The 72,089-nt window shown below is 35.5% G+C and overlaps 2 long non-coding RNA genes across 2 annotated transcripts; one reads left to right on the forward strand and one right to left on the reverse strand.

Annotated features, from left to right (window-relative positions):
- Positions 1-21,883: 21,883 nt before the first annotated feature.
- Positions 21,884-34,328, forward strand: LOC309629257. Its single transcript, XR_014244954.1, has 2 exons — positions 21,884-32,164; positions 32,223-34,328. It is a non-coding gene; the product is annotated as an uncharacterized lncRNA (long non-coding RNA).
- On the reverse strand, positions 34,176-41,157 carry LOC309629256. Its single transcript, XR_014244953.1, has 2 exons — positions 36,496-41,157; positions 34,176-36,182 (listed from the first exon to the last, which is right to left on the reverse strand). It is a non-coding gene; the product is annotated as an uncharacterized lncRNA (long non-coding RNA).
- Between the last annotated feature and the right edge of the window lie 30,932 nt (positions 41,158-72,089).

The following is a 72,089-nucleotide window of genomic DNA, read 5'->3' on the forward strand; positions in this document are numbered from 1 at the left end:
CTGTATTAAGGTTTTGACATATCCTTCTGTATTCGTGCTCTACCCAAATGAACTTTTGATTCTGCATATATTCTCTTGACAAATTCCCAAAAGCATACATTATACGAAGTTTCCCTATTTACTTTTAAAAAAATTGTATGAGTATGAGAGAGCCCCCAAATCATCCATTTGTTAGGCAAGTGGTATCTAGTTTAATTTATATGAGAAAAAACATGGTTCACACTTACTGGTAAAACACAATCTATAAAATATTCAGTTGGTCAAGGAAAAAGCATGACCCTTTTTCTCTACAACCAATATATTTCAACACAATAAGGAGTAAAAATATCAGTTCCAGTCAAGTTAAACACATTGATTTCATTACTTTTAGTTACACTTAACATTGTTTACCCTATATTTTAAAATCTTGTGTTTTAATTGATTTGGTTGTTATGTAACACTGTGCTATAACAAGCATTTGAACTAATATCTCAAAATTAAATGCTTTTACACTCAGGCTCCTCTTCTGAAGGTGCCACTAATTTATTCCCTGAGGAAAAAAAAAAATTACTTCTTATCCTGGCTATGTTTCCAACATATATCCTCTCCCGATATAAAGGTGTAAAAAATTAGTAAACCGAAACCTCCATTAAATCGAGTTGGAAGACTAGAAGCGGAGCTCTCACTCCCTGAGACTTGGCAGAGTCCGACAGGAAGAAAGACTCCTTCCTGGCAAGCCCTCAGTCAAGGAAAAGCCATGGGCTGTTGTTTACTACAGCCCTCCCAAATTCATTCTCCTCCCTATAAAAGTGTCCTCCTGGGCTTCCCTGGTGGCGCAGTGGTTAAGAATCTGCGTGCCAATGCAGGGGACACGGGTTCGAGCCCTGGTCTGGGAAGCTCCCACATGCCGCAGAGCGACTAAGCACGTGAGCCACAACTACTGAGCCTGCGCGTCTGGAGCCTGTGCTCCGCAAAGGGAGAGGCCGCGATAGTGAGAGGCCCGCGCACCGCGATGAAGAGTGGCCCCTGCTCGCCGCAACTGGAGGAAGCCCTCGCACAAAAAGACCCAACACAGCCAAAAAATATATATATATAAATTAATTAATTAATTAAAAAATTTAAAAAATAAAAGTGTCCTCCTGTCCCTTGCTGTGCAGGGACTTGCACAAGGCTCACCATAGTTACAGACCCTGAACTGCAGTTCCCTGCTGATCCCAAATAAACCCATCTTTGCTGGAGAAATATATGGTAGTCTATTTGTTTCAGGTCAAGATACTGGTGTCCGTTCGGTGACCGAGGAAGACCCCAGTGGCTACAAGGCTGGTGAGCAAATAGGTGCAGTACCCACAGTTGAGTCCATTGTCACTCATTGCTTTTTTGTCAGCCTGAAGTTTGAAGGTATGTATTTCTTTCTGGATCCGAGCTCATGTCCTCTTTGTGTCTGAAGCTTTCCAGGTTTTATTCAGGATCTATTTTAACATTTCATCTTTCTGGTTGAGGGCTTGTTTTGTATAGGAGTACTCGTGTGGCACTCTGGCCTGATTTTGAGATTAGACTGTTTCCACTGAAGATGGCTGAAAACAACTTTGGCTCATTCCTTTTGGAACAGAGGCTATTTTTCTGAAATGGTGCTGGTTTTTCAGCCTTTGACCTGTTCCTTTGTAAGGGGCTGTTCTCTGGACTGGCCTGGCTCTGTCAGCACCAAGCTGTCTCCTTAGAACAGGCTGTGATTAGCTTATAAACTATTTGAATTGAGTTGTTTGTGCTGTAAACTGCTTGAGCTCTGTTTACTCTAGAGAAAAACCTCTGAGAAATAGGATCCCAGTTATCTAAATATTGTGAGGGCACCTCTGCCCCCTGCAAAAGGACTCCTGCCAATTTTATGTTTTAAAATCATGGTCCTCCTTCATGCTCATTTTTAACTAAATGAACTGATCTGACCAAAGGCAATTTAGAATATCAGTGGCCATTATGGGGAACTTTTGAAATCTCCAAACTTAATTTTCTTAAAGCCAAATTGGATGACAACAGCTCAAAAATTTCCGGAACTGAGTGGAATGCTTATCTCAATTGCAGCTTCCCAGTGTTACCAGGAGTCTAAAATTGCCTCACTGCAAATTAAGATTTTAAGATTAACTGAGGCAAACAAAGGATTAAAGGAAGAAAAAAGGACTCTCAAAGCCTCAGGCTCTTCTTCCTCAGCTTCTTTATCTCAGACTCCACATCTGGCGCCATATTGTCTCTCTTCCTTGCTTCCCATGGACAGGTGGACAGACCCCACCTCAGGTACCATCTTCCTCCTTCTCTTCTGTGCCCCCTATGCCTCCTCTATACCTCAAGTACCCCGTACTAATTCCCTCACCAAACTTCCCCTATACTCTGAAACCCTCCCCACTCCCTTTTTTCTCTGAACTTCTCAGAACCTGTCCCTTTAAAATTAAGCTTTCTGAGGATCCAGAGACAAAACCCTTAATTTCTTATATTCCCTGGACTAAAGCTAAACTTCAAGCCATAGTCAAAGATTTTCCCAAAATAACCAAAGATCCTCACAGATTTGCTGAGGAATTTAACAGTCGTTCAAACTTATCAACCTGGTTTCCCTGACTTCTATCAGCTAGTTCGTATGATTGCCAGTGAAGAACAGGCCCAGCATTGGATGAAAACCACTAATTGGGAAAATCCTGAAAGGTCTCTAGAATTACAACTGGGAGACCAGGCCGCTAATTTATTAGATGATCAGATTCAGGCAATCACTAGGTGACTTCACTGAGCAATTCCTAAGGCTTTTCCAAAGCCCGTTGATTGAAACAAAACTCAAGTGTGTGCACAAAAACCTGATAAACCTCTTCATAACTATTATAATTGGCTTCAGATTGTTTTTAAAGAAGATTCTGGTCTTCCTTCTGTTATTCATTCCACTCAGGGAGCTTTTAATCTGATTTGTATTAATGGGCTGAACCAGGAACTTTCTCTTCTAATAAAAAAGACTGGGATGAAATGAGAAAATGTGTTCACTCCAGACTTAGTTAATCCTGCAAACCAGCTTTCTCTCCTTCTAGGTGAGTCACCTCAACGGAAGACTGCAAAAATTCATCTTCAACTCCAGCAAATGAAGGCTCCTCAACAAAACCAAAATCCTCCTAGTTTCTGCTATTATTTCAAAGAGCCAGGATGTTGGAAAATAGATTGTTATAAATTTAAGCAGTTTAGAGGCTTTCAGCCCTCTAACCAGCCTTTCCAACATCCCAATTCTCAATGACAGGCCCCAAGGAACTGCAGGGGCTCTTCCCAATCCTCCGTCTTAATCATCTTGGAGAAACATTTCTCCAGATTGGGTTGAATGTCTTCCAGTTCTAATTGACAACAGAGCTGCATTCTCGATACTCAACCCCACTACTATAAAACAGCCCCTGTCTCAGAGTACTAAAACAGTTCAATTGTGGTGATCTCTAATGAACCTCTAGAGTTCCTGATCTGAACATATTTCCTTTTGTTTAGACCTTTTAAGAAGTACACAACCTTTTCTCTTTAGTTCCTCTGCCCCTACCCATTACTTAGGCTGAAGCTTCTTACAGAAGTATCATATTGGAACTTATTTTTCCCAAAATGGGAAAATGATTCTAGTAATTGACAGTAGTCATAAAAGTAATCAGATGAATTAAAAATCACCATTTGACATCTTCTATTTGTTCCATCCCTAATGGTACTAGAGCTGATTCTGGAAACACTGATCATTTTTCCATATTCAATCAGCTACCACTTTCCTTATGGCCAAAATCTCAAACTGATGTTGGCAAAATTCACAGTGCACCTCCCATTAAGATACAAATAGACTCCTCAAAACCTCTTCCCAGAATTAATCAATACCCTATAAGTAAAAAGCCCCTCAAGGCACAAAGCCCATAACAGAAGATTACAAAGCCTAAGGCTTCATTATCCCTTGTATTAATACTAGCCCCTGTAACACTCCCATTTTACTGGTGAGAAAACCTAAGAGACAAAAGTAGAGGTTTGTCCAGGATCTCTGAGAAATAAGCAACATTGTTATCCCTGGGCACCCTGTTGTTACCAACTATCGTGTGTTACTAACATCCATTCCCTCCAAAATTCTTTAATATAATTGATTATTGCGATTACAGAGTATTCTTTAGTATTTCAGTTGATGAAGGGAGACAATATTTTTTTGTCTTCACTTGGTAAGAAAAATAATTCACCTGGATAGGAATGCCTTAAGGTTTTACTGAGAGTCCTTCTTCTTTCTCACAAATCTTAAAGGCTGATCTGGATGATATATAGTTCCCTAGAGATTCTACTTTGTTGTAATATGCATGCAAATCATTTGCTTCTTTGCTCTCGTTCTGAAGTCTCTACACAGGAAGACAGCATCCACTTGTTAAAGCTTTTAACCTTAAAGAAACACAAGGTTTCCAAAGAAAGATTATAGTTTGCCCAAACCCAGATTTGATCTTTAGGGCATCTGATATCAGAACCATGGCTACACCTAGATCCAGATAGACTTTATGGTGTCCTAAGAATCCCAAAACCCCAAATTAACCACAAACCATGAGGTTTTCTCTGGCTAGTTGGTTATTGCTGAAATTAGGTTCCAAATTTCTCTATGGAAAAACCTCCATATGTTGTACTCAACAATAACAACCCTGACTCAATTTTATGGGAAGAACTGGATGACATAAAGTTCAAGTCTTTAAAGGAGAGCTTGATGAACCCACCTGACCTTGGACATTCCAATTATCAGATTTCCTTTTTGTATCTAAAGAGGAAAGGAATGACTTTGAAGTACTTACCCCAGAACACAGGGACCACCATCAAGCCATAGGATATGATAGCCAGCAACTGAACCCTGTGGCATGGGGGATACATCCCTTGCCTTAGAGCCATTATGGCCACTGCCCTTTTGGCTAAAGTCACTGAGAAAATCCTTGTGGGATCCTCTTTATTTATTTCTGTACTTCATGCAGTTGAAAGTCCCCTGAATTCTTATCACATCAACATTTCTCAGTCATCCCTCACACCTACTATAAGTCCATTTGTTAACTGCTTCTCACGTAATTCTTTTATATTTTAATAACCTTAACCCAACTACTTTTCTCCTCTCCATCACCAACAAAGTCCCTCATGACTGCTCAACACTGATGGACTATCTCCTGACTTCTGATGATCTACAGGAAATTCCATTGGGTAACATTGACTTCTCATGGTTCACTGATGGTTCATATTTAAAAGGTGACAATGGCAAATATTGTGCTGTGTATGCCTTTACAACTCCTTTTGATGTTGAGGCAGCATCTTTACCTACGGCTACTTTGGCCTAGTAGGCTAAATTATATGCTTTTACATGTACTTTAACTAAGCACAAAACTGCCAGTAACCTGATAGTAGATATGCTTTTGGAGTAGCTAATGATTTTGGAATATTTTGGAGGCAACAACATGTCTTTCGTACTTTCAGTGGAAATGAAATTTAAAATTGCCCCAATATTCAGGAATTATTAAATGCAATACTTTAACTTGCCAGTTTAGCTGTTATTAACATTCCTGGGGATTCTAAACTTGACTCTTTGGAAGCTAAGAAAAATCACCTTGCTGATATTTCCACAGGAATGCTGCTCTTAAAGGGACCAGCAGCAGCCAAATCTGTGTCATTGTCCAAAGGGATACTTTCCCTAAAGATAATTTTGAAAAACTGGCTAGAGATACCCCAAATTGGCCTAAGAAAAGAAAAAAAAAATTAAAAACTCAACAATTATCGTTTTGTAAGAAGAGAAAGCTCTGGTTTGAACCAAATAAAAACCCAGTCCTATTGGAGATTCTAAAATTCCCACCCTTCACCACTGTATGTTCATTAAACCATTGGTCTACTGACCAAATGACAGCCTTCATGGATCAGTGTTGGTGGGGAGACTTTATTAAAAAGGCCACAAAATGCACCTATCTCTCTTGTCCCACTTGTCTGAAGTACAACCATGGGAAGCCTGTCAGTACTGCTCCTGGACATTTAGAATTGCCGAATGGACCATTCAAGGTCTGGCAAATGCATTTCATACCACTACCTCCATCTCATGGATATAAATATGTTTTAGTTATGGTCTGTATGTTTTCACATTGGACTGAAGCCTTCATTTGCAGAGAGGCTACTGCTTCTTCTGTGGCTAAAGTCCTTTTAGAAAAGTTATCCCTACCTGGGCATACCCCTCTCAGACTTCTTAGTGATCAAGGAACCCATTTTACTGTCCAGGATCGTTCATGCATCTGAACTGTTTGGCTGGTTCTTACAACACTTTCACTGTGCTTAGCATCCTCGATCCTCTCGTTTAGGGAACACACGAATGGCATTTTAAAGACTCAGTTGGCAACATTTATAGGGGCTCTCCAAATACCTTGGCTGAAAGCATTGTCATCGGTCCTTCTAAATCTCAGATTCACTCCTTTTGCAATGCATTAACACTCACGCTTTGAGATAATCACAGGATGCCCAATGCACTTGGCTCCTGCTTCTTTTGACTCACAACTGATAAAAGGAGAGATACTCCATTACAGCAAAGGCCTAATTTCTTCCATAAAAATGGTCATGCTTCGGTACAGCAATCTTTTCATGGTGAGCCCTCGGGAGATGAAGACCTTAAGCATCACCCCTTGCAACCTGGAGATTCAGTCTACTGGAAAAGACCCCTCCAGAAGAACTCTCACTGGAGAGACACCTATCAGATACTGCTAACCAACACTTGTGCTGCCAACCTCCAAGGAATAGACCTGGATTCATGTGATGCACCTAAAGAAAGTGCTGAACCTTGGCTACACATCACCTTGTGACCTGAAAGTAAAGATTTCCTGGAACTAAAGCAGACTATAGCTAATGAGACAGCTTTCCCAAGACATCCGGACCAGGCCTGTTGGAAGTTTGTCAAACATTTGATGATGACATCACACTTCAGATGATCTCCAGTGTCTATGATCTTAATAACATGTGGTCTTTAGATAAAAAGTGCCTGAGAGTTCTCCTACCTATCCCTCCTTGTTACTTGAATGAGACTCTAATAACTTTCCAATCTGTGCACTTTTCCTCCAGCACGAGACACTACACCCAGGAAAGGTCCTTTCTACGACTGAGGAGCAAACAGTCACTGAAACTGGAAAACCTGACTCTTAATCAGTGATGCTATCAGAAAAAGATATTGATCAAAAAAGAAAAATGTAAAAAATTAATAAACAGAAACCTCAATTAAATGGAGTTAGGAGACAAGAAGGGAGAACTCTCACACCCTGTGACCACAGCAGAGTCCAACGGGAAAACAAAGACTCTTCTTCTTTCCTGGCAAAGAGTCAGCCAATGAAAAGCATGGACTCTTTGTCTTCTACTTTGTCTTCTCAACTTCCTTTTCCTCTCTATAACATCCTTCTCCTTCCCTTGCCATGTGAGGACTTGCAGGTGGCTTGCCATGGTTGCAGACCCCAGAACTGCAATTCTCTGCTGATCCTGAATAAACCCATTTTTGCTGGAATAATACCTGGCACTTTATTTGTTTTAGGTCAACAAATGCAAAGAGAAAAGTTTTCCTCCTGCTGACATATATATTGAAACAATTTAAGTAGATGATTTGAAAATTGCAAAAGGTTGTGTAATAACAACTTCCATTTAAAGGGTACCAATGCATGAAGTGTGTTACAAGTGCTTAATTCACTGTGACTTATATAACGTCCACAAGAGCTCTCTAAATTGGAAGTGTCAGTATGATGCTTGTTCTACATTTAAGGATACTGAGGCAGAGAATCATTAAGTAATGTGAATTAAGTCCTTACAGTATTAAGTATGAGAGTATTTACTTGAACCAAGGCTGTCAGACTCCAGAGTGTGAACACTACGGTGTCTTGTCACCAAGTTATGTATTCTGACAATTTCATTTTATTAAATTCTATTCTATCTATATTATCAAATCTATTCTATCAAAATCTATTCTTCAAAAAATCACTAATATAGAACACAGAAAACTGGATATTTAGTCTGGATCCCCACCAGAGGAAAGTAAACTATTAAAAATAAATTAATATGGCTTTACTGATATGAATGGAAGATTAAAACATTGCTCTCCATTTTGAACAACTTATATATTCTACTTTTCTCCCAATGTATGTTGTTTAAGGTATTTGATATTCATAAATCAAAATGTACAACTATTACCACTCAAACTAAAATTAGTAAATTGTATGAACTGTTTGATTTTAAAGAAGTCTGAATATGTTTATAAATGTTCCATATATGCAGAATTCTCTTCGCTGTTTAATAACATTGTCTAGTGGATTTTGATTTAAATCATTCAATCTGTTTAAATATTCCAAACAGTTAGTTAAAAATCTTCTGAACCATTTTGAAAGGAAGTTACTGCATAGTGATTTTAGTTGAATATTCAAACATATTCATATATTTAAAACACTTGGATAACAACTCCCTTACCAGTTATTAAAGCAAGGGGTGTTATTCAGGCTAAAATTATCTAGAAAAAAAAAGTTGAGATTATTTCATCACTTTTAATATACTAAATGATAGATATAAAGTTTGTTAAAATATAGAAACTGTGGGTAAGGAAAATACTATAAATCAGGAGAACAGAGTATAACAGAAGAGCACATTTGGAATGTTGATGAAATCGGAATGTGTCTTGGGATATATAGTGAATATTCATTCACCCAAGAAAAACTTATCTAATCTTTATCTAACAATTCAGCATTTTAATTACATGGCTAGATTTGAATTAATATGTTTACCAAGGATATGCATTTTAATTTTACTTAACCTCATCATAATTTGATTAAACATATGAATGATTTTATTCTTCTGCTGAATACTTGGCACTTTCTGCATTTACACAAATGAAAGCTTAGGTATTGGAAATAGACTTTGGGTTTTCTACCAAATCTAGTCTCTTTGCATTGATATTAAATTATTATATATATTAATAATAGAAAAATATTTTTGAAATATTATAGAAAACAGAGCTGAAACATTAGTATTATTCCTTAATAAAAGCTTTCTATTCTCTCATAATTTCTAGAAAGTTGTATGTTTTTGTGATATATTAGTTTTATTTTTTTTTTAATTCTTTTCATAGAAAAAAGTGCTTTTAGGTAAGATTATACTTGAGGATTAAATCAAAGAAAACCTAATAGGCACTGACTTGGTAAAGAAAGGAGGAATAAAGTATCTCTGTAACCAGCAAATTAAATCTTTCTCAACTCATAGTATGAGATCTTACAGACTTAGTGTTACATTTGGAGGTAAATATTAAAAATATAAAATGTTTTTTACATGTGACTGTTGAGGGAAATATCTTAACTTTGATTCCAGTCACCTTTCCACTAAAGCCGAAATAATTTTTCTGATATTCAATGTTTCTTCTATCACAAGAAAGAAATATGCTCTTAAATACGTTCTCCATCGTATGGCTGTTTTGGTTAGACTTTATCCCATCAGGAATAAACAAGCAGTGCCCTAGGTTTATGCCCTTCTTAGTAATCAAAATTAGTCCACAGTAATTAAACTGCTTCCTAGCCTTGGACATGTAAGTCATTATGATTTAAATGGGTTTATTTTTATTTTGAAGGTAGAGTGGGAACTGAACAAGATTTCACTGACATTATGCCAAATGAACAATATCCTACAGAAAAATGAACACTTAAAATATTTAAAAACCTAGTTTTAAACGTCTGTTTTACAGTTGAGAAATCCTGCCACTCATTGATTAGTTTACATTGATATTTCCCAGAATTTTAGTGCTCTTATCTAAGTTATAATAAAAGTACTATTAAAACACTTGTTTTGATGGTTTAATGAAATGTTATATTTTAAAAACATATTGTAAGCCATAAAGTATTATGAAACTAAGCTATTACTATAATATAATTAATTGAGTCCAAATTTCCCAAAGGAAGAAACTGGTGGAAAAAAATACAAATATATATATTTGATTTAAAGATGTTGTTTGATAGATTATGGAAGGGTAAAAATATACTTAAATTACAACTGATGATCACTTTTTAACTTTACTATTTCTAGAAATTTCTTTTTCCATGTATGCTTAAAATGTCAAAGAAAAGATGCCAACATTTTTTATCTTTGGTCTTGAAACAGATGTTGCTGATATGAATTGTGCATCTGTCCTTTGATGACAATATGAGTCGTGTTCTGAGTTCTGGAGAGATGTGTGTAGATGGCCTAGATTGTGCCTTTTAGGACATATGTAAGCTCAACAGCAGAAACGAAGTAAACGCACATTCCAGTCTACTCTTCTGGCTTTATGCTTTGCAAATTATTTTTAAAGCATATATATTTGCTGTAACTTCTGTATGTATTATACCATGCTTTTATACATTTATTTTAATGTCTTATTTAAATTAATATTGTCGTGGGCTCAATTGTGGGCCTCCCCACCCACATTTGTATGTTGAAGTTCTAACCCTCAGTACCTCAGAATGTGACCATTTGGAAATAGGGTGTTTAAAGAGATAATGAAGGTAAAATGAAGTCATTAGGGTAGGCCTTAATCCATATGACTGTTGTCTGATAAAATTAGATTAGGACAAGGACAGACCCAAGGGAAAGATCAAGTGAAGATAAAGAGAAGAGAATCATCAACAAGCCTAGAAGAAAGGCCTCAGAAGAAACCAACCCTGCTGACACCCTGATCTCAGACTTATAGCCTCCAGAATCATAAGACAAGAAATCTTTGTTGTTTAACCCACCAAGTCTGTGGTACTTTGTTACAGCATCCCTAGAAAACAAATACAAATGACAATAAACCAAATAAGATATAATTCTTATTTTCCACATTTGTTGTGTTTTAATTTTTGTTCCTTTTCTTACAAGAATCTCTAGACTAGTCCATATGTTTCATGATGCCATTTATTAACGAAACTAAAAATTATGGTAAAAATAGATCGTTACTATCAAGGACAGTCACAATGAGTTCATAAAACCCAGAGAGCTGAAATGACCAGAAGCCAATACTTCTGAATCAAGACCCAGTGAAATTTTATATGTAATACTGCACTTATAGTTGATTAAATATGTTTGACATTGTTTGTCTTTCATGTTAGAAATGTGTTTGATTGTGAAAAGCCCACATTTACAGAATTTTTAAAAACTTATTGTTCCAAACAACCATAAGAAAATGAATTAACCAATTTTAGGAAAATTCTTGAGAGTGTTTTTGATATTTCTTATCTTCAGTTAAAATGTACTTTAGCATCATATTTATCAGATACCAAAAAATTATAAATATTTACTAACTGAAAGAAATAAGCAGTTGTTATTCAAAGTCGCTGAGAATTCCATTGTTAACACGTATAGAAAAGAACAAAATAGTGAGTGGGAACTTTTTACTGTATTTTGGATGCTTGTTTGCAGTTTGGGCTGTTACTCTTTCTATTAAGTATCATATAAAATTATGAGGGTCTAGAGTCTAGAGGATCAGTCAAGGTGAGTCTGGGTCAGAGGGTAAAAGAGGAAGCATCCTTGAACAGGAAAATGATTGGATGCATTAGTGTGGTAGGAGAATTTAGGACTAATTTTCCCTAAACTGTCAAAACACAGAGGATGGGGCTTCCCCGGTGGCGCAGTGGTTAAGAATCCATCTGCCAATGCAGGGGACACGGGCTCGAGCCCTGGCCTGGGAAGATCCCACATGCAGTGGAGCAACTAAGCCCATGCGCTACAACTACTAAGCCTGTGCTCTAGAGCCTGCGAGCCACAACTACAGAAGCCCGTGTGCCTAGATCCCGTGCTCCGCAACAAGAGAAGCCACCGCAACGAGAAGCCCGCTAGCCGCAAATAGAGAAAGCCTGCTCGCAGCAACGAAGACCCAACACAGCCAAAAATAAAATAAATAAATTTAAACAAAACAAAACAAAAAAAACACTGAGGATGCCCTTTAACTTTCTAGGCAGCAGTGTTTGGGGGTTGTTCATTCTGATAGAACAGGGAAACTGGACCAGCACAAGGGTCAGTGAGCAGAGCAAAAGGGTAATTGCAGGCCTGGCATAGCATGGGCTATTAGATTGCTTTTCAGCTAAACACTCAATAGAAATAGGCAGTAATTAAGAAAAATTAAGGTGAAAAAATCATAAGACTAACATCTTTAAAAAAAATAAAGCACAAAATAACACCACTTTGTGGCCTACTAAAAGAGCACCATACAGTAGAGGTAGGTTTTCCAGCAGAATAGAGGAACAGCTGTGATTCAACAAAAAAGTGAACCAGAACCTACCCCCCCCAAGAAAAAATGTCACCTGGAGCCATTTTTCTTTCTATAGTTCAGTGAATGATTTAAAGATCTTACTCAGTATTTTATGGAATGGTGGAAATATTCTTACATTATAACCAGTAATCATTTTTCAACTTTACTATTTCTAGAAACACGTCTGTCTAAAATGTTACAGAAAAGATGTCAACCTCTGTCTCTGACCTTGAAACAAATGCTGCTGGTGACAGGAGCAAGCTAGAGAGTTTCAACTTTATTCAATACCACTGTGACTCTATTGTGCCATCCATATTGGTAGAGCCAGCCCATTTACATAGGCATTTTCAGTGTCAATACTTTCACAATTCCCTATGTTCAAAATCAATTCTAAGTTCATTAATAAATATCCTAGAAAATTTTTCCTTTGCAATTAAGAAAAAATGACAATGATTTTTTACAACTGTTATGGTATTTTAATCCTGGATTCCCTTTTGGATAAATTACCTATCTTGTCACAGCCTGGTTTACACTGGGCCACCACAACACATTTATACAAGTAACATAATTGTATCCTGAACTCAGCTGCCAGCTGATTACATTTCCATTCATAACCCATCTCAACTGCCCTGCTCATTATTCTAGGTTAAAAAGGCTTTAGATAAAGGAAATCTTCGTTTACTTACATGAAATTAGATCTGAATTTTGCATTCTAACCTCCATTAACCCATTCTTAAATTACCCACTACTGACATGTGAAATCACTTAAAACTCATTGATACTCATTCTATACAAAGCAATATATGTAAATAAAAGTTTTAAGGCTTTTGAGATATTGCACGGTAACAACATTTTTAAGATGTTGTATCTATACCTCTTTTTGCAAGGAAAAAATCCGTTTAATTACTAGGAACAAATAACAGCAAATTCTGTATCTTTCACTACGTATCTCTTCTCTTTCCCCAGGGTCTTATGTCATCAGAGTAACTTAATAACAACCCTTCTTACAGGATTTGATTATTTGGGGTTAATAGTGCCATTATCAATAGAATGCTATATAATATTTAAATTGAAAGACTTTCTGAGAAATAAAACTAACCTGATTTTCATTCCCTTACATACTGTTCATATAAAATGTGAATTTACATATGAATTTTCAGTTCTGGAAAAAGAAAAGTCATTTGTCACTTTGGTTTGTAAATATATATTAAGGTCAGCATTTTCAGCTGACCTTAATGGCTTGACTAAATTTCAACTTATATAATTACTATCTGCCTATGAAAATCACCCCTTTAATTAAAATTGCATAATATAGGCCCAGTTTCATGATGTAAATTATGCTAATTTTTTTGAGTCATTAAACTTCACCAAGGATCGTCCATGCTTCTGCACTAGAGTTTCATGGATTTATTTCTAAATCATATAACTGATGAATTGGGACACAAAGCAGCCATTTTGCTGCAGCAGATTTATACAAACGATCCTATGAAAATATAAAAGCATACCATTTTATAACCCAGTAGTACAGACAAGCTATATCTATCATCCATATCCCTAGTCTCACGTAATTTTGACACTTTTGCTTTCTAAATGCCTATATTGTTGAATTTTTATAGAAATGTGCTATTTATTTAATCAGAGAAGTAATTGCTTTGAATTATGTTAGAATTAGGTTAATTTCTAAGACATTATGGATCCAGTCTTCCCAAATTATTGTTATAGAAGAATCCCTGCATTGATGTGAAATATAATGTATTTGAAACTCAAATATAACAGAACTTGTGACCAGTCTGAAACATATGGTAGTAGGAAAAAGTATAGAGAGATAAACACTGTGACTTTATGTAAATGGTTAATAATGAGAAAATTATCTCACAAAAGCAATAGCAAAATTTCTTTACAAACCATCTTTTATGCTTCCTCATTCCAAAGTTTTGCACCACATCAAATCCAGTCTCTCTGCACACTCTGGCTTTACTATCCTGTTGCCCCTTCTTTCATTTTCTCTGTTTTCCCATTCACATCTGCCTACATGCTCCTGCCCCGCCACTATTTCAGTTGACCTTTACTGGTGTCCTAAATACCTTATGGGTGTCATTGGCATCCCTGTTTCATCTACTGTCCTTGCTGCTCACAGAGAAATCTTTCGGGGTTGTCACATTCCTATTGTAAAACTGAGAGTGACATGTATTCTTTTGCTGTCTCCATTTTTTTCATTTGCTTTTTGAGAAAATGAGGGCTTGAGCTTATTTACACATACTAAGGGGAGAAAGCCAATAGAATTAGAGCAATTGAAAACATAAATGAAAAAGGTGATAATCAGAAGATCCTAGAATAAAAGAAAGGAAAAATGACGCTGAACTCTGATGAGAAATTAGCTTTAGGCAAGAGAGAATGTGGGACATAGATGCTACCATAGAAAGGAAGGGGGGATGCCCACATGAGTTATCCTGATCTTCTTAGGGAGACAGAGAAACAGATGGTCTCTTAGGAGTAAAGAAAAATAGTAGTAGGTTTCTCTTGACTTGCAAAGAATGAAAGAGGCAACTGAAAGTATACATCAGATTCAAGTGAAGTCAAATACTAAGGCCACATTACAAAATTGGAGAGAAATGACTTTGCTTTTTCTGAAACAATCACAAATCCTCAGCTCATTCAGGAAAAGGAAACCACTACTGTTGTTTTCACAGTTCACTTTTTATTTCACTGTACTTCACCACAGAATTGAAATCACTCACAACTTCAGGGACAAGGACATCCAAGAAATTTATTATTATTATTATGGAAAAACCTGAACGAACTTTTTGGCCAACCCAATAGTATCCAGCCTGTCTAGAGTAGAGATTTCAGACAAAGGTTGACATTGATATTGAACAACACTTTAATGTAATTTATTTTTATTTTTTAATTTATTTTATTTTATTTTTACATCTTTATTGGAGTATAATTGCTTTACAATGGTGTGTTAGTTTCTGCTTATTAAAAAGTGAATCAGTTATACATATACATATGTCCCCATATCTCTTCCCTCTTGCATCTCCCTCCCTCCCACCCTCCCTATCCCACCCCTCTAGGTGGTCACAAAGCACCGAGCTGATACCCCTGTGCTATGTGGCTGCTTCCCACTAGCTATCTATTTTACGTTTGGTAGTGTATATATGTCCATGCCACTCTCTCACTTTCTCCCAGCTTACCCTTCCCCCTCCCCGTATCCTCAAGTCCATTCTCCAGTACGTCTGCATCTTTATTCCCATCTTGCCCCTAGGTTCTTCATGACCATTTTTTTTTTTTTTTTAGATTCCATATATATGTGTTAGCATATGGTATTTGTTTTTCTCTTTCTGACTTACTTCACTCTGTATGACAGCCTTTAGGTCCATCCACCTCACTACAAATAGCTCAGTTTTGTTCCTTTTTATGGCTGAGTAATATTCCATTGTATATATGTGCCACATCTTCTTTATCCAGTCATCTGTCGCTGGACACTTAGGTTGCTTCCATGTCCTGGCTATTGTAAATAGAGCTGCAATGAACATTTTGGTACATGACTCTTTTTGAATTATGGTTTTCTCAGAGTATATGTCCAGTAGTGGGATTGCTGGGTCATATGTAGTTCTATTTTCAGTTTTTTAAGAAACGTCCATAATGTTCTCCATAGTGGCTGTATCAATTTACATTCCCACCAACAGTGCAAGAGGGTTCCTTTTTCTCCACACGCTCTCCAGCATTTATTGTTTGTAGATTTTTTGTTGATGGCCATTCTGACCGGTGTGAGATGATATCTCATTGTAGTTTTGACTTGCATTTCTCTAATGATTAATGATGTTGAGCATTCTTTCATGAGTCTGTTGACAATCTGTATATCTTCTTTGGAGAAATGTCTATTTAGGTTTTCTGCCCATTTTTGGATTGGGTTGTTTGTTTTTTTAATGTTGAGCTGCATGAGCTGCTTGTAAATTTTGGAGATTAATCCTTTGTCAGTTGCTTCATTTGCAAATATTTTCTCCCATTCTGAAGGTTGTCTTTTCATCTTGTTTATGGTTTCTTTTGCTGTGCAAAAGCTTTCAAGTTTCATTAGGTCCCATTTGTTTATTTTTGTTTTTATTTCCATTTCTCTAGGAGGTGGGTCAAAAAGGATCTTGCTGTGATTTATGTCATAAAGTGTTCTGCCTATGTTTTCCTCTAAGAGTTTGATAGTGTCTGGCCTTACATTTAGGTCTTTAATCCATTTTGAGTTTATTTTTGTGTATGGTGTTACGAAGTGTTCTAATTTCATTCTTTTACACGTAGCTGTCCAGTTTTCCAGGCACCACTTATTGAAGAGGCTGTCTTTTCTCCACTGTATATTCTTGCCTCCTTTATCAAAGATAAGGTGACCATATGTGCATGGGTTTATCTCTTGCCTTTCTATCCTGTTGCATTGATCTATATTTCTGTTTCTGTGCCAGTACAATACTGCCTTGATTACTGTAGCTTTGTAGTATAGTCTGAAGTCAGGGAGCCTGATTCCTCCTGCTCCGTTTTTCTTTCTCAATATTGCTTTGGCTATTCGGGGTCTTTTGAGCTTCCAAACAAATTGTGAAATTTTTTGCTCTAGTTCTGTGAAAAATGCCAGTGGTAGTTTGATAGGGATTGCATTGAATCTGTAGATTGCTTTGGGTAGTAGAGTCATTTTCACAATGTTGTTTCTTCCAATCCAAGAACATGGTATATCTCTCCATCTATTTGCATCATCTTTAATTTCTTTAATCAGTGTCTTATAATTTTCTGCATACAGGTCTTTTGTCTCCTTAGGTAGGTTTATTCCTAGATATTTTACTCTTTTTGTTGCAATGGTAAATGGGAGTGTTTTCTTAATTTCTCTTTCAGATTTTTCATCATTAGTGTATAGGAATGCAAGAGATTTCTGTGCATTAATTTTGTATCCTGCTACTTTACCAAATTCATTGATTAGCTCTAGTACTTTTCTGGTAGCATCTTTTGGATTCTCTATGTATGGTATCATGTCATCTGCAAACAATGACAGCTTTACTTCTTCTTTTCTGATTTGGATTCCTTTTATTTCTTTTTCTTCTCTGATTGCTGTGGCGAACACTTCCAAAACTATGTTGAATAACAGTGGTGAGCGTGGGCAAACTTGTCTTGTTCTTGATCTTAGTGGAAATGTTTTCAGTTTTTCACCATTGAGGATGATGTTGGCTGTGGGTTTGTCATATATGGCCTTTATTATGTTGAGGAAAGTTCCCTCTATGCCTACTTTCTGCAGGGCTTTTATCATAAGTGGGTGCTGAATTATGTAGAAAGTTTCCTCTGCATCTATTGAGATGATCAGATGATTTTTCTCCTTCAATTTGTTAATATGGTGTATCACATTGATTGATTTGCGTATATTGAAGAATCCTTGCATTCCTGGGATAAACTCCACTTGATCATAGTGTATGATCCTTTTAATGTGCTGTTGGATTCTGTTTGCTAGTATTTTGTTGAGGATTTTTGCATCTATGTTCATCAGTGACATTGGCCTGTAGTTTTCTTTCTTTGTGACATCTTTGTCTGGTTTTGGTATCAGAGTGATGGTGGCCTTGTAGAATGAGTTTGGGAGTGTTCCTCCCTCTGCTATATTTTGGAAGAGTTTGAGAAGGATAGGTGTTAGCTCTTCTCTAAATGTTTGATAGAATTCGCCTGTGAAGCCATCTGGTCATGGGCTTTTGATTGTTGGAAGATTTTTAATCACAGTTTCAATTTCAGTGCTTGTGATGGTCTGTTCATATTTTCTATTTCTTCCTGGCTCAGTCTCGGAAGGTTGTGCATTTCTAAGAATGTGTCCATTTCTTCCAGGTTGCCCATTTTACTGGCATACAGTTGCTTGTAGTAATCTCTCATGATCTTTTGTATTTCTGCAGTGTCAGTTGTTACTTCTCCTTTTTCATTTCTAATTCTATTGATTTGAGTCTTCTCCCTTTTTTTTTTTTGATAAGTCTGGCTAATGGTTTATCAATTTTGTTTATCTTCTCAAAGAACCAGCTTTTAGTTTTATTGATCTTTGCAATCTTTTCCTTCATTTCTTTTTCATTTATTTCTGATCTGATCTTTATGATTTCTTTCCTTCTGCTAACTTCGGGGTATTTTTGTTCTTCTTTCTCTAATTGCTTTAGGTGTAAGGTTAGGTTGTTTATTTGAGATGTTTCTTGTTTCTTAAGGTAGGATTGTATTGCTATAAACTTCCCTCGTAGAACTGCTTTTGTTACATCCTATAGGTTTTGGGTCGTCGTGTTTTCATTGTCATTTGTTTCCAGGTATTTTTTGATTTCCTCTTTGATTTCTTCAGTGATCTCTTGGTTATTAATTAGTGTGTTATTTAGCCTCCATGTGTTTCTATTTCTTACAGATTTTTTCCTATAATTGATATGTAGTCTCATAGCATTGTGGTCAGAAAAGATACTTGATATGATTTCAATTTTCTTAAATTTACCAAGGCTTGATTTGTGACCCAAGATATGATCTATCCTGGAGAATGGTCCATGAGCACTTGAGAAGAATGTGTATTCTGTTGTTTTTGGAATGTCCTATAAATATCAACTAAGCCCATCTTGTTTAATGTATCATTTAAAGCTTGTGTTTCCTTATTTTTTTTCATTTTGGATGATCTGTCCATTGGTGAAAGTGGGGTGTTAAAGTCCCCTACTATTATTGTGTTAATGTCGATTTCCCCTTTTATGGCTGTTAGTATTTGCCTTATATATTGAGGTGTTCCTATGCTGGGTGCATAAATATTTACAATTGTTATATCTTCTTCTTGGATTGATCCCTTGATCATTATGTAGTGTCCTTCTTTGTCTCTTGTAATAGTCTTTGTTTTAAAGTCTATCTTGTCTGATATGAGAATTGCTACTCCAGTTTTCTTTTGATTTCCATTTGCATGGAATAACTTTTTCCATCCCATCACTTTCAATCTGTATGTGTCCCTAGGTCTGAAGTGGGTGTCTTGTAGACAGCATATATATGGGTCTTTTTTTTGTATCCATTCAGCCAATCTATGTCTTTTGGTTGGAGCATTTAATCCATTTACATTTAAGGTAATTAGTGAAATGTATGTTCCTATTACCATTTTCTTAATTGTTTTGGTTTTATTATTGTAGGTCTTTTCTTTCTCTTGTGTTTCGTGTCTAGAGAAGTTCCTTTAATATTTGTTGTAAAGCTGGTTTGGTGGTGCTGAATTCTCTTAGCTTTTGCTTGTCTGTAAAGCTTTTAATTTCTCCATCAAATCTGAATGAGATCCTTGCTGCGTAGAGTAATCTTGGTTGTAGGTTTTTCTCCTTCATCATTTTAAATATGTCCTGCCCTTCCTTCTGGCTTGCAGAGTTTCTGGTGAAAGATCAGCTGTTAACCTTATGGGGATTCCCTTGTGTGTTATTTGTTGTTTTTCCCTTGCTGCTTTTAATATTTGTTCTTTGTATTTAATTTTTGATAGTTTGATTAATATGTATCTTGGCATGTTTCTCCTTGGATTTATCCTGTATGGGACTCTCTGTGCTTCCTGGACTTGATTAACTATTTCCTTTCCCATATTAGGGAAGTTTTCAGCTATAATCTCTTCAAATATTTTCACAGTCCCTTTCCTTTTCTCTTCTTCTTCCAGGACCCGTATAATTCGAATGTTGGTGTGTTTAATGTTGTCCCAGAGGTCTCTGAGACTGTCCTCAATTCTTTTCATCCTTTTTTCTTTATTCTGCTCTGCAGTAGTTATTCCCACTATTTTATCTTCCAGGTCACTTATCCGTTCTTGTGTCTCAGTTATTCTGCTATTGATCCCTTCTAGAGAATTTTTAATTTCATTTATTGTGTTGTTCATCACTGTTTGTTTGCTCTTTAGTTCTTCTAGGTCCTTGTTAAACATTTCTTTTATTTTCTCCATTCTATTTCCAAGATTTGGATCATCTTTAATATAATTATTCTGAATTCTTTTTCAGGTAGACTGCCTATTTCTTCTTCATTTGTTAGGTTTGGTGGGGTTTTGCCTTGCTCCTTCATCTGCTGTGTGTTTCTCTGTCTTCTCATTTTGCTTAACTTACTGTGTTTGGGGTCTCCTTTTTGCAGGCTGCAGGTTTGTAGTTCCCATTGTTTTTGGTGTCTGCCCCCAGTGGCTAAGTTTGGTTCTGTGGGTTGTTTAGGCTTCCTGGTGGAGGGGACTAGTGCCTGTGTTCTGGTGGATGAGGCTGGATCTTGCCTTTCTGTTTGGCAGGTCCACGTCTGGTGGTGTGTTTTGGGGTGTCTGTGGCCTTATTATGATTTTAGGCCTCCTCTGTGGTAATGGACGGGTTTTTGTTTGTGTCTTGGTAGTTGTTTGGCATAGTGTGTCCAGCACTGTAGCTCGCTGGTTTTTGAGTGGTCCTGGGTCTGGCATTGAGATGGAGATCTCTGGGAGATTTTTGCCATTTGATATTACATGGAGCTGGGAGGTCTCTGGTGGACCAGTGTCCTGAACTTGGCTCTCCCACCTGAGAGGCACAGCCCTGATGCCTGGCTGAAGCACCAAGAGCCTGTCCTCCACACAGCTCAGAATAAAAGGGAGGAAAAAAAGAAAGAAAGAAAGAAGAAGATAAAATAAAATAAAATGAAATGAAATAAAATAAAGTTATTAAAATAAAAAATAATTATTAAGAAAAAAAAATTTTAAGTAGTTAAAAAAAAAAAAAAAAAAAGGACAGACAGAACCCTAGGACAAATGATAAAAGCAAAGCTATACAGACAAAACTCACACACAGAAGCATACACATACACACTCACAAAAAGAGAAAAATGGACAAAAATATATATATCGTTGCTCCCAAAGTCCACCTCCTCAATTTGGGATTATTTTTTGTCTATTCAGGTATTCCACAGATGCAGGGTACATCAAGTTGATTGTGGAGATTTAATCCGCTGCTCCTGAGGCTGCTGGGAGAGATTTCCCTTTCTCTTCTTTGTTCGCACAGCTCCTGGGGTTCAGCTTTGGATTTGGACCTGCCTCTGCGTGTAGGTCGCCTGAGGGCGTCTGTTCTTCGCTCAGACAGGACGGGGTTAAAGGAGCAGCTGATTCGGGGGCTCTGGCTCACTCAGGCCATGGGGAGGGAGGGGTACAGATGCGGGGCGAGCCTGCAGCAGCAGAGGCTGGCGTGACGTTGCACCAGCCTGAGGCACGCTGTGCGTTCTCCCGGGGAAGTTGTCCCCGGATCACGGGACCCTGGCAGTGGCGGGCTGCACCGGCTCCCAGGAGGGGCGGTGTGGAGAGTGACCTGTGCTCACACACAGGCTTTTTGGTGGTGGCAACAGCAGCCTTAGCGTCTCATGCCTGTCTCTGGGGTCCGTGCTGATAGCCACGGCTCGCGCCCGTCTCTGGAGCTCGTTTAGGCGGTGCTCTGAATCCCCTCTCCTCGCGCACCAGGAAACAAAGAGGCAAGAAAAAGTCTCTTGCCTCTTCGGCAGTTCCAGAGCTTTTTCCCCGACTCCCTCCCGGCCAGCTGTCTCGCACTAGCCCCCTTCAGGCTGTGTTCACGCCGCCAACCCCAGTCCTCTCCCTGCGAGCCAACCGAAGCCCGAGCCTCAGCTCCCAGCCCCGTCCGCCCCAGCGGGTGAGCAGACAAGCCTCTCGGGCTGGGGAGTGCTGGTCGGCACCGCTCCTCTGTGCAGGAGTCTCTCCGCTTTGCCCTCCGCACCCCTGTGGCTGTGCTCTCCTCCGTGGCTCCGAAGCTTCCCCCCTCTGCCACCCGCAGTCTCTGCCCGCGAAGGGGCTTCTAGTGTGTGGAAACCTTTCCTCCTTCACAGCTCCCTCCCACTGGTGCAGGTCCCGTCCCTTTTCTTTTGTCTCTGTTATTTCTTTTTTCTTTTGTCCTACCCAGGTTGTGGGGAGTTTCTTGCCTTTTGGGAGGTCTGAGGTCTTCTGCCAGCATTCAGTAGGTGTTCTGTGGGAGTTGTTCCACATGTAGATGTATTTCTGATGTATCTGTGGGAAGGAAGGTGATCTCTGCGTCTTACTCTTCCGCCATCTTGAAGCTCTCCCCAATGTAATTTAAATTTCAAGAAATCTTCTCCCTCAATTGCTAGTTCAGATTCTCTAGCTTCGTACAGAATTCTTTTATTAGAGTTCAAAAGAGAAACAACCAATAGGATACATGATTCATATATATACATATGTATATATATATATGACTCTGACAAATACAGGGATTCTGTAGAAATCTGTAGAAATCTTGATACATATGAGCAGATTTATTAAAGGAATTGGCTCACATGATTGTGGAGACCTCTCGTCGGCAAGCTGGAGAAATAGGAAAGCCAGTGGTGTTATTCAGCCCAAGTCTGATGGCCTGTGAATGGGTGGGTGATGGTGTAAACCCCAGTCTGAGTCTGAAAACCTGAGAATCAAAATAGATGAAGTCCAAGGGCAGAAGAAGATGGCTGTCTCAGCTCAAGCAGAGAGGAAATTCAATCTTCCTTCACATTTTTGTTCTCTTCGGGCCTTTAATGAATTGGATAACACCTACCCACATTTGCAAGACTGATCTTTACTCAGGCTACCGATTCAGATGCTAATCTCTTTCAGAGAAACCCTTACAGACATACCCAGAAATAATGTTTTCCCAGTTATCTGGGCACCCATTAGTCCTGTCAAGTTGACACATAAAATTAACCATCAAAATTCCTACCAAGTGTTGCTATCAGAACTCCATCTGGCACTTCTATTTTCACCTAGGCAGTCTAAGTCCTCTCTCCAGGTGCTACTTCTTTCCAACTTGATGGTGGTACCCATGCATAAAATGACAACAAAGCTTTGCAGTAAAGGAGTCCCAAAGAAATACTATTGCCCCCAGTATTTGGTAACTAAACAGGTTGTTTTTCATAGACATCTCTTCTTAGGTTCCAGCAAAGAAACATAAGAACCTGTTTTCTTGTGTTTAGATCAAAAGATATAGGATGATGATGGTACTATGCTGCATTCAGCATCACTACTCCACTTCTATGTCTATCGCTTTCCTGCAGACCCAAGCTCATTACATATGGCTACTTCTTGCCTGAAAATAACTGTCCCGGGAAGCATATCAGAGTTAATGCAGATATGTAAAGTTCTGCCAAGTCTACTCTACTAGTGTTCCAGACATTCATAGAAATGTGATTTCTATGTGATACCACACCAAAAAAACCAAATACACATGACATATAGTCCCCTTTGTCCTAAATATTCCATTCCTTTGCTCCTATCAACTTCTTAAATTCAGGCTATCATCATCCATATATTTATACTCACTATTCTTGTTTTCAGTCTCTTGCTAGACTTGAATCAAAAAGAAACCTTACAGTCATCAGTCTGCAAAAAGAAAGGTATCGGTTGATAAGCTGAGGTATTCAGGCCACTCTGTAAAAAGAAAATTCCTAACATGGGGAGGGGAGAGAGGTAGTCTGTATATTCAAGGGTCTTAAAATTCAGGAGAGAAGTTCACTTCAACTGTTACTAACTTTCTACCCTTCAAAGAAAAGTGAACAAACGTGTAGAAAATCAAAAAGGAAACTTTGTTCACACAGGGGAAGTGAGAATATATATTTTGTGTTCCTTTTGTATTCCTCTATTTGGCAAAGAAGCAATTAAGCAGGTGAGAGACAACCCTATGGAAACACAAACAGTAGAAGAAATCTGTCTAAAACATCTGTTTAAAAATTCTGAAGTCAGAAGATTAGAGATTGATAAAGAGAAATATTCTCTGTAATCAGTTTAACACCTGCTCACTGAATCCCCTAATGCTCTTGTGCTGTGCAGTGTTCTCCAAAACATGGATAACTCTGTCAATCAGGAAATCACTTAAATGAGGCCAAACCACCTTGTGGCAAAAACAACAGCAATAAAAACTGCAGGGACCATGGAAAACTTGAACATTGAAGATGTAAAAAAAGAAGAAAAACACAGAGTTTCATTTCTGTTTTTTGCAGTCCTTACTTAAGTGTTCCTTGTCTTGCTAATTTATTTTCAACAGAAAAGATACATTGCATTTTTCTATTGAGACCCCTTTTTCCCTTTCTTTCTTGACATTCTACTAAGATATATCCCTAGGTTTATAAGTAAAAACTATAAGAGTAATATTTTCTTCATGTCATGATCAACGTGTACTCTTTTTTCTATGATTCTGGTCTGGTGGCTCACGGTATCATCGTTATTTGAAACAAAGTAGTTAGAGGAGGAAAATGTTCAGCTATCAAAATTAATTTATAGTTAAAAACCATTATATGAATTTTAAAGACAACTTACAAATTAAAATTTACAGAATTCAAAATTTCTTTTTTTTTGACAAATTGTTTATTTAAAAAATGCCATTCATGTTCATGTGACAGTTTTACTTATTTATATTTTCAATTTTAGTATAATGATTGTTGAAATTTCAGCATTCTGATGACTACTGCTTTTGCCCAAATATAAACATGAAATTATGTGTAAATATTTTTCTAACCTTGTAACTGCTTTGACTATTTTAATTCTGTTCAAATAATGGTTTATTTGTTTGGTTTTTCACATACTGTTAACAAATGGTAACCAGACAACAATATAGAAACAGAAACTCTGTGTTGTCAAGCTTTGAAATTTTAATAAGATTAAACTTGAATTTCATTTCTGACTCTATAAATAATTTTACCAATTTTCTTACAAAAAGGTATATTTACATTTGAAGATCCTAAATTGACAGCATTTGCAGTTTATGTTCAGGTATGAAAAGAAAATAACAGAAAACAGCAAAAGAAGTTTACTTTTTGCATAAATTACTTCAAGTTTTCATAGTTGTTTTAGTTGGTGGGACTACAAAAGATTGCTGTCTTACATTGTAGATTTTAAATAAATGTAATTTCTGTAATGTTTCTGAAATTCATAGAAATAGGCTCAGATAATGCCTTTAAGATAGGATTCCCAGTACAAGAAGGAATTACATTCTCTGTAACTAGTCGAGTCCTTCAGTTGAATAAATTTGGTTGTGAGTCAACTAACACAACACTGAACCTGATGTCAGAATCACTGTTCCGGTCATGGCACTGCTGTTTCATTTCTCTAAGTCCTATTTCATCAGCAGCAAAAGTGAGGAATTTAACTGAAGTTGGGTTTTATATCATGTCAATATCATACGTATTCATTTCCCTCAAGCTGCTCCTGCCAGACCATGTCCTATGGTGTGTGCTCAACATGGGCCCACAGATAACACGCAGAATGTCATGTTGGCCTACTCAACCACAGAGAAATCGGAATCCCAGTACATCAAAAACTCTCAGCGTTTTGAAAACTGATTGATCTAGAACGGGAACAAACATTACTGACCTATGCCTAAATTTGATGGTGACTGACAGTTCTACAATATTCGTGGCTGGCATCCCTGTTTAAGCTTATGAGTATATGGGACTGCTACCTGACCTCTGTTCTCTCTCCATCCTAACTTACACCCCAGAAGCTTTGCTAGGGCCTGCTTCCTGCCTCCACACTGTCAGTTTCCAGACGTGTCATTTATCAAGTTCTGATATAAAAAGACTCCTCATGTAGTTAAGGAGGAAAACTTGGATTGCATGTACTTCTATTGACCTTTCCATTTGTTGACGTTGCAATTGGTAGCCACTTAATCAAAACTATGGCACGCCCTGTTTGGTCCTGATTATGTGTGCTTTACCTTACATAAGAAAACTTCATGGAGTGTAAGACGTTATTATGGAAAGAATAGTGGGAGTTGGGAGACCTTTTATCATCATCCATATTTTACCTCTTTAAAATTGAAGTGGCAAAATGTTAAGTCCAGCCACGGCCACCTGTTGGTTTCTTCATGAGTTTAGGACTGTGACAGTGGCTTATTTTCTAGGCAAATCCTTAATTAGATTACAATTTTTTAAAAAAAGATACTACATTGCATATGTATTGACATTCTGCTTCACTTTTAGAATATCTCTACTCCTGACTTAAATCTTTCAAAGTAGGTATTATCTAGTCATTTGAGGCTCAGAAAAACTAAGTAAATAGCCCTTAATTACAATGCTAGTTAGTGGCATTACAGACCATATCCTTTTGTCTGTAAAATTTGTGTTGTTTTCTACTACCTATTTTCTTACCATTTTGCTTAAAAAAAATCTCTCATTTCTCCAGGCAACTGCAGCTAAAATTATCCACTACACATTAACCCCCGTCCCTTTTTTAATAGTAGCTCTCAGCTGTCCGGTAACTCTCCCTGGATATTGACTTAGTGGCTGGTTTTTATTATTATTTAAAAGCCTGTAACTTATTTCTTTCTGTTCCTTACTCATTTCTATAAGACAAGACCCTGACTAAAGTAGTCCTTCTGGAGGTGGAGAAGAGAGAACCTCTGTTGAAACTAGCTGTCCCCAGAATTGTTCTCATACATGGTTAAATAGTAGGTACTCAATAAATATTTGCTGAAGAATCAATGAGAGATGGACCTAACAAAAATTAGTGCTTTATAAATAAAAGTAGTTTTAGGGCGCAATCAAACCTGTTTTCTTTATATTTACCCTTTGACAGATTAGGTCTGCCAACTGTAGAACATGAGAAAACAAACACATTGTGGGCTTGGGCACGAAGCATGTCCCCATAATGTCTCTTTATATATTTAATCAATCAGATCAATTTTGGGTAACTGAGTTATTTTCTTGGTTACAAATTCCCTTAAGATAGTTCAACCTATAATGCATTTATATTTGTGTCTACAGCTTTCTAAAGTGAATGCAAAAGATGGGATCAGCTTCAGTGGAAGTGGAAAGGGAGCAGGAAGGGAAAGGCAAGAAGAATGAGTATGTTATCTGGTTTCTTTCCATTTCTTTCACTCCATCATGATTAGATTACTTGATGGATTTTCCTTCTCCAAAGAATGTACAAAAGTTATCTTGAGAATTTCATGCAATATATGTTGTTAAGCTATCAACAAAGCACTTAATATTATCCTTGAACCAAATGTAGGATAAATAATGACTAATACTTGTTATAAATTGGCAAACATTACTATCACAGTAGTGTTTATAAAGCTTCAGTTACACATATGGGAAAATAATTGCAGGATGATATATCTTGCAAGGAATAAACCAAGACAGACCTATCTGATTCAGATTTTGAACTAAATGCTAGACTCTGTGTAACAGTTGGTCTTAATTGATTTCTTTGGATGGACATCTTTCTAAGTATGTAGAAAAATCATTATTTATATAACTGACTAAACAGGAGAATTAATGCCATCCATCAGTACTTATGAGACTTTCTAAAATCATATCTTCATTCATTTACAATTACGTAACCAGCATTAATAACATGTCACGGATGGAAAATGTCACAGAGAAATAGAGCACTTTAGTCTTCACAGACATGTTACTGTAGCCAAGAGATATAGATAACGTTATTCCACTCTAAGGGTGTATATACCACAGAGACTGCCGATTCAAAGTTTTATTCATTTTACAATGAACAAAATTCCAAGTTAGATTAACATGAGAATTTGGTAGCATGCATACAGTTCTTCTTCCATTAGGCTTTTGAGAAGCTCTGCATGTATTCTCAGTTGAAACCTGCAAACATGAAGTCCGCAGGACTTTAAGATTCCCTCACTGAGCAGAGAGAACGAGACTTCGGATCTCTGCCCAATAGACTGAACAATGACATCTCAGTAGAGTGATGGTCATTACTCCTTATTCCAAAACACAGGGGGCATTTCTAGTGAATCAGAGAGTAACAGTAGAGTGTGTTCACTGCTGCCCTGGCTCATGGGAAGTTTTCCAGCTGGTTATTCTCATCTCTATTTGGTTTAGCCAATTAATCTTTTCTTTCATGGATGTATCCAGACCAGAGGTACCTCTCCTCTCAAAACACACACACACACACACACAAACTATACCCTGAAGAGGCTTAAATGTCTAAGCATATTTTCCCAACTTGATCATATTCTTAGCTGCAGATTACTTCTAACACCATTTTCATTCATTGTTTAAACAACAACCTAAAATTATTTAAGTGACTTAATACCACTTTCCAAATGCCAGGGGAGAATCAAAAGAAGTGAAAAAATTTTTCATTAATGGAAATAAGTGAACATGGTAAAAAAGCAGCAAGGGAACAATTCCCAGGGAGCATATTAGCAAATGTGTAATAGTTTAACCATAATTTTGAGGTGTGTGCATATGTGTATTTGTATGTGCGTAAATGCTTTTAAAATGTAAAATAAGAATTGGTGTGGAGTTATGAAGGACTCAGCTAAAAAGCAACCTCAGTGAGATCTCTAAACACTGAATCTCAGTAGGTCCCACCTCATGATTCTTTATTTCAATTCACTGTTTGATTCCTTTACTGTGCTGCACATTTTATAATTACTGGTCATTTCTCTCTGGTATGCCTCCCCCACTAGATTTTAAACTTCTTAAAGTCAGGGATTTGTTTTGTTCACTATGTACCACCTAGAGCCTAACAAAGTGCTTGTTGCAAATAATGCTTGTTAAGTGATCAAAGTAACAAAGATATGGAATTTAAAATTCCACAGGTTTTTGTTTTTGTTTTCTTCTTTATGCTTGCTATACTTCAATTGAAGGTCCAGAATACTTTAAAAAAAAAAAAAAAATCTTACGGTACTATGTGGGTAGGAAAAAAGATACAGCTGAAGCTGAAAAGCCATTTTTTAGGAGAAAGTATTTGTGCTTTCTTTCATTAAGTACCCACAAATGTGCAAGGCTCTATGCTAGATTCCAGGTAGAGAAATATGCCCTTGCCATACAATGGCCCATAACCAATTGGGGAGATTGACAGCTAAACAAACAATGTCAATATAACATGGTTCTCTGTTGTATGAGAAAGACTCTCAAGATAAGATAGACATGTTTTCACAGAGATGACCTTTAGTTTCGGTCATTAATGTTGAGTAAACTTTTTATTAGTGAAAAGAAAGAGAAAACACTCCCTAGAAAAAGAAAGAGACAGCCAAAGGGCACAGCATGGTCACGAATACAAAGCAATTTAATGCAGCCTTTCTTGAACGTGCAGGATAGATGGGAATGAAAAGAGAAAAGAACAGAAAATGCTTGGTCTTCAATTATATTTAAAGTGTTAATCTACTGTTTTCCATCTTCACCAAGATTATGATTAATAGAAATGATTTGAGTGGAAGCAAGTGGAGTTTGGATTAAGATTTTAAAGGAGATTTCAGACTTCCATCATTGCTAATCTTAAAGAGCAGGGCAATCAACCTCTTTCTATAAGTTAGATCAGCTTGATAATGAAGAAATAGAATATATACTACTTCGAGGTCTTTTTCTTTCTAATTTTGTGACACCTTATGAAAAAATAACTCTATTTGTAATTTACTGTGTGAAACTCAAAGTTTAAGACTTCTGGAAATGTGAATTCAAAAACTTGAATCCTTATTACAATTGCTTTTCTATAGTTTACATTTACAGAAGCTTGCAACTTTCTTACTAGAGCCCCAATATAAAACTTTACTTGAAATGAGTATAAGTATTCTTATTTCATTTATCACTTTTTACATGGTAAGTAAAAAACCCTGAATTTTCAGAGACAAGGACAATTGTTTCACTAATCCCCTAAAAGATGTCATGCTGCCATTTCTGTATATGTTTGGAAACTTTACACAGGCCTCTACATAATGAATCATTCACATACATAATCCGCTTCTTTTTAAACTTTGGGATAAATAAGGATCACCCCAAAGATAATTTAAAAATTCACAATTTACTACATTAGAGAAAAATGCTGAGAGGAAAATATTATATTCAATAACTCAAGGCTAGACTTTAACCTGGTAGAAATAAGTAGAGACAACGTGGAGAGGAACTGGGGCCCCCAGGGCATGCACTGCAGGTTGGTCTTTCAATTGCTGCAAACCAGAGTGATGGGCTGTAGAATCATCACCAAATGGTTCTCCTATTTTTTTTTCACTGAGGAGATTAAAGATACCTCGTGTAATGTGCTCATGTTCTGTACTCTCCACATGGGAATATTCATTACATCAGTTATTGTACTCCGTGTCTCTCACATCATACACACACACATCTTACAAGGGGACATCATCCTTGTAGTAGGAGACCCCGTGGGACCCTATCCTTCTTTCTTCCACGCATCTCTCTTCTCCCAAACTCTGCTTTCTATCTAAATTATTTCCTCATATCCACCAATCACTCAGAGCCAAATTTCTCAAGACACTTTATCTTCATTTCCTTACCATGTACGTTCAAATTTCTGTCTTTAAGGATATTTCCAAAAAACATAAAAGACATTAAAATTTAAGGTTTCATTTAGAAACTTTTCAATTAGGCCTCTGTAGTGTCTGAGTTGCCCTGTCCTTATACAGTCTAGAAATGTCCCAATTTTTACTCAAATAAGTATTCTCTGTTAAGTGTACCCATTTTGTTTATTACTCTTTCCCATTCAATTCTCTCTGCACTTTGCCCTTTATCACTTATATTGCTTGTTTTCCCTTCTCTTCTTTATTGGCTATTACCCAATAGCTCAAAATGTGAGCTCCCACTTTCTCTAGGAGCTTCACATCTGTCTAGACACACACACACACACGCAACACATGTTCACACACACCTCCCTTTCTAAACATTCTATCTCTCTCATATCTCTCAATTCCTCCAAGTCAAATTTCTCAAAAGACACTCACTGTCACTATTTCCTTACGACCCATGGGCTACCTAATCCTCACCCCAATTCCTCTAATTACTTATCATTCAGAGGAAAACAGTGACCCACAAACTGAAAATCAATTCACTCCATGTCTCTGTAGCACTTTGCTAACTTCACCCCAATGCACACTCTTCCTTCAGCTATACATTTCTGTGGGCTTCTAGGAAGCTCCCTGACCACTGGTGGCAAGCCATCTCTACCTTTCCTTCATGGCCTTAAGAGAAGGTGGCATACAAGCTGGACTTTATTCCAGTTAGGTTTCTCTACACTCTTCCCCTCCTTTCAGAGACCATGCCTACTGGAGGCTTTGGAGGCTCAAGTCCAAATTTCTGTAATTCTGTGGTAGTATTACCAAAATTTCTGAGCAGAATCTAACCAAAATAACGTCATGAAAGAATCAATTGTTATAGCAGCTATGTTCTTGCTCAGTTTCTTTGTAATGACTCAGTTACTCAACCAAAAGCCCCATCAGGAGAAATTTGAAGGGTAGAACACTCTGCAGCTCCATGGACCTCTGTGATGACAATATATTACTCATAGTCTCCCCCAGGTCATCTGTTAAAACACAGGACAGGGCGCATGTCAATTTACCTGCTCTGAGGTGAAATGTGGGGAGTAAACACATAAACAAAACCAAGAACCTAGATAAGATCATCAAATGGCTTCCAGAGAGGAAACATGCACTCTGAAGTATGGATGACAAGGAGGACTGACATCTAAGAGGAACTTTTTGTAACATTTTCTCTCATGTCTTTAAAACAAATACCTATTTTTGAAACTTGATTTTAAAAAGCTTCTTTCCAATTGACATTCTAGAAATATGAGGTCTACAACTGATCAACTTATTATTACAGGGTCAGTAACTTGATAGACTATAGTCTTCCTCATGACCCAGATCACTGTACAGGCAAAGAGCTGTGCAGGTGGCTAGCACAATGGTGAAGATAAGTTATTTTGCTATTACTACTGAGCCTTTGTTCAAGATAAGGGGCTTTTTTGTTTGTTTTTACTGAAGAATATCATGAGACATTTGTTACAAAGGCAACATGTAAAAATATTTTTCAGACATTGAAAAAAAAAAAGACTATGCCACTCTTTTCCTCTTTATTGTCTCAAAATAATTAGGTTCCAATAACTAATTTCACTTCTGATAATAAAAATAAATATCACCATTTTAAACCAATATGTACTATTATAAAATCTTTAAAATATCTCTTGTTTTTTATGTTTGTTCTTAAATTTTCTAGGTGTTATTTTTTTTTATTTTTATTTATTTATTTATTTATTATTTATTTTTTTTTCTAGGTGTTTTAAACCAACAAGTAAACAGGATCACACTATGACTATAACACTGTAAGAGTAAAAGGCTACACAGAACATTCTTCTTTTCCTTGGAAACCTGTATAGATTGCAGGAAAAATGTGTACAGCTATTCATAATCATTTTTTATTTGTCAAATAAGTTAGCATCACTATGATTGCTCATGAGTTTCAATTAGCATAATAAATATCTTCAATATTATCTCAAGGAGAATTTTTTCTTTTGAAACAAATAGATTTAAAAAAAAAATTCTCAAAATTACTTGGATACCATATCATTTAGACAAAATATGTAACACTACATAACTAGATCTTATTTGCATGTCCCTTTAATATTTGCTTATTAATGAATACTAATATTCTTTTTGCATGAAGAAATTATGTAATAAAAATATGAGATGCCTTTCTAAAACCATATAATCAGGGAATACTGGTATCAGTTCAGGCTGAGTAAGTATGACTTAAGGCAATACTTAAATTATCGACTGATGCTTAAAGAATATGTTCATAAAAGGCTTGAATTAAGTAAAGTGGTCAAAGGTGTGTGTCCATTTACCAATCTTTATGCACTCCAATTTTGATTTGATTCACTTGTCCACATGTTTCCACTGCTACTCACAGAATTCTCTTAATGTTAAAACATTTTAGTAAAAAAAACGTATATTTGCTTCCCGTTAGTAAATAGTAAAAATTATTCAATTGCAGTTTAGTAGCTTATTAATATGGATTTGATCCAGTGGTATGGCTGTTTGACTACATGAAAAAGATTCATTGTCAAGTCTGATGTCATTGACAAATACTCTCAGCATTCTCTTGTAGATAATATGTATCCATTCTAGTTTATTCACTGGTAAAAGTAAATATAGCACTTAAAAAGCATTTACATTTACACTTGAAAAGCATGGACATTATTTGCTACTTTAAATTAATTTGATCCAATGTTGACTTCATTTAGCAATAACTATTTAGTTAAAAGACATGATTTCAATAATCATTTTTAAAATAATTAGACTTTAGGGAAATTGAGCATGACATGAAAGTTAAAAGAAGAGCTGTATTTTCCCCACTTTTGGTAACCCTAGGGTTGGAAGACAGAAAAAGGTCAAAGTTCAGGTGGGTCATAAAAAGGATTTTACCCAGGCACTGCGTGATCCATGTCATCCAGTTGTCTCCCAGTTGTAACCAAAGTCAAAAACAAATAAAATGGATATTAAACAAGGAAATAGTAAACTAATCTATTGATGTTTGAAGACAAAAACATAACTTTTTCAACTTAATGAATATGTTAATGGAAGCAATTCTCCCTTTATATCTTTTTGCTGGGAAGGATACTATACAGTTTTTTGTTTCGTTTTATTTTTTTACCTTACCAAAATTTACATTCTGCTCTCTCTGGGTGGTTTGAAGACAAAAGCTATTTGTTTGGTCATTCAATGCCAAAATAGTAATTTGGTGGAGGACAATTTAATCTATTTTGTCCTTTCTTACTCATTACCTATATACCTCTATTTCACTCCCTTAGCTTCACTATTGCAATGCCAATCAGCCAAAAGGGGAGAATGAACCAGAAAGAGGTTGTCAACATGCAATTTTGAGACTATAAAGCTGCAACAATTGCTTCTTAGGATAAAACCTATCAAGGCAAAAGTAAAATGTAAGGTTATAACTCTACTGGCTCCTTGAAGGAATATGAAAACAGAGGCTCTGTGGTCAGTTTACAGCATAGAAGGGGAAGTGAGGAGAACTCAAATTTGGCAACTCTGATTTCACTGCTTTTTTAGGGGAGAAAGTGCTGGTATCAAAGGACTTAAACCCTCAGTTCCTGGACAAGCATAAATGTATTGAAAATGATTCAATTAGCAACTCCAAACAATTTTAGATGTACCAAGCAACCTTCTAAATATAATTTGATTCCCCATGTTTTATTTATAATTGTAAATTAATAATTTGAAATTCTCATTTATTGAAGAAAATTTAAGTTGTGGCACAGTTTTCTATCTCAATATATTGCTTAAGTGAGTCCTTCTGCCTTAGGCAAGGAACATGATCTGAATTGTGTTTAATAGATACTAATGTGGTGGTTTGAGCAAAATTCAACAGAGAAGGGAGAGACTGGGAACAGAGGCCAGTTAAATGGAGTAGTTTGAGACTTAGTAAGGTTGTAGAACTTGGGGAAATCAAATGGTTAGGTAATGGATAAATTAAAAACGAAAGCACACAGGTAGCATATAATATGGGACAAGACGTAGGAGAGTAATTTATGAATAAAAATAGTAATCCAAAACCTAGCGGTCCAGCAGTTAAGACTCAGCGCTTCCACTGCAGGGGGTGCAGGTTCCATCCCTAGTCTGTGAACTAAGATCTCTCATGCCACAAAGTACGGCCAAAAAAGAAAAAAAGAGTTTTGCTTTGTTTTGATATTTGGTTTGGTATGAACAACTTTATAGACTGAGAAGAAGAATAAACAAGCATTTTATAGATATTATTGGTGCAAAACTTTTAAAAATGTTATCTATTTTATATTAGAGCTTTTTAATATAAAATATTAATAACTGAAAAGAAACTTTGTTACTGTTTTCTTTCCATAGCAAAAGGAAAGGAAAGGAAAGGGACCAAATAATTTTAGCTCTTGCATTTTTTAGTCTACTTCTCTACTGGAATAATAATTTGTGCACATTAAAAAAATTATAATAATTTCAGAAATAGACTACTCTTTTTCAAATGTAAAGGAAGAATGGTGGTAAGCTACTAATTATTTTAATTAACTGAAGAATCTTAGAATATTAATTATAATTTTTTACAGTATATCTTTATCTCATTTTTTAAATCAAGTGATGACAACCTTAGGTAATGGGTACACAATTAACTCCTCATTTATTCGTCTCTCAGGGCGTACTTCAACTCTCCATATATCAACCTAGGTTACTTTTTTGTTTTGTTTAATTAAGTATCAGGTTTTAATATAATTTTAGTGTCCATCATGTAACTGCATGAGGAAACTGGAATTGCTGACAGTCATTAATTCCTTCATCAGACTCAAAGTTAATTTTATCTGTTATTGTCTCACCAAATAATAAATATAATTAGAATCAAATGTAACAATAAACATATACTCATCTCTTCCATTCAGGACCAACATTTTAGAAAGACTAATATTAAGAAATGATTTGGCTTTCATTTTTAAGATTGTACTAATTCAAATTATTAGCCTGTGTACACATGTACCACATAAACAAATGAGTCATCTGTCTTTCTCATCCACGTATCATTTTATTTTATTTTATTCTGAGTAATCACTAAAAAAATTAGAATGAAACCTGTAACTTCATTTCAAAAATTACAATATACTAAAATGTGGAAATGCTGAATACAATTCAGAACTGGATGGGCAACAGGGTGGGTAACGGAGGGAAGTGAAGCTGCATAAAAAATAAGTGAAGACAAAGTGATAAGTTGAATTGATTAACTTCACAATAAGAAGCAATTCAGTACTACAGAATATGCAATATGGACCAAAGAACTCCCATTTTTCTGGATAATAGAACAATCATTCTGCAGAAAGAACTATTATTTAAATTTCATTTGGGGTGGAGGTAAGACACTTCCATTGCTAATGATTTAGAAGCATCATTCTTGTACATGTTGTGTACAATGAGCAAATCCAAATGTCCATGAATCTCAAACATTAAGGAAAACATAATTGCAATCCAGTTTGCATAATGAAATATAAAAAAGCCATATAATTCTTATCTTAAATTTATAAAGATGTACCATAAGAAGCAGGAAAATGTACCTAAAATTCATATAGAATGACCCAAAATAACCAAAGCAATAATTGAGCAAAAAGAACAAAACTGGAGGCTTCACACTCCCTGATTTCAAATTATATCACAAAGCTATAGTAATCAAAACAGTATACGACTTGAATAAAACCCAACACATAGGGCTTCCCTGGTGGCGCAGTGGTTGAGAGTCCGCCTGCCAATGCGGGGGACACGGGTTCGAGCCCTGGTCCGGGAAGATCCCACATGCCTCAGAGCAACTGAGCCTGTGCACCACAACTACTGAAACCCACGAGCCTAGAGCCCGTGCTCCACAATAAGAGAAGACACCGCAATGAGAAGCCCATGCACCGCAACGAGGAGTGGCCCCCGCTCGCCGCAACTAGAGAAAGCCCGCACACAGCAACGAAGACCCAACGCAGCCAAAAATAAAATAAATAAATATTTAAAAAAACCCAAAAAACCCAACACATAAACCAAAGGAACAGAATAAAGAGCCCAGAAATGATCCCACACATATGTGGTCAACTGTCTTTGACAAGGACACCAAGAATACAAAATGGGGAAAGGATAGTCTCTTCGATAAATGGTGTTGGAAAAACCAGATGTCCACGTGCAAAAGAATGAAATTGGAACCATATCTTACACCACACATGAAAATCAACTGTAAATGTATTAAAGCCTTAAACATAAGACCTGAAACCTTAAAATATCCAGAAGAAAACATAAGGAAAAAACTGCTTGACATTGGTCTTGACAATGATTTTTTGCATTTGACGACACAGACAACAAAAGCAAAAATAAACAAGCAGAATTACATCAAGCTAAACAGTTTCTGCACAGCAAAGGAAACAATCAACAAAATGGAAAAAACAACCCACAGAATGGGAAAAAATATTTGCAAACCATATATCTGATATGGGATTAATATCCAAAATATACAAGAAACTCCTATAACTCAATAGCAAAACAAACAAATCACCACCACCAACAACAACAAAAACACAAAAAAAACCCACATAGCAATAACAACAACAACAAAACTAATTAAAACATAGGCAAGGGACCTGAACAGACATTTTTCTAAAGAAGACATACAAATGGCCAACAGATATATGAAAAGGTGCTCAGCAAATCAAAACCACAATGAGATATCACCTCATACCTGTTAGGATGGCTATTTGACTATTAAAAAAAAGGGGGAAGATGGGGAGGTAACAAGTATTGGCTAGGATGTGGAGAAAAGGGAACCCTTTTCCTTGGTAGTACTGTAAATTAGCATAGCCATTATGAAAAGCAGTATGGAGGTTACCTCAAGAAATTAAAAGTATAACTACTATATGATCTAGCAATTCCACTCCTGGGTATTTATCCAGAGAAATTGAAATCAAGATTTTGAAGAGATATTTGAACTCCCATGTTCATCACAGCATTATTCACACTAGTCCAGATAGGAAACAACTTAAAGGCCCATAGATTGATGAATGAATAAAGATGTTGCATACACATACAATGTAATATCGTTCAGCCTTAAAACAGAAGGAAATCTTACCATTTGTGACAACATGGATGAACCTGGAGGACATTATGCTAAGTGAAATAAGCCAGAAACAGAACTACAAATACTGTAGGATCTTACTTATATGTGTAATCTAAAATAGTCAAACTCATAGGAGCAGAGAGTGCAGTGGCAATTGTCAAGAGGTGGGGATAGGTGAACACGGGGAGGTGATGGTCAAAGGGTACAAAGTTTTAGTTATGCAAGATAAATTCTGGGGATCTATTATATAGCATTGTGTCTATAACTAACGATACTTTATTATGTACTTAATATTTTCTAAGACGGTAGACATTACATTAATTGTTCTTACCACAAAATAATAATAAAGAGGGTTGGAGGAAACTTTGGGAGGTGATGGATATGCCTAAGACCTTAATGGTGGTGATGGTTTTATAGGTGTATATTTATCCAAATTCATTGAGTTGTATACATTAAATATGTAGAGATTTTTGCATTTCAAAAACAAAAAAATAAATAAATGAATGCTTTAACTAAGGGTGCTAGTTTAATATAGTAACTTTATTAGGGCTTTGTGTGAGTTGTAGTTGAAGAGGTTAGAGAGAAATGATTTTAGGCTAGTATACAGGGATCTTCAAGTTTTCTGAAAGATAGATGAAATACAACATATTTTTTTCAAAGTTTTCTATTCCTGGGCACACTTCATTTATTTTAATTTTCTCTAATATAGCTGAGGCTCAATGTAGAACACATAACAATCACATGTCCTTAAATGTGATTTTTATAGGCATTTTGTGATTAATAGAGGGATGTATCACAGCTGTGGAGATGCTGGTGAAGGGTTGTTGTTTGAAAAGGATATCCTTCATTATTATAATAGAAGAGGAATTAAAAGTCTCAAAAGTCTACTAGTAATATGTAAATTTTTGGTGTTGATGTTAAATTACTAGATTTGGTTTTACACATATGTTAAGATTTCAATGCTTTTCAAGTTTTCTTGCAAAATGATTGGTCTTAAATACCCTTTCCATGGCTGACAGTACTCACTAACCACATACTTTGAGTATGGGCCCTGACGGTCATGTTCATTGCTCTGTTTGATCTCCTACCCTGCACGTTTTCTTCATGACAGCGAGGGAGTTGGAGCAGTGGTTGCTAGGAATATTTCTGGAAGTGGTTCTTATTCTTGGATGTTTAGCAGTAAACTAACTTAAAAGAGGAGAGACTGAACCACCTACATATATGAAACAGAATTCAAATGAAATAAGTCCTCAACTCCAACAGTAGCCTCTCCAAGACCACATGGAATTAGTGAACGTGTGACAGAGGGGAAATCAGAGTATGAAGAAGCAGTCTTAACTGATTGTAATTATCATTTTACTTTTGCAAGATTTTACAAAAATAAATGACCATGAGAGTGCATTGCTGCAACTCCTCTCTGGTCCTAGAAAGGGGCCAGCATAAGTGAAATTAAGCTTCATTAGCACCATAATAAATGTACCTCTGAGCCCCAGCTGAACATAGCTGCACTATGAAGCAAACAGGAATGAAGAACTCATGAGGAAAATGACAGCCGAAAGAGGCGAAGCTCGGCTTAAAGAAGAGAGCTTTAGGAAATGCAGCCAGTGACTCTGGGGGCAGAGCCTGAGCATGAGCATCCCAGCTTAGGCATTTCAATTTAGGCAAATCACTCGAGTGACCGTGACATTGGAATTAGTGGGAATCACTTCACTTTGCAGATATTTATTGGGTGCCTATTATGTTCAATGCACTGGCTATTTTTCCTCAATCTATATAGCAGGTTAGGGTAATGAGATTATACATTACATAGATTATAAAAACAAAGGCCTATGTTATGAGAGTAATAAAACATAAATTAGGTATGACAGAGTTGAATTAATGGAGGAAATTATTTTATCTATTTGAGGGGATCAATTTTCCAGTAGTATATAAACTTTGAGCGGTCTTGAAAGTTAATAGGTTTAAGAGAAGAAAATCCAATGAAGATAAGAGAGTCCAACGTGAGTAAATTTGTTTTGGAAGTTAAAATTCACAGGGATATATATAGCCCAGCATGCAAGATTTTTTGACAACCGCTGAGCAAACGTTCCTATGCCGACTTCCTATGCCACACTGGTATCTCCCAAACATATGGCTCACCTTCAGACTCCTGTGTCGTTCACCTTCAGTTCTACATGCCAGGAACACCCCTGTCCATTCACCTCTGCCTGGTTACCTCCTATTCATGCCTCATATTCCATCTCAGTGTTGCTCTCCAGTAAACTCCTTCTGCCTTGTCCATAGCATAATAAATTACTCTTCCCTACGTATCTTCCTAGCATATTGCATACCACATTTTGTGTCTAACTCTGCCTGCTAAACTGAAGTCATTGAGGTTTGGAATAATGATTCATTCTTTTTGTAACCTCTATGTGCTTAGCATAGTGCTTTAAGTTCAGAAGAACTTGATAAACATTTGATGAATGAATGAAGGAAGAGAATTTTAAAATATGCCATGGTCTGCCAATATCCCTGAAGGGTCTTCTTTCCTTGCTGTTTTATTTGTGAGAAAAATAGTAGTTAAACTCATTCTATTTTACATTGTATTTTACTAAAAAGAAACAAGAAAATACAAACTTACTAAAAACCAAAGAAACAAATATTTAAGTGAGTTTTATGTATATGTATAGGTATATATTTATACATGTATACATACACGTATACATTATATGTATTATATATATATATGTTTAAAGGCCTAAAGAAAATATGCATCAAGAACACATTGCTCATAAACTAAGGGAATAAAAATGTATAAATCTGTTGAAATTGCTAAATACTCCAAATTCTCTGCCTCATCCCTATTCATTGACTTGCATTTTTACTACCATTATAAAAAGAATAGGAAAGTAACAGTGAGTTTTAATATAGTCTGCCTAAATGTGCATGTTGATTGCTTTCCTTTCCAAGGTCTATAATGATTTAAGGCGGGGGGGAAAATTTGATTGCTAAGTTATGGTCAACTGCATTACGTGATGCATTGATAAGTTCAAAATAAGGTTGATAAAACAAACTATACTGAATTCTATCCCCTTCCCCCCACAGAAAGAGAAAACTTTCCATTTTACTGGAACTACTAGGTCTCAATCTGCAAACACTTATGAAAGTGAGTGTAAAGTGGAAAATACAATTTAAGTATCAGCTATAGTGCATTGAGTTCCTTCTCCTGAAAATTGGAGAAGACATAACACATTTTTTTCAATCTATGCAAGAAACAACAGAAAATCATTCAGTGGTCAGAAGGAAGGGCTTTCAGATATCCAGCAGTCTGGCTTTGGATTTCTTAATACTATTACATTATTTTCTTCTTGCTAATTCAAATTCAAATGTAAAACTTCATATTATAATAATAATGTAATGGAGCATGCGTTATAACTAATATGTAAGATACTCTAAGTATTACAGTTATTATTGCAAGTGTAAATTCTTAGAACAATATACACAAATGTTCACAGAAACTTTTTATACTTAGTAGGTAAGAGGCAACATTAATTTTGTGAACAAATTCTGTTTCACATTGCTCATACCACATCTTGAACCCTTAGCAACTTTATTTCTAAACTTTCAGGGGATGTCATGTTATTTAGCCTTAATCTTCTCATTGAATATTTGTTTCCCACCTGAGTAATCTGTGTTGTTTTTACAGCTTCTAGTGCCCTTGAAAAAAAAAATGTCAGTCCTCTGACAGCCATAATTACTCACCTCTACCTCCTAGGAGCCGTAGATGTTCCAGGGTGCTACCCTGGCCCACAGTGTGCCAGAGCAGGGCAATGGAAAGGAAAAGTCCTATTCCCAACTCTTTCATCAGCACTGAAATCTACAATGTAAGTGCCTTTAGTTTCCAACGTACTCATCTTAGATTCACAAGTTCACTCAGTAAACCAGCTGCCATACCTCAAATCTCTATAATGTAGCTCAAAAAAATGCCTCATATCAAAACCAGCAGACATATCATGTCCTTCACTGTTCTTGTTTCCACTATCTTTCTTCTCAGACTTTGGTACACACACACACATACACACACACACTAACAGACACAAAAAGTTTCAAGTAGATAAAAACTTTAACACCTAAAAACATTTTAAAAATCTTACTTCTTTTCTCACTCCAAACAAAAATCTTTTTACCTGCCAACACATGCAGATATTACTTGGAAAATTTGCCTATCTGCCAATTCAGTAAACAGCTAGACCTCGAATATGACTAACTACATATTTCTCATGTTGTATTCTAAGCACCAAAAGGCAAAACTGTATTATAATTTATACATATTGTCTTTAATTTGTAATATTATTGAGTTATTTTTACATAAATCAGCAAAAAATAATTTTAAGTGAATGGGTAGTTCCAAGAGATAAGAAATTCAAGTCTCACTCATGTCAATATTTATAACAACTACCACATGGGGTTTATTAAAGAATTAAATGAGTTAATATTCACAAAGTACCTATAATAGTGTCTGACCACAGTACGTGTCATGTATATGATAGACATAGCGATAGTGTGGTTTGTTTTGGTGAAATGTGCCTGGAGGTAAATAGGTAAAAGAAAAATAGAAAAACAGAACAAAACACTATACTTCCCAGCCTGATTTGTTTTATTTCTGTATGTTCTTTAATATCACTCCTCCTGTCTAAGGTCTTTGAACTTGCTCTGTCAGACACCCTCCCATAGTTCAGATTCAGGCTTTCAATGGCTGCATCATGACAATATTTAGAATATTGTTTATGCAGCTACAGTCGCCCAGTTGCTTCTTTCACTTCCTTATCACCTTATTCTAATTATGACATTTTGTATCTGGGGTTTTTCATAATTCTCATCTCAGGTAGCAGATGACAACCATTTGTTGCTGTTTTTCTGATTGTTTTTTGTTTTTAGAATACCCCACTTCCTCTCTAGCCTCTGACTTCAAGGAGGTGATCTGAGTTATATCAAAAGATTTTTAAGCAAGCTTATACTTAAAAAAAAGCTTTAAAATTTTAAGTTGTTCAGTGGTTGCACTAGTTTACAATTCTACAAACAATGTAAGGGAGTTCCGGATGATCTGCATCTTCTATGTGGACAAATTAATCTCATATTTTTAATTTTTGATTTTTTTTTTAATCACACTATTACGTGGTATCCATCATTGCTGAGAGATTGGAGTAGATGTGGAACCTCAAAGTATAAACTTGAACAAAAGCCAAGTCTGTAATAAATGCAGGTTGAAAAGAGTTATTTTTATATTGAATAATATTTACTAATAAACTGTGCAATTATCCCCATCCTTCTTTTGAATAAGTTGTTCCATAATTGGAAAATAATAAGAATAATTTTTCTCTTTCTTCATGAACATATTTTCAAATCTGAGAAATTTCTGATTTTTTTTTTTATTCAAAGGCAATTCATTTTTCACATTGGATGACCAGAATCCTGTGTGATATATGTTTGCATATACACATAATAATATCATGCCAAAGATTCATATACTCATATTTAAGAACTGTGAGGAAATTAACTCAGAACTTTTTACCATTTACTCAAAAATGGCGTAGTTTTGGCATAGAATGTGAGTGAAAATAACAGGTAAATAAACCAAATATTGAAAATTGAGCTTGAAAACTGAAAATTATTTAATTAACTCAAATACTTGAAAAAGGTCTTGAACAACTTACATAGTTCCTTTCAATTGACTTGTAAACCTTTCTGGTATTTTCTACTGAAAATTCTTGTTTCTTCAAAACATATCTTGATATTATGTATTGGGGTTTTGTAGTTATAAATGTAATTTTATATAGCAACATGCAAGTACAAATGTAAATATATGCTTTTGATGTAGTTTCATTTTCTCTCATAGGAAGTTACACTAAAACACGTCATGAGAAATCCGAATCCTTTCTTATTGGGCTTTAAGTATGAAATAAAAATTGTATCACATACACGGAATTATTATATAGTAGATCCCACCAAGCTATCTGCAAACTTGCAACTAAAGCCACTGACATTGCCTAGGGATGAGTAGTCCCCATGAATGATCTTAAGTTATCTCCAACACAACGTGTTTAGCAGGTCTCAAAAGCTTGATACACTCATCACCTGATCTGTTTTGTTTAGTATGGAAATAACGATTTCTTCCTTTGAGTCAAAAAGGAATTCCCTCAATTTGATTTCAAGGGATTTTATGATTTTTATGAACTTGAATGCACAATAGGATTCAGGAAAGGAACAACACAGAATTCTGTGTATTGTCCTAGTATGCATGAAAAGAAAATTTATACTAGATACAGTTATATCAAGCCAATTCTTTCCTAAGACAATGATTTCATTTGTAAAGGGACAGGAGAAAAGGGAGAGTAATTACAATATTCTGTGATACAATCTAATAACAGAAAGGATACTACATCAGCAGTGATGAAAATAGCCATCATTTCATTTACAGTCAAGTGATATATAGAAATGTATTAGTAAACTTTTCCTCCCAAATATTTGTTGGTAATTTTCTTTATTGTTTTCCTAGTTGATTTAAGTCCCCTGATGGTAATTCAGTTTGATATATATGAATCTTTTTTTATATATACTACCAAATAGGAAAGTATCATAGGGTGTAGTTTCCTTCCTGTCCATGAAAATGTTAGAAGGGTGATATATTAACTTCTATTATTTCCAAAAAAACCCCAAACAAACAGACAAAAAACAACCTCTCATGTAGTTCTGGAATAAAACAAAACAAAATTAAAGCAGGGTTTTAATACTGAGTGGCCAGGTTGAATTCATGAAAGTCTAAAGTCACATTTTTCATTAAAAATATAAATACGTACACCAGTCTTTCTTTTTCCATTTGGGAAAAGTGCCAGGCCAACAATATACAATCACTACATTGAAAATATTTAGATCTCTTCCCTCTGGCAACCAGTTTTACATTTCCTAGAGATGCTAGGTCTGATTCTCTTTCATTGTGAAAGGAATATTAGTTCCTCTATAACTTGTGTGAAAATGGCAGAAAGCTTTACTTTTAAAATATATTTACCTATTACATAGGATATAATGTGAACACCATAAAAAGTGAAGCTGAAATCCAGGGTATTATAGCATCATCTATAAATGAAAAGATTTAGCTTGTGACATTGTACAGTCTGAATGTACTTTGTTTACAAGTGGTCAAGGAAGCCTATACATTTTTAAGAACTACTTAAGAGTTAAAACACATCCAGTTGTGAAATTTTTGAAAGTCAGACCAGGTAAGGGGAATAACAACAGCCACAATGTTAAAAATATTCTTATATTTTATATAGAGAGTTCTATTTTGTCAAGCAGAGTAGGATGCCCCAGTTGGCAATCCCAGGGAAGGACTCTAAATATGTCTGCCCACGGCACCTGGGTATTGGAGTCACCAAGCAAAACAATACAGTCAAGCACTGCATGGAACAATGCTTTGCTTAAAGCAGGGAGACAGAGCAAGATAAGCTTCAGTAGTGTTTGTGGGTTCCCCTATGGCCGGTTAGTCTCTCCCAGCAAGTGGCGCAGGGCGATTTGCATATGGGCCGCCCTACTGTTGGGCAATGGAACCCAGTCTACTCCCTGTGGAGGACAGATATAACATTAGGGTTGGCCAGGTGCCATATGACACACATGCTCCAAGCAGAGACAAGAGAGCTTTCACTGACCTTGAATCAGGGAAAGATATTCCCACACAAGGTGATAAACCCAGCACAGGCTGTGTGGGCTCTTTATCTCTTGCTAAGGAAGTGTTCCAGGCCCAAGGTCCATTCATAGGTGACTAAGTGGGGGCTGAGAGATTGTATGCAAGAGACTGTCTTTTCCAACGCATTTTGTGTTAAAATGTTCACAGATCTCTACACTATTTCGATTGTCATTATATTAATTAATTTCATATTTCCTATTTCTTTGGCAGAATGTGTATACAATTATCTGGATTTGGTATTATCTGTACAAGCAGGATTAGCTATTAAAATTTGCTGACTCAAATACTTTAAAAATTCAGGATATATTTATGTTTCTTGGTTATGTTTTCCTACAAAATTCCATTTTATGTGATTTTTCGAATTATTGGCAAAAAGGTTCTCATTATTTTCCTTTTTATTAAAGTCTCTGCTATACCTCCAGTTATATTCACTTTTTATTTTCAATATATTAGTATTTTCCCTTCTGTACTTTATTATTGATGAATCCATTCAGAATTTGCTTTCTTTTAGTATTCATCAAAGATTTAACTTTGGGGCTTCCCTGGTGGTGCAGGGGTTGAGAATCTGCCTGTCAATGCAGGGGACACGGGTTCGAGCCCTGGTCTGGGAAGATCCCACGTGCCGCGGAGCAACTAGGCCTGTGCGCCACAACTACTGAGCCTGCGCGTCTGGAGCCTGTGCTCCGCAACAAGAGAGGCCACGATAGTGAGAGGCCCGCGCACCGCGATGAAGAGTGGCCCCCGCTTGCCACAACTGGAGAAAGCCCTCGCACAGAAACGAAGACCCAACACAACCAAAAAAATAAATTAATTAATTCATTAAAAAAAAAAAAAAATAGCTCTTTAAAAAAAAAAAAGATTTAACTTTGAACATTGCTGAACTACTTGCAATACTCTTTCTGTTTCATTAATCTTTGTCCTTGTTTTTATTAATTTCCTTTCTCTAGATAGTTGAAACTTGTTATGCAGGTTTTTTTTTAAAAAAAGATTTTTGTATTAGAAATGTCTTTTCCTAATTGGTAGTTGAGGTTTTACATTTCTCTGTAAGTACCTATTGACCTGTAACTCACAAATGAACTATATAGCATTTTCATTATTGTTCTGTTCTAAATGTGTTCTAATTTGCTTCATGATTTCATCTTTACCTACAAGTATTTTAATTATGACTCTTCTGCCTTTAATTTTTTATAAAAAATGGATTTGTTAAAACTTATCTTGTGATTTATAAATTATTACATTAAAAGTGGAGCTTCTGGTCTGTATATATAATTCATTTATGCTTGCTAAGAATAACTTTATAGCTTTGTATATGGTCATTTTTGGTATTTCATGCATGCTTGAGGATGAGATGTATTTTATATTTGTTAGATACAAGTTTACATATATCCACGAAGTTTTTAGGTAAAATTTTCTACATTATTACTAATTTTTCTAATTTTGTAGATTGTCTTTTATATCCCTAACAGTTATTTTTTTAATTTACTTGAGCAGTCAACTAACAAAGATGTGTTAAGAATCTCTTACTGTAATCATGCATTTGAACATAACATATTTTAATTCCATCAGTGTTTTCATGTGTTTTGAGTATATGTTACATGATTCATATGAGGTTATAATACTTTATAATTTTCTGGTGAAATTACATAGTTTGAATTATGAAGACCCAGAGTATATTTTCCCCCAAAGTCTATTTTGTCTAACATTCTGACTATCTCTTGTTGTGTATAAAATCACCCCCAAACTTAGTAGCTTAAAATAACATTGTCTTTGAGCACAAATCTTCAAATTGAGCAGTTTTCAATGGGAACAGCTCATTCTTGCTCCACTTGGTGTCAACTGGGTGGCTTGAAGCTTGGGAGCTGGAATCGCCTGAAGTTTTCTTTATTCACATTTCTGGTGGCTGATGCTGGCTGTCAGCTGGCATACCAGTGATTGGTGGAATCACCTACTCACAGCCTCTCGTGGCTCGGGCTTCCTTGCATGATGGTGGGTGCAAGATCAAACATCCTGATAGAGAGAGGGTGTTATTTCCAATTTATTTCACCTTTCAATTTTCAGGTTCCCAGGCCAGAAGGTGGGCTTTTCCCCAAGTATTTCCACTGCAGCTGCGTAAATTACCTAGCAGAGATAGGAATGCACTTCAATTGCCTCTTATCTAGCCTCCTTCATACAAGCTCATGCTCCCCGCCAGGGTTGGACTGCTTCTCTTCACTTTTAAGATTTTTCAGGTAGTTGCTTTTTGTATCCAGGTTTTATATCTTATTTTTCAGGGAGTACCATCTGGTAGGTGGTTATTCCATCACACTGAGCAGCAGAAGCTACGAAACCTGTAATAAGTGTATGTGACAAACGAAGGTGGCCTAAGGGAATTTTTTTTTTTAACTTCTGGATTCTCAATTCTATTGTCTATATGTCAATTCATATTGCAGTACCACACAATATTGATTGTTTTAGTTTTATAGTAAGTTTTGAAGCTGGAAGTATAGTTAACATTTGAAATTAGGAAATGAGTCCTCCAATTTTGTTCTTCTTTATTATGATTATTTTGGCTATTCCAGGTTCCTTACATTTCCATGTGAATTTTAGAATGAGTTTGTCAATTTCCCTATAGTCAGGAGATTGGCCTGGGCTCAAGGGCTGAACTTGTGCTCCCTCAGGCAACATGTAGTTCAGTTATCTTGACTGGTGAATCTTGGTAAGATCTCCATGTTAAAGGGGCATCTGTGAGAATCCTTTGAGAACTTTGAGAAGTGGGTTGTAAAATATCTGTTAGATATTCTAGGGCACTCCTAATCAAGGAAAACTTTTGCTATATTCTCATTTTGTAACACACTAGAGTCTGAAAATAATGTAAATTTAAATCCCAAAACAGTACAGGGATAAGCCTCAATTATAAATTTTCAGGGCAGATTTTGTTTTCTGCTTACAGCCCATACAAAGACAGACAAGTTTCTTGGTCATGTTCTTTTGGTGATTTCTATTTTTAATTCCATTCCTTCACTGAAGATTTGAACTTCAAAGACCTCCATATTAGACAGTGTATCATTTTCAACTTCCTCTGTGGCAGTATCACCTGCTGTTTTTGGCTCTTAAAATCCAACCTCTTGTTTCCTGATATTAGCAAAAGTCTCCAGGACAGAAATACCTTTAGTGTTAGCTCACCACTCTTATTTTTTAGATCATTTTAATTTTTTGATCCCAAGGACTTTTCTTACTCTCTCATGATCTAAAGTGTTCTGTAATAGAATGTTATATGTTTAAATATTTTTAGGTATATTCTCAGGATACATCATTTTACCTACTGCTTAAAACAGAATTATAGCACTGGTTTAAATTTTTTTTTCCAAAATATTTTATTGTGCAGAACAAGGAGCTGCCTTACAATATCTCTGGGTGGTGGGTGAAACTAGACTCCAGCAGGAACCACGTTCCTGCCTATCTCTTTTCCTTGCCCAATCCTGCTTTCCCAATCATTTTCTCTTGAAAGCTCTCCATTAGTAAATTGCATGCACCAGAATTCCTGTCTTAGGCGTTTGGTTTAGAAACTCCTAAGTAAGACAGTACATGACTCCAAATCATGACTCTGATTTAAACCTTTTTATTCCCTTCCTCTTCATGAAAGGAAGTAAACCTTAGGTATCAGAGAGAATTATTGATTAATGCTACTAAATCCTTCTAAAAAAACATGAGTTTTCCACACAATGGGGTATGGAATTATACTTCACCCATGGTGGGGTGGAGGAAATAGTGGAAGTTTGCTGAAAAATAAGTATCAAGCTTCATCTGGAAGTTAGTCTTATGTGGAGATGGTGCAAAACATTCCGAATTAAGATGGAAATGTTAATGGAAGGAAACTGGCAATATTAAAAAACACAGACTGTTGCACATCTAAACGTTCAAGGGCTTGGAAGAATTCATAATGACTGGAATTCCTTTTTCTTTTCTTTTTCTTTTTTTTTTTTTTTTTTTGGTGTCTCTAGTCAGCTTCCTAATGGTAGACTGACCAGAAGGGGCTTGTGATACTGTGATTTATAATAAGAAATATATATTTGGTCTTCATCCCCATTCCTGGCACAGATCTCCTAAAACCCTAGGAATTTCCTTAGCAATGAGAGCTGAGAGCACTAAAGATGAGAGTCTTTCATTATTCATAGCAAGCCCCTTCAACCACACCTGAGTTTAAGTTAATTAGGTGACTTTTGAAAAGCTCCTAGACAACCACAGAGTGTAGGCTGGTTTCCAGGAGAACCAACCATGTGATTAGAGCGTTGGAAATGTCAGCCCTACTCTCCACCTCTGGGGAGAAAAGAGGAGTTATAGGTTGAGTCAATCATCGATGGCCAGTGACTTAATCAATCATGCCTACATAATGAAGCCTCCATAAAATCACTAAAGCATAGAACTTGAGAGCTTCCAGGTTTCTGAACAAGTGGAGGTACTGGGAACGTGACACACCTGGAGAGGGCATGAATCTCCACCCCCCCTTCCCACATACCTTGCCCTACACACCTTTTCCATTTGGCTGTTCCATAGTTACAGACTTTTATAATAAACCAGTAATCTAGTAAATGAAATGTTTTCCTGAATTCTATGAGCCATTCTAGCAAATTATTGAGCCAGAGGAGTTCATACAAACCTCAGATTTATAGCCAGTCAGTCAGAAGCACAGGTGACAACCTGGCATTTCAACTGGCATCTGAAAGTGGGAGGAGGAAGTCTTGTGCAACTGAGTCCTTAACCTGTGGCCTCTGTACTAACTCCAGGTATAGAGTGTCGGCACTGAACTGAATTGTAGGCCACCCATTTGGTGTCCAGAGAGTTGGTGAATTGGTTGGTGTAGAGAAAAACAACCCACATGTCAGATGTCCAAAGTGTTCTATGTGTAATAGTACAGAAAAACAGTGTTTTCCACTTCAGAGTTTTTGCTAGCCAACAGCTAATCAACTCACTGTGATACAGAAACCAAAACTTATACTTTCCCAATGGTCTACATGTTATTTATTCTCCTGTCCTTATTAAAATTGAGTTTTTATATTCGATCTGTGATAATAACTGTTTCCCTTTTATCCTTTCCTTATTTTTCATCCTCCTCAAATTGCAAATGGTTCAGTCATCTTTTAAAAAAAATTCTTATGTGACAAGAGCCCTAAATGGAGTGTCAGGACAAATCCATTTATATTATTGAAGTAAACAAATATCAACACAGCACAGTCTCACAACTTGTAATCATTTGCAGACTTTAAAAACCAAAAATCAGGGACTTCCCTGGCGGTCCAGTGGTTAAGACTTCACCTTCCAATGCAGGGGTGTGGGTTCGATCCCTGGCTGGGGAGCTAAGATCCCACATGCCTCATGGCCAAAAAACCAAAACATAAAACAGAAATGATATTGTAACAAATTCAATAAAGACTTTTTTAAAAAATGGCCCACATCAAACAAAACAAAACAAAAAACCAAAAAATCATGTAAAAATAATCCTAGCAAAACATAATTATTACTAAACAGAGTATAGACATATCACAAGTGGCTATCAATTTTATAGAACTAAAGATATTTTGAAAGGAAAAGTTCTCAAAAATCTGTCTTTGAAAACTATAAAATCAAATGCAAGAGAGAAGTGTTAAATAGGAGAGAGAGAGAGAAAGAGAAGGAGAGAGAGGAACAAGACACACAAGGGGAGAGAGAGGAAAAGCATTCTGGCTACTCCTTAGTTATACTCAAAGATTTGATGGTTAACTAACTAATATGAAAAGAAAAAAATGTAACACTTCTAGAGAAAATTTTAATAGGTTGAATAAGCATGTCTTTAAATCTTGATAACCAAGTTTATGAGGTAATAATTTTTTTTAAACCACTAAGAGGAAAATTAACAAGATTTTATCCACTTTATCTTCCTTTATTCAGAAAGAAAAAATATCATGAGACTAATCATAATCAAAAATGTCATAAAGTGGAAGAACTGTATCATATTTTAAGAACAAACTTTTGTGTGTGAAATTTGCTAAAGTTATTCTATTCTCAAATATATTGAAGTAGTCAGAAGATATGCATTTATATTTAATTGAAGTTACCGAGACAATGGCACTGTAACTTTAGCTTAGTGTTCCAATATCAAGAAAAACTTAACCTACTGAAAATATACAAGCCCCATAACACACTCCTTTCCTAGAAAAATAAAACAATAGTAAAAGAAATGTTGATTTTGACTTCTAATTAGGAAAGTTACTGTATAATTTTGTATTTTACAAAAAGTAATTGAATTTTAAAATAAAACATATTCTCTGAAATCACAAATCTTTAGCATTCACATAAGAGCTAACATTACAAAAGCAATTAATAAAAAGGAGTTTTAGAGGAGCAATAAATAAATAAATATTAAACAAGCTTGCTTTCATATCAAATTTCTTTTATTTCCACACTCTATCAGTGGTATCAATATTGCCAGTGAAATAGGTTTTGTAGTTCATATAATTTCTGCACACAGAAACATAATACTCTGCAGAAAAGTAGGTACTAATTTTTAATACATTTTCTAATGTGAAATTACTTCAGGGAAATTTCATGTCAGTTGACAGAATATTCGAGGACGAAGCTCAGGGAATGCCTGAATCTATATATGCTAAATGCACCATAAAATGCAATCTTTGAATTATGTTTTGCTTAGGAAGTCACCAAGAGCATTTTAGTTTCACTTTATCTTATTTTAAATTATAGATTCTGTTTATATGATGCCTATTACCATTCTTTCCTGCCTTCTGAGGCAAGAATAAGATTTTCCATTGTAATCATCTTCTATTTTACTTCCCGTAGTGGGTAGTAACAGTGAATATATGAAGTATAATTTAAAAAAAGAAAAAGTGTTCATATGATAATAGAGTAAAAACAAAGGAAATAATGACGTGCAGGTCAAAACACTCACTATGCTAGCCGAAATTAGAATATAAAAGTGAGCACTGGATTGACATCGCTAAAAATAGTGGAGCCTGCAACTCTAGGGCTCTGTCCCTCCACAGACACAACTAAAACGTTAGCCAAAATTCTCAGAATCAACTTTTGCAGACTGTAATCTACTCAGAAAGTACAGGAACCAGGGGAAAGCTTAAGGAAAGAATAAGGTGCTGCATTGTGAGGTAAGTGCTCTATGGCATTTAAAAAATATCTACAATATTTCTTTCTAAAATTTATATGGAAAATCAAAGGAACTAAATATTTAAAAAACTTTCAGAAAGAAGAATTAAGTGAGAGAAATAAGTTTTCCTGATTCCAAGACTTTTTACATAGGTACAGGAATCAAGAAAGACATGTTCACACAGAAACTTGTGCACTAATGTTTATAAGAGCTTTATTCATAATAGTCAAAAATTGGAAACCAACAAATATCCTTCAACTGATAAAAGGTTAAAAAACTATGGGGCATCCATACCATGGCATTCTACTCAACAGTATAAAAGGAACTGATTATTGACACAACCACCAACCTAAAGGGATCTCCAGAGTCTTATACAGAGTTAAAAATCTAATTCTCATGAGCTATTAATACAAGTTACATACTGTATGGGATCATTTATATAACACCCTTGAAATGACAAAATTAAGAAGAAGGTGAATGAGGAGAGAAGTGGGTGAGGCTATAAGAGGACAATATGAAGGAGCTTTGTAGTTACAATTTGGGTAAAATGTAGACACAAAGGTTCTGTGTATTTTTTATTACAACTACATGTGAACCTACGTTTATCTCAAAATAAAAATGTTTAGTTAGAGAAAAGCAGGGATATTTGGTGTATCTCACTGATACTCAGACGGCAGATTACTCATATGTAATTTGTCATATTTAGGCAAAAAAGTTCTAGGTTAGCCGAGCAGAAAACTCTTTATAGCCTATTGCTCAGTTTCCAGACATATGACAATTTATAGACAGTCCACAGTTACTTCGAGGAAGGATTCTACAACTCAGCCACAGTAGCATACCATGAATATTACTCCAGGATTATTCCAGAGGAACTTTGAAACAGCTACTCGAGTAACTCTGCACAGAAACAAGAAATACCTGAAATTTCTGAGAGGTTTTTTGTTTTGTTTGTTTGTTTCTTTGTTTGTTTTTGAGATACTGTTTTTGACTGACTCTTTCATGGTACCCTGAAAAATGACTATGGCCCATTAAAGGAGAACTTACTGAATTCAGCTTTCAAAGGGAGTGTTGACTTAAATTTGCCTCATCGTCTATTCCTGGACCACAGATTTATCTGATGGTTATTCTCCTTTCACAGAATATATAATCAACAGACTCGGTAACTGGTGGAATTCCTGCATCTATTCCCTGACCGCAGAAATGGCAGGAAGGGACAAATAAAAACCCAAAGAAATGCCTCCCTCAACCAAGATAATAAACAAAAGCAATTCTGCATTCATGGAGCTGATTGCAGAGTTTAGTACTATGAGGAAATTTTTGAAAATTGCAGGAGTGATCAATACCTATTCAACATGATTTTGCTAGCATGAAAAACAGGTAAATTGTGGAGAAAGCCTTTTTATTGATAATCTATTTGATAATCTAGCATCAAAACATCTTCATTAGGTGATGCTAATTTCACCTGCAGTTATGAAGGTGGTATATTTACCATAGCAAATAAGAGCAGAATTAATGAATCTGGAATTCAGTTATTTGTCTATTTTTTTCCTTATCGCTATTAGCAAAGGAAGTCAGAAGTCGTTTGTTTCTATGTAGAAAGGACAACAGTATGCCTTGACATATTTGTCTCAACGGTATGTCAAGTCTGCTTCTTGTGATAACACAGTCCAAAGGGATCTTGATTATCATGATATTCCACAGAAAATTATGCAAGTCCATTTCATTGATGAGATTATGCTAATTCCTAGAGAGTAGGAAATAGGAAACACTTTTAACTGCCCTACTAAAATACATATCTGACAGAGGATCAGAGATAATCCTCAGGAAACTACGGCAGCTTGACACATTAAGTTGTCAAGGCTCCAGTGTTCTGAAGTATGTTGCAATATTACTTCTAGAGTGAGAGACAAGTTGATGAATCTTGCACTGCCCACCATGAAAAAGAGGCTCTTTTTGGATTTTGATGGCAATATATATCACATTTGGAATAACATGTAAGGCTGTCAGCTTTAAAGGTGTATTAAGAAGGAAAAGGTACTTTTTCATTTGTTTCAGTTTGAGTGCTAGTTATTCTACCACATGTTTTATGCAATATAATGACCCAATATTTTCCAGACATGTGTGTTGCTGATAGGGATGTTCTATTAGCCTCTGTCAAGCTCCCAAAATGAGAATCCAGTTCAAACACCTAGAATTCTACATTTCTGCAATGCTCACTACTATAAAGAACTATTTTCTATTGGAAAACCAGTTCTCAGTTTGTTCCTAGGCTCTTGGAAGGACTAAACATGTAACTGAGGGACACCAAATGGGTACCCCAAGTGGGAATTATTGATCCATCAAACCATGAAATTAGACACAAATACCATCCTTCCATTCTAAATTTTAAGTGATATATATGAGACCAAACCAAAGCTTGTTCCCAGAACAAGCTTTTGTAAATTGTACAAAAAGGTATAAAATACTCATGGTACCTGCTGCTACTACCTCAGTGCCTCTTCCCTGTCTCAACCTCATCACATCATATGGCTACAGCTCCTATTAGATAACTAACCCTCCTTGTAGAGCTACCATCTCTGCTTTTAGATAAAGTTTTTCTCATTGTCTCATCAGGCCTAAATGTAATTGTTCTTCATAGCCCCCAGCCCTGAGGTATGGCACTATCATGTTTGGTTCCTTATATTCTACATTCTACACCTTTGTGTAAAGTATTAAATACCCTTAAAAATATTAACTTTGAATGTTCAAACTGTTTCTTGCCATTATCAGTTGGATAAAAGGGGAAATATTGAATATTTTCCCTTTACTTAAAAGAGTTATAAAAGAATTTCACTGCAAGTGCTAGCCACTGCAACCATAGAAGAAAATAAACACACACACACACACACACACAAAAGACTGGCAAGAATGAAATAATGCCATTTGCAGCAACATAGATGGACCTAGAGATTATCATACTAAGTGAAATAAGGCAGAAGGAGAAAGACAAATACTATATGATATCACTTATATGTGGAATCTAAAATATGACACAAATGAACATATCTATGAAACAGAAACAGACTCACAGAGAGAGAACAGACTTGTGGTTGCCAAGGGTGGTGGGGGGAGGGAATGACTGAGAGTTTGGGATTAGCAGATGCTAACTAGTATACATAAGATGGATAAACAACAAGGTACTACTGTATAGCACAGGAAACTATATTCAATATCCTATGATAAATCATAATGGAAAAGAATATGAAAAAGAATATATATATGTACAACTGAGTCACTTTGCTGTACAGCAGAAATTAACACATTGTAAATCAACTATACTTCAATAAAACTTAAAATAATAAAAAAATAAAATAAAAACAAAACAAAATAAAACCTGTGGGGATATTAGTGGCATAAAAGCATGTTTAGACAATGAATTCAGGGATAATGCATTGTGCCTTAGAAACTACTTTTCAATTACAAATAATACTTAATTTAGAGTTAAAAATAAAATCAAACAACCCAAAAGAGCATTCATCAACTGTAAAGTAAGTCTCCTTCCTGCCCCAGATAACCACAGTTATCTGTCTCTGTTCCCAAAATTATCTGCCGTTGAGAGTTAAAAAAAAAAAAAAGGTTGCCAAGGAATAAAAATAAAGTGTCATTATTACAGATATATGACTGTGTATTTATTTACACAGTGCAAAAGAACATAAAATTCATTGCTGGAATTATTCAAATCATTTAGCAAATACAAAGACAATATATGTAAATCAGTTGTTCAACTATATGCTTTCAACAAACAGAAAATTAAAAATTACTATAGCATTAAAAATATCAGGTAAATATGAATGAATTTAATAAGTCATCCAAGATCTTCAGGTATTACAATAATATATTATTGATCTTCATTGAAGAAAGCCTATATAAATGAAGGACAAACTATTCTCATTAATTGCAAGGCCAACTATTGTAAAAATGTCAATTTCTCCCAAATGGATATTTATATTTATTGCATTCCATTCAGAAATACCAAGTTTTCTTGTGGACCCGAAAAAACTTTCCTACACTCTATGTGAAAACACGAACACCAAGAAATGCCAAGATGCATTTGATGAGGCACAAATTATAGGATTTGGCTGTACTTGATATTAAGATTTAATGTATGTTTTGTATAACTTTAAGTGGAGTATAAACTATAAAAATATTAAATCACTATGTTGTATATCTGAAACTAATATAACATTGTAAATCAACTATATTTAAATAATAAGTAAATAAAATATTTAATGTCATGCTAAATTAGCAAAACCAGTTTGCTATTGGTTTAAATATAGTAGAATATATTAATATATACTATATATCTATGTTTACATCTATATCCATATGATATATTTGCAGATAAATATACAAGTTATACATACACACATGCATACATACACTTGCTTTATGAAAAATGACACTGCTGATGAGTGCAACAGGACTATTTAATATACAGTACTGAAGTATCCAATTAACTATATAGAAAATAAGCCCTACCTTACAAAAATCTATTTCAAGTGGATTGTAATTGTAATTGTGAATAGCACAATGATAAAAATTGTAGAATGTAATTTAGCAAAATATCTTCATTGCCAAATGGGAAATAAATGATTTATTAAATATGACATAAAATGAGTAATCATAAAGGGCTGTATTAAATTATGAAATATGTTTATTTTAATTTCTATTCAGAGAATGAGAGAGAAGTCATGAACTAAGGGAAGAAATTTGAACCACAAATAATCTTACCTAGAATAAAAATGTTAAAAATTCTGGATAAAGGGATAGGGTATACTCAAGGGAACTATAATTAGAGTGATTGAAAACTTCTCAACATCAATAAAAGCAATGGAAGCTAGACAACAATGGCAGAATATCTTTCATGAATAGAAAATTAATAAATGGCAACAAAACTTCCATAACCAGTGAAAATACTCATCAAGAATGAATGTGAAATAATGATATTTTCAAACAATAGCAAAAAACAGAATTTGTCACAAGTGGTTCTCTTTTAAAAAAATACTAACAGTTATTCTTCAGGTAGAATAAAGCTAACCCTAGGAGGAAGTTCAGTGATGCAGTAAGAAATGAAGGACAACAAAAATCCTAAACATATGCGTAAATATAAATTACGTTGTCATAGAAAATAATGTCTTCTTCAGTAGTTCATAGTTTATCAAAATACATGATGGCAATGGTCACGAATCAAAAGAAGAATGGGCTTGAAATGTTCTAAAAGTTTTGAATTATCACGAAAAAAGGAAATATAACTAATTATCAAGTTAAAATATTCTAGACTAAGCACTGAAATTGTAAAGTAATGCATAATAATGCTGAGAAAAAAGAAATATTCCACTAGAAAAATTACACAGTTAAATCAAAATAGATTTTTAAAAAGTAGGGAATAAAAAGTAACATATAACAGGCAGGGCAGGTATTGAAAGCAAACAGGGAGATAACAGATTTAAACCAAATATGTCTGTAATTGGACTAAATGCTCCAAATAAAAGACAAATATCCTTAGGCTGGAATTTTAATATTCCCATATATGTTCCTTACATGAGATATATCTACAATATAAAGATATTCTAAGAGTAAAATAAACAGAAGGAAATATTTACTATGCAAACACTAATCCAAAAAGGAGGTGTAACTATATTAATGTCAGACGGGGTTGACTTTAAGGAGAAAGTGCTATCAGAGTTGCAAACCAAACTTTCATAATGATAAAAGGTATAGCTCATCAAAAAACAATAACAATTAAAAGTTGGTATGCAACTAATAACAGCCTTCCATTAAAATAGTAAAAAGGCAAGCCACAATGTGAAAAGAGATGTTTGCAACAGATGCATTCAACTAAGTCTCATCCCAAATATATAAATGACTCCTACAAATCTATAATAAAAAGACCAGGATTAAAAAATAAATAAAAGTTGGCAAGACACTTGACAAGAAGATATTCAAAAAATGAGATACGTGTATTAATTTCGTATCCTGCTACTTTACCAAATTCATTGATTAGCTCTAGTAGTTTTCTGGTAGCATCTTTAGGGTTCTCTATGTATAGTATCACGTCATCTGCAAAGAGTGACAGTTTTACTTCTTTTCTGATTTGGATTCCTTCTATTTCTTTTTCATCTCTGATTGCTATGGCTAAAACTTCCAAAACTATGTTGAATAATAGTGGTAAGAGTGGGTAAACTTGTCTTGTTCCTGATCTTAGTGGAAATGGTTTCAGTTTTTCACCACTGAGAGTGATGTTGGCTGTGGGTTTGTCACATATGGCCTTTATTATGTTGAGGTAAGTTCCCTCTATGCCTACTTTCTGCAGGGTTTTTATCACAAATGGGTGTAGACTTTTGTCGAAAGCTTTCTCTGCATCTGAGATGATCATATGGTTTTTACCATTCAATTTGTTAATATGGTGTATCACATTGATTGATTTGTGTATATTGAAGAATCCTTGCATTCCTGGGATAAATCCCACTTGATCATGGTATATGATCCTCTTAATGTGCTGCTGGATTCTGTTTGCTACTATTTTGTTGAGGATATTTGCATCTATGTTCATCAGTGATATTGGCCTGTAGTTTTCCTTTTTTCTGACATCTTTGTCTGGTTATGGTATCAGGGTGATGGTAGCCTCACAGAACGAGTTTGGGAGTGTTCTTCCCTCTGCTATATTTTGGAAGAGTTTGAGGAGGATAGGTGTTAGCTCTTCTCTAAATGTTTAATAGAATTCGCCTGTGAATCCATTGGGTCCTGGGCTTTAGTTTGTTGGAAGATTTTTAATCACAGTTTCAATTTCAGTGCTTGTGATTGGTCTGTTTATATTTTCTATTTCTTCCTGGTTCAGTCTCAGAAGGTTGTGCTTTTCTAAGAATGTGTCCATTTCTTCTAGGTTGTCCATTTTATTGGCATATAGTTACTTGTAGTAATCTTTCATGATCCTTTGTATTTCTGCAGTGTCAGTTGTTACTTCTCCTTTCTCTTACATTACTATATACTAATGATGAAAAATCTGAAAGAGAAATTAAGGAAACACTCCCATTTACCATTGCAACAAAAAGAATAAAATACATAGGAATAAACCTACCTAAGGAGACAAAAGACCTGTATGCAGAAAATTATAAGACACTGGTGAAAGAAATTAAAGACAATACAAACAGATGGAGAGATATACCATGTTCTTGGGTTGGAAGAATCAACATTTTGAAAATGCTTATATGACCCAAAGCAATCTACAGATTCAGTGCAATCCCTATCAAACTACCAATGGCATTTTTCAAAGAACTAGAACAAAAAAATTTCACAATTTGTGTGGAAACATAAAAGACCCTGAATAGCCAAAGCAATCTTGAGAAAGAAAAATGGAGCTGGAGGAATGAGGCGCCCTGACTTCAGACTATACTACAAAGCTACAGTACTCAACATAGTATGGTACTGACACAAAAACAGAAATATAGATCAATGGGACAGGATAGAAAGCCCAGGGATAAACCCATGCACATATGGTCATCTTATCTTTGGTGAAGGAGGCAAGAGTATACAATAGAGAAAAGACAGTCTCTTCAATAAGTGGTGCTGAGAAAACTGGACAGCTACATATAAAAGAATGAAACTAGAACACTCCCTAATACCATACACAAAAATAAACTCAAAAAGGATTAAAGACCTAAATGTAAGAATGGACACTATAAAACTCTTAGAGGAAAACATAGGAAGAACACTCTTTGACATAAATCACAGCAAGATCTTTTTTGATCCACCTCCTAGAGTAATGGAAGTAAAAACAAAAATAAACAAATGAGACCTAATGAAACTTAAAAGCTTTTTCACAGCAAAGGAAACTATAAACAAGACAAAAAGACAACCCTCAGAATTGGAGAAAATATTTGCAAATGAAGCAACTGACAAAGGATTAATCTCCAAAATATACAAGCAGCTCATGCAGCTCAACATTAAAAAAACAAACAACCCAATCCAAAAATGGGAAGAAGACCTAAGTAGACATTTCTCCAAAGAAGATATACAGATTGCCAACAAACACATGAAAGGATGCTCAACATCATTAATCATTAGAGAAATGCAAGTAAAAAGTACAACAAGGTATCACCTCACACCGGTCAGAATGGCCATCATCACAAAATCTACCAAGAATAAATGTTACAGAGGGTGTGGAGAAAAGGGAACCCTCTTGCACTGTTGATGGGAATGTAAATTGATACAGCCACTATGGAGAACAGTATGGAGGTTCCTTAAAAAACTAAAAATAGAACTACTATATGACCCAGCACTCCCACTACTGGGCATATACCCTGAGAAAACCATAATTCAAAAAGAGTCATGTACCACAATGTACATTGCAGTACTATTTACAATAGCCAGAACATGTAAGCAACCTAAGTGTCCACTGACAGATGAATGGATAAAGAAGATGTGGTACATATATACAATGGAATATTACTCAGCCAGAAAAAGAAATCACATTGAGTTATTTGTAGTGAGGTGGATGGGCCTAGAGTCCGTCATACAGAGTGAAATAAGTCAGAAGGCGAAAAACAAATACCATATGCTAGCATATATATATGGAATCTAAAAAAAAAAAAAAAAAAACGGTTCTGAAGAACCTAGTGGCAGGACAGGAATAAAGACGCAGATGTAGAGAATGGACTTGAGGACACTGGGAGGGGGAAGGGGGTAAGCTGGGACGAAATGAGAGAGTAGCACTGACATATATACACTACCAAATGTAAAATAGATATCTAGTGGGAAGCAGCTGCACAGCACAGGGAGAACAGCTTGGTGCTTTGTGACCACCTAGAGCGTTGGGATACGGAGGGTGGGAGGGAGACGCGAGAGGGAGGGGATATGGGGATATACGTATACATATAGCTGATTCACTTTGTATACAGCAGAAACTAACAACAATGTAAAGCAATTATACTCCAATAAAGATGTTAAGAAAAAAACTAAAAAAAATAAAATGAGATATGTGTATGAAAAGGTACTCAACCTCATTGCTAATCAGGAAAATGGAACTTAAAACTACAGTAGAATACCTCTATGCCTCTACTAGAATAGCAATGAAGAAATCAAAATCTCAAAGTAGCCAGTGTTGGTGAGGATGTAGTGGAAGAGGAACATTGACACTCTGCAAATGTAAGTGTAAAACCCTAAAAACATATTTCTTAACCCAGCAACAACTTTTAAAATATAATTAAGTAAATGTATCTGTTTTAATATCTTTTTATTTATTACCCTGAGTAATATGGAAATTAGTATATATAAGGCAATTAGTATATATCCTCTTTTTCCCATTCATTTTAACCCTCAAGTTTTAAGCATTATCTACTAAAGGTGTGCATACACATTTCTTAAGACCCAGAAATCCCCCTAATAGATAACCAAGAAAAATGTACACATTTGTACCAAGAGACATGTACAAGAATGCCCAGAACAGCTCCATTCTTAATAGCCTTTCTGCCTGTGCTGCCAAAAACAAGTTCACAAGACTTCATGTGCTCTACCGCCAATCTAATTGTAAGCTTTCCCCCAATAAATCCTATCTGATATCCGCACTGCTCATGACATGATCCATCTGCTTGACATAGCAACTTGGATACATCTCACATACATAATGTTGAACAAAAAGTCATTCACAGAAATACACAAACTGGTTGATTCTGTTTAGATAAGTTTCAAAATAATCAAAGCTCAAATAGAGCATCTGACCTTAGGATACTGGTGCCTTTAGGCAGGAAGGAGGGAGTGGTGATTGATAGTGAACACAAGGGAGTTCTGGGGAGCTAAGAATGTCTTATGTCTTGATCTGTGGGGGTAATGTGTGTGGTTGATCAGTGATGATTATTCGGCAGTGTATTTATGTTCTGTGCATTTAATTTTGCCATCAAATGATGCTGTTTAAAGTTGATACATTAAACAATACAGTGTTTAGTACATTTAACATATTAGCCATGCTGCAGAGACAGTTTGTGTTCACTAACATTGTCTGCTCTCCTCTACTTTTCTCTGCCTGTTTTGCAGTTAATTTTGAGACTTGTGAGCAGAGGTGGCATGTGTCACTTCTGGGCTCTTAAGAGCTAGTGTCTTCTTCCGTCTTTCTCTTCAGCTGCTGTGGTGCCCTTGGAGGCCACACATTCCAGATGGTTTCACTACCAGATGGAAGGAGCCTTTCCAAATCCCATCAATCTTTATGTATGTGAGAAATGAACCTGTGTTGCATTATGCAGCTGAAATTTCTTTTGAAGAAACTAAAATTACCCAAATACCAAATGTCAACATTATGAACAATAAACAAATCAATAAAATTTGGTGGCAAAAAGGGAGAAAGAGGATATTAGTAATTTTTCTTACTGCTCAGGGTAATGAATAAAACATATTAAAGATAGAAACTTCTGTACGGTTATGTTTCAAAAATTGCCATTGATCAACTTTATCAGCCTTTAAATTATTACAAGAAACATCCAAAAACGAAGCAAAGATAGCTTTTTGTGTGTGCATAGATTGTATACAGAAGATATACAAGAACATGTTAACATTGGTTGTCTCCAGAGACAAAAATTATGTGAATGTATTATATATATAAGCCATAAATAAGAATTAAATTTACAAAATGGTATAGCTGATCTCAATAAAAATAAAGCATTCTGTTCAGATGTGTACTTTCCATTTAAGAAAGTCACTATTAGAGTACCTCATTAAATGTGTCTATTTAATTCCTATCTACTTATCCTCCTTGAACATATCAGTGGTGTATAGATATCGAGATAAACAGAATCTAATTTATTTTAAAAAGATATATAGCTGGTCTCAGCAAGCGATAAATTAGATTTATCAAACACTCAAGATTCAGTAGGTAAAAATATTCTATAAAAAGTAAACTTAGCTCTTTTCTTTCCTTCTTCATAGTTCATTGTGCATCAAACAGTTAAATCCCTAAAGGTCTGTGGGGTTTTAAAATGCAAGAGATAATTCCTTCTTTTTTGGACGACTCTGATTTTCTCAGGTAAAATATAGTGATAGTCTTAATTCTGGAAGTAGGGTAAATACAATTTGAACAGAGAATTTTATAAATAACTTAATGATTTTGACTCTGCATCGATGACAAGATAAAATGGACATTTAATCTATATGTTTTTTTCTCAGTCCGAGCATAGGCTATCAATTCAAAACAGGACTCTCAAATTCTTTCCTTGCCCGGGATACAAAACTATATTTTGTATGTAGGTGTTTTGTCTACCATGGAAACAACCTTAACAGGTCAATGATATGCTCTTCAGTGTGCCGGACTCTTATATTATCCACTTAAGAATATTTATCAGCCATAATTTTATGTGATCTTATCAATATTTTCTATAGATAGCTCCTCATGGGATAATAATAACTGCACAGCTCATAGGTTGAAGGGGCACTTTTAGTAATGTACCTTCAAAATGCATCTTTTAGTGGTTGAAGCAAGCATCACAGTTTTAACATTGTGAAAGTTGGAGAACATATTGTCCTCTTTGTGACTTTATGTAGACTTTTGACTGCAGAAAAAGTTAAATCCAAGTCACATTATGATCAGATCATTACATCTGTCTAATGATATGATGTTATTGCATAGTTTGATTGAGGGGTTTATTGATTCCTGCTACTTCTCTCTACTATATATGAATAGGTCTGAAAGTGAGAAGGTTTAAATTAGATAATGAAAGAGAAGCCCCTTTCATGACATCCACAAGATTCCTTTACAGTTTATCAGATGAACTGTCAAAAGAGAGTCACACCCAGGAAAACTCAACACTTGAGCAAGAAAACAGCACAGACAGTAAAACTCCATGGGTATAGCTCCAGAAATTATAAAATCCTTATGGGGAACTTAAAATCTTTTTGACAGAGATGGTGTTTTCATTTTTTCCATATAAAAGCAAATACTTGAGATAGAAAAAGCTCATAAGAAGTGAGCACTTGAACATGAACTTTTTCATGTACATATATTCTTTTTCACTAAAAGCTGAGCTCAGGAATAAGGGTTTTGTACAGACAGTTTATTTGGAAAGCGGTCCAAAGGAACAAGAGTGGCAAACGTGGGAAAGTAAAAACAGAAAAGAGGAAGGCAAGATAGGCGGATGTGTTATCCAGTTTGCAGCTGCTACACGGGACTGGTGCTTGATGTGACTAGACAATGCGAGAAGTTTTGTAAAACATGCAGTTATCTCTTGACTTCAATCCCCCCGTTGAATAAAGATGGCCCCTTGAACTTAATCCCTGAGCCATTTGAGTTGTATATACAAGAATGCTGAGCTGGTTCCCTTGGTGTCCCACACCACAGAGTCATAGGAAACTTGGAGCTGGAAGGAAGATTTAATCTGCTTTAGACAAGACCTGCCTCTGTGCTAAACTGCTCAAAGCTTGCTTGGCACTGCTTTTCTGCAACGTTGGCTCGAACAAGAGTTGGACCAAGAGAATTTTATAAACAGTATTACATGTGTCTGATAGAGTTTTCTACTGTAAAATTAAATACAGATTTTAGTGTTTATCAACACTGGATCCTGATTATATGAAGAGTCCTCTTTATACCTGATAATTTGTGGTTGTTCCAAAAAGAAATTTAAAAGATTTTTATGCTCACACCATTATTAAATGTCTGTAATATAAACTAAGAATTAACCAAATTAATAATACTTTATATTCAGGAAAGTATTAGTGAGTACAGATTTTCTTGAATACCTGGGGTACCTAAATGGTAATCTTGGCCATGGACCCAGTTTTAAACACATAAACCCTGGCGAGATATTTCTAAAAATTTCGACGATACAATATATGGCATTCTAGCAGCTGTTAATATTAACTGATAACCATCAAACGGCATAGACTGGACATTTTCATTATCATCCTAAGTAAATATTTGAAGACTCAATTAAAATTATGCTATTTGAAAGGGATAACATATTAAACTAAAAATCATTCTAATGATTCAGCTCAATAGAATGGAGCATATAAATGATATAATTATATAACCTGCCTCAATAAAATGGGATAATGAAGTGTTAAACTGTGATTAGAGGTAGAATGTCAGTGCATTTGTTATTGTTAAACAATCTCCCACACCCACCCCATGATTTGTTTCTCTCAAACTCTGGCCTGTATCCCCTGGGAACACCTGATGGATGTAATACTAATTTCAGGTGATGTGTTGAGTGAATTAATTAAGTAATTAATATATACATATAAAAGTGAATATGTTAGGAGTGTTAACCTAATGGACCTCACAGACTACTAAATCAAAGGAAACATTGCTTAATCCTGTGCTTTCCAAACTTGAACTTTCATACCAATCACCTGTAAATCTTGTTAAAATGCATTTTGTATTAAACATTTTGAAGATTATTGCACACTATCTGCTTTTGTACCTTAAATGAATTGATATTTGACATTTTCAGCCCAATATTCCTATTAGCCACTTATTAGAATGCTATAGTAAAGCATCCATTTTCTTAAAGTAGTTACTATATAGCAACATCAAAATATTTTTACATAGTCACTGGAATCTCAGGGTTTAAATGAGAGCTAGCCTTATGTTTAAAGCTATAGTGTTTTGCCCTGACATTTAAAGTCCTCCGTACTTTTGACATACCCTTCCGTTACTACTTTTCCAAGATTGTGTGGTCCCTCCCAACGCCACCACAAACCTCACATTCTTCTGTGTGTTTCGAAAGCCACAGGAAGACATCATAACCCTAATTCTTCTGCAGTGATAATTAGCTCTTACTCCACTTTCCTTTATTGACACATATTTACTGTTTAATATTCTTATTCACTACTTCTTAAAAGAGTGAAACTCTTAAAGGTGCTTCTTGAAAAGATATTACATCTAAAAGGAAGGACCAAAAATTATCTATATCCCTGCGCATGCTGATATGCACTAGGCCTTTCTTTTACTTTCATTTATCTACTCCAGCAGTTTAGTAAGGTCTTTACTAAAATGAGTGAATACAATAATGTAGTTATTTATGATTGCAAAATTACCCTATAATCAGTCTTAATTAAATTATGAATCAAATCAATACTCTGATAGCAATTAACTTATGGCAATTTTATGAGTTTTAGTAAATAAAATTACAAAAAATTCAGTGCCCTAAAATTGTAAAAATAAAATGTTCCTTCGGATTTAAAAAATTACAATAATTAAATTAATTTTCTAATTAAAAATTGTCATAGTGGTAAGCTTTAGTTTGAATTTCATTTTTTAAACTATCAAAACAAACAAACACACTAACAGGTAAAAAAGCACAAGAAAGAAAGCAAACCCACAAAGGGAAAAGTACTAAATCTTCCATATACTATGAGAAATCTCAGTATTAAAAACCAGCATTTTCAAGCAAAATTTGCCATTTTCAGTGTAGATGGTTTTGGAGGAAAATTAGCTATCATATTAAAATAGTAATGAGCTCACAGTATTTTTTGTAATTAAATGTCTAACTTAATAATAAGTGGGCCTTCCAAAAATGTTCTAGATACATGGTAATGGTGAGATATAAATTTTCATGTTAGAACTGCTGTACCATTAAAAGGAAAAGTGCCCCTTCCTTGCCTTTCAGTTACTTGAGATCAAATTGTTGGCTCAGTGTCTGATCATCCCGGTGGCTCCAAGCCAGATTAGCAATACTGCAAACCTGAGTCTATCAGCTTGAGGTAGTTCTGCTGTCAGGAGCCTCTACAGCACTTAATTTAATTAGATGAAGCTTCCATTGTTAAAACTGCTGAACACAGTATTCTTGACTGAGTCAAGGAAGAATCTAATTTATTAGACCTTTGAAACTGTGCTGTAGAAGTGTTATTGTGGTGTCTCACAGCAACTGCAATGTTTTGAATATAAATTCTGAATCCCAAGGAAAGCAGTATTTCAGGGATCTATCCTGTCTTTATTGCTGATGCGCCAGGTGTTTTTTCCTTTGGTGCGGTGCATCCTGTTATGATCTTGGTTATTGTTGGCTTGCAAGTTAGAATACAGTTTCCCATTTTTATTCCACAAAGAAATTTAGTGCCATGATATAAGTAGTGAGTGAGGATTAAGGGGACCTACATTTTATTTCATCTTTGTTTTATTGTGTGGTATTGAACCTGCCATTTCATTCCAGCAGGCTTATATAGAAGAAAAAGGACAGACTTTTCTTTAGAAATAAGAGCTGTTATAAAGATTATAAAATAAATTCTAAAAGGAGCTTTGAGATATAGGGAAAATGAAATTAATTTTTATTGAGCAACTGCTGAATGCTTGCTATACAATGGCAAACAATCAAACAAAACAAAAAATAATGGTCAAAAAACCTCAGCCTTTGTTTCAAAAAAGATTATACCAAAAGAGGATTAAAATGATCAATATGCCTGCTAAGAATATACCTGTTTTGTAAGTGAAGTTTAAAATAATTTGTGGCTTATATTCAACTTTGGCAAAAGGAGGAACATTCATGTTTTAGGCTAAGTACAAAGAAGAATAGAATTGCAATTATATTTTATAATCTTTTTAGGAAGATACATATTTTAGGCTCTTCCTTTAAATGGAATGGAAAGTATTTGACTCTGGAAATCAATGTTTTGTATAAAAGACAGTGGATATTCATGTTATAGTCATAGGGATTAAGGAAGAATATTCACTGACAACACAGAGCCATTGCATGTACATTTACCAAGAAAGTATTTATCAATTGCATTGTCTGTGATTTAAGCTGTGTCCTAGGTCCTAAGGATGCTTCAGAAAATGGCAGACATAGTCTCTATCCTACATTCGCAATGGGATTTACAATCTAGCAGGGACATTGACGTATACAAAAATAATATCGTCTTATATTACAAAGGATACTACGGTGCAATGAAGGATATAATGGAAAGATCTAACCTTGGCTGATGAGCCCAAAGTAGGTTTCCCTGAGGAAATTATGTTTAAGCTGCTATCTGATAGGAGGATAGAAGTTAGCCAAGGGAACTTTAAGGTGACTAAGTTATTATGCCTTTCTGTTCTTATTGAAACGCATATGGCTTTCCATTTTTCCAGCTGGAATAGCTCTGTTCTTCATCAAGGAAATATGGAGTAAGTATAATGACAAATACATGTTAATCTAAGACTAAATACCTATATAGATTCAAATATTTTAAATTACTTTGAAAGAAAAGGGGAACAAAAGTGAAAATTTTCATTAAATACTTACACTTTGCATAGATTTTTATTACAGAATAAAAATAGTTAAAACATTCAAGTGCTTTAAAAAAAACTCAAAGTACTTTGCCACTAAGAAAATTTATATGACTTTAAGAACAGAACTTTTATCTAATTACTGTTTTATTATCTTCATCATTATTATTAAAACAAAAATCCTTTATAACTTTTATTCATCTGGGAAAAAATAAAGGCCTTTATTTTTAGCACATTGCAATTCTTTGTTATTAAGGGGCTATTGGATGGAAAGGCGATCCACAGTCAGGCTAGAAAAAAGGTAAAGAGCAAAAATCATTGAGGGCCGTTAACACCAGTGCTTTCAAATTTCAATGAGCATCTGAGTCACCTTGGGATCCTGTCATATGTCAATAATAATTCAGTATTACCAGGGTGTCACCTGATAATCTATATTTACAATAAACACTTAGGTGAAGATGTATTTTCTTCCCTTCCCATTCTTTGACTAATGGAGTCTTAGACTTCATTAAGAATTTTAGACTTCATTTTAGAACAATGGGAAAGCATCAAGACATTCTAAGCAGGATAGTGACATGATGTGATTATTTTTAAATGATCATGTTATGAAGAGACGCAGAGGAAACTTTAGTGCATATTGTTAAGTGAAAGAAGCCAATCTGAAAAGGCTCTGTATTGTGTGATCCCAGTTATATGACATTTTGAAAAGGTAAAACTATGAGGAGAGTAAAGAGACCAGTGGCTGACAGGGGTCTAGGGGGAAGAACGGAGGGATGAATAGGTGGCATTGGGGATTTTTAGTGCAATAAAACTATTCTGCATGATATTGTAATGGTGGAATCATGCTATTACACATTTGTCAAAACCAACAGATTGTACAGCACAAAGAGTGAACTCTATTGTAAACAATAGACTTTAATAATAAAACATCAATATTGCTTCAGCAGTTGTAATAAATATATAACATTAATACAAGATGTTAGTAATAGGGGGAACTGTGTATGCCAACTGGAGAAGGGTCATATGTGGACTCTGTATTTTCCACTCAATTTTTCTGTGAACCTAAAACTGCTCTTAAAATTAAAGTCTATTAATTAAGAAGAAAAAGATCACTCTTGCTACAGTGTGACAAAAAGCTTAGAATTTAAAAAAGCGATGCAGTGAAGAAACTAATTTTACCTCGCAATTATTTCCCAATATATAATCAGTATAATACTATCATAAGGCCATTACCATGTATGAATCATCAATGACATAAAATATGCATTCCCTCAATTCCTACATTAGTATGAAAATAAAGATACAGAGTTAAACATGAGAGTCAAATGGAACAGTTAAAAAGAGCCCTACTATAACCCAAAATATTGAACTGTGTTTTATTCATTTTGTACATTGTACCTTCACTGTGTGGTTCATGTTGTTGAGGTGGGAGTTGATGATGGCTCAGAACATTGGCATGGGAGTGCAAATAGGGAAAAATATACCAATTCATGGTAATTTACAAAACAAAATCATAGGATTTGATAATTCACAGGACATGAGTGGCCAAGGGAATGAAATGTTCAGGATCACTTACAAGCATTTGGACAAATGATTGAGTAGGTGGTGGTGTCTTTTACTGATAAGGAGATAGGAAAAAATAATAGGTTGTTGCAAAGATAATAATAAAAACAATAGATCACAGATACTTGCTGTTCTAAAAGGGAAAACAAAACAGTGGTAATGGTTGGGGAGACACAAATAAATAAGAAAGAAAGAAAGAAATCAAGCTGTAATTCTTGATATGAAGCTAGAGTAAAATTGTGTTGAGGGTAGCTGGGAGGAGAGGATTATCTTGTTTTAGAAACTATCATTTAAATTATTAATTTCAGAAGGGAATGAACCTTGGCTGTTAGTAAGTTCCAATGTATAAACATAGGACTTTTTACCAGAAAAAATGGCATAGAAAATAATCAAAGGAAGAGACTACCAGAGAACTGAAAGACCAGAATGTTGGGTGAGTCATGTATGAGGATGATGGAATCATACTGATGGATGGAAGGAGTAACCATGAAAATTAAGAATGAGTCAGGTGCCAATATCTTAAATAAATGAAGGGGAGTGTTGGTAGCTCAGTATACCAAAAGAATGGAGCAATGCTACTTATACAATAAGAAGGAAGCAAGTCTTGTATTCAAGGTTTGTGAGTCTTAAATAAGTAGGATTTTTTAAAAATATGGAAAATATGGTAGAGCTTCAATGGCAAGTAACTGGTGATCAGGAACAAAGACTCTGATATGTATGGGGTGAGAGACTATAGAAGTTCACCTCCACAGAAGACTTTATACATATAGAGGAGGTTGCCGACCATGGAATAAGAGTTCCAGAGTAGGAGTCCCAAGGGTTTGGAACAGAAAAAGGAGAAAGGATTTTAATTAAAGGACAGGAAGAACAAAGAGGTTAAAGGTATGCTAGGAAATGAAAGTCACTTCTACTTTGGACAGATACAAAAAAGAAGCTTCTACTTTTGTCTGATACAGGGAAAAACAGGGTGGAAAGGCATGGAAAATGTCACCTCACTAACTCCAGGAGAATATAGGTTGGGAATCACATAAAGGAGAAGATCTGGGGGTAGATAGGCACAGGAAGACAGAATCCCAATAACATCTTGTCAATGATCTACAATAGGTCAGCCTATTTGAATGTTAGTGGACACAGAGTCTTTGCTCCAAATGTTCATGAGTCAATGGGATGGCACAGACCAGTATTACATTTTTAATAGATTACCTCTATTCTAAACTCATAACAAGAATATAACAGAAATTGGGGGTAATTGGAGTTTTCAGTTATTCTCTTTTTTTTTTATATTTTATTTACTTATTTATTTATGGCTGTGTTGGGTCTTCGTTTCTGTGCGAGGGCTTTCTCTAGTTGCGGCAAGTGGGGGCCACTCTTCATCGCGGTGCGCGGGCCTCTCACTATCGTGGCCTCTCTTGTTGAGGAGCACAGGCTCAGTAATTGTGGCTCACAGGCCTAGTTGCTCCGTGGCATGTGGGATCTTCCCAGACCAGGGCTCGAACCCGTGTCCCCTGCATTGGCAGGCAGATTCTCAACCACTGCGCCACCAGGGAAGCCCCAGTTATTTTCGTTTTAATTAGCAATTAATAGAGTTTCAAACTGCATAAGTAATCAACTGTAAAGATTAAATTTTGTTACTTACATTATCATAACATTTACTTGGAAGTTGAGCTTTAGAAGGTTCATATGTAAAATATGTTTCTATTTATTTTAGGTTACTCTTGAGAATTACAATGAAAGTTTCTTCCATTATGTGGAGTAGTGGTTCAGAATATTTTTAGATCATTTAGAGCGCTTTTTAAGCAATTCTCCTCAAGGTGAGCCCTGGGTCATTTAAAATTTATGCTATGCACTCAACAGGAACGTTATCAGGATCCTGGGCTATGTGAAAATTGAGAACATTCAT

This window comes from Balaenoptera borealis (assembly GCF_965194805.1).
Source record: "Balaenoptera borealis genome assembly, chromosome: 5".
In the NCBI taxonomy this organism is placed as follows: domain Eukaryota; kingdom Metazoa; phylum Chordata; class Mammalia; order Artiodactyla; family Balaenopteridae; genus Balaenoptera; species Balaenoptera borealis.